General features: G+C 39.8%; 2 protein-coding genes, 2 long non-coding RNA genes and 1 other non-coding gene across 7 annotated transcripts; 2 read left to right on the top strand and 3 right to left on the bottom strand.

Annotated features, from left to right (window-relative positions):
* Nucleotides 1–1,830: 1,830 nt before the first annotated feature.
* On the top strand, nucleotides 1,831–7,230 carry LOC104102222 (uncharacterized calcium-binding protein At1g02270). Of its 3 annotated transcripts, none has more exons than XM_009609879.4 (10): nucleotides 1,831–2,132; nucleotides 2,231–2,335; nucleotides 2,466–2,571; nucleotides 3,523–3,743; nucleotides 3,863–3,939; nucleotides 4,036–4,144; nucleotides 4,249–4,374; nucleotides 5,704–5,814; nucleotides 5,966–6,073; nucleotides 6,447–7,230. In XM_009609879.4, exons 1-10 carry the CDS (start codon nucleotides 1,998–2,000, stop codon nucleotides 6,684–6,686), a joined length of 1,338 nt encoding a protein of 445 aa, XP_009608174.1. In that variant the 5' UTR covers nucleotides 1,831–1,997; the 3' UTR covers nucleotides 6,687–7,230. The 3 variants fall into 3 exon arrangements, with proteins under 3 accessions (XP_009608174.1, XP_009608173.1, XP_009608175.1); XM_009609878.4 differs by having other exon boundaries at nucleotides 1,842–2,132; nucleotides 6,444–7,230; XM_009609880.4 differs by having other exon boundaries at nucleotides 1,859–2,132; nucleotides 2,237–2,335; nucleotides 6,444–7,230.
* Nucleotides 7,231–24,489: 17,259 nt separating this feature from the next.
* On the top strand, nucleotides 24,490–29,493 carry LOC104102223 (NAC domain-containing protein 62-like). The gene is made up of 6 exons (XM_009609881.4): nucleotides 24,490–24,933; nucleotides 25,834–26,114; nucleotides 27,566–27,871; nucleotides 28,007–28,363; nucleotides 28,470–28,937; nucleotides 29,036–29,493. Exons 1-6 carry the CDS (start codon nucleotides 24,711–24,713, stop codon nucleotides 29,309–29,311), a joined length of 1,911 nt encoding a protein of 636 aa, XP_009608176.1. The 5' UTR covers nucleotides 24,490–24,710; the 3' UTR covers nucleotides 29,312–29,493.
* A 12,513-nt stretch (nucleotides 29,494–42,006) lies between these two features.
* Nucleotides 42,007–43,289, bottom strand: LOC117278231 (uncharacterized). The gene is made up of 2 exons (XR_004508564.2): nucleotides 43,123–43,289; nucleotides 42,007–42,474 (listed from the first exon to the last, which is right to left on the bottom strand). It is a non-coding gene; the product is annotated as an uncharacterized lncRNA (long non-coding RNA).
* Nucleotides 43,290–43,674: 385 nt separating this feature from the next.
* LOC117278225 (uncharacterized) lies at nucleotides 43,675–45,150 on the bottom strand. Its single transcript, XR_004508558.2, has 2 exons — nucleotides 44,578–45,150; nucleotides 43,675–43,755 (listed from the first exon to the last, which is right to left on the bottom strand). It is a non-coding gene; the product is annotated as an uncharacterized lncRNA (long non-coding RNA).
* A 12,760-nt stretch (nucleotides 45,151–57,910) lies between these two features.
* TRNAM-CAU (transfer RNA methionine (anticodon CAU)) lies at nucleotides 57,911–57,995 on the bottom strand. The gene is given in 2 exon segments: nucleotides 57,911–57,946; nucleotides 57,958–57,995. It is a non-coding gene; the product is annotated as a tRNA-Met (tRNA).
* Nucleotides 57,996–71,805: the final 13,810 nt, after the last annotated feature.

Below are 71,805 nucleotides of genomic sequence, written 5' to 3'. Positions count from 1 at the left end.
ATACCACCAAGTCCCTATTTCACATATGAATCCATATTGATTTTCTTATACTAACCTGCCACTAATTTAATCTAATTTGATTTCTTTCTGTGAATTGAGTAGACTACTTTCAGACCATAGGTGGTGGTGTTGTTTAATAGTAAATTTTAATATAGTGAAATTAAGTGTTAATTCAAATATCACCAAGTCTCTATTTTATTGTTTCGAGTGATAAGAGGGATTGTCGGAGAATTTCTCGTATCAACTTTTATCCATCTACACTAAGGTCCATCCTTTATTCAGCCAAAGGCATGGCATTCACGTCAGAATTAGGGGATTCAATGCCAAACATGCACATGCCTTGTTATTTTTTGCTTCAAATTGATTTTTTAAGCGTTATTTCACTTAAAATGTCAAACAAATTACCCTTAGTGCACAGTTAGAGAAGTGTCCTGAAATACTCACGGAATTGTGTGTGACATGATTTTTTTACCTTTGATGTTTACATTCAAAGCTCGCGCACATATTATAACAATTCATTATCTTTGAGAAAAAAAAAATATTTTTGAGGTTAAGGTGTTAATTAACTTACAAGTAGGAATCTACTTATTCCATTTTGAACTTTTACTCACACACTTATGAAATAAAAGTAAAATTGTTGCACATGTTATATAATGCAGGCGTGGAAAATAAACAAAAATATGACAAATACCTAATATTTCAGTTAGGGAGTTGAATAGTAAGAGGGTGGATTGGAATGAGGAGAGCAACTTAGCTTTGCGATTGTGATGGTTTGTGATTATACTACACAAGTTTAGTTATGGATTTTAACTTCTTAGGCTGACTAAAGTAATCATTATTAGGGGGTTGAACTTTTGTAATACAGAGATAAGGATCATCAGAACATTTATGTGTATGGATTATAAAGAAAGTAATTGATTAATAAACTTAAATAATAAAGCCATAAAGGATCTCATGTATAAAATGGGTAAAGAAACAAAAAGTATGCAAATTCTGTTGTTTGATATAATGACGTTAAACGTCGAAGCATTTGTTGTATCATTTGCATAATTAAGAAATTCGGAAAATCATATTCTAGTTTTATCATATGTTCATGAGGAATGCATTATTGGTAATGCATTTTTATTTAATAAAAACCAATTCAGTTTTTTGTGCAATTTGTTATCAAGAATTCGAAAACCAATCTAGTTTTATGTCCAATTCAGTTTTATCATATTGAATTTATTCTAGTTTTATCATATGTTCATGAGGAATGCAATATTGTAAGAGAATGATGATCGGTTCCTTCTATCAACCCCGAAAAAGAGTAAATTCAAATCAATAAAGGGAAAAAACAAAATTAAAAAGATAACAAATTCGAAAAGAATAAAAGCATAATGAGATATTCTCAGAACATGTTATTTTTATCATTAATTCGTTTTCACAATTAGTGAAGATATTCCAGACTTTTCCAAGTGCATGGACCAAAGGGAGACTAGCAAACAATTTGCACAATATTAATAGCGATGGAAAATATATATATTCCATATTCCATAATGGTAGAGCACTTTGCCTCCATTCATTTATCTTTTATTTAATTATAATTATTCTCATTTTTCAATTGGGCCGGTTTTAGTATTTGCAAAGTGGGACCCAAGTTAGTATATTCTAGGCAAATCAGACAACTCCTTCATTTATAACCCTGCAAGTTTAAAAGGTCGGAGTATATTGTATTTTATTTCATAAAATGCAAAATAGAGAAAAATAAAAAATATAAAGAAAATCAAAATAGCAGAGGAGGAGAAACATTCACTGGCACCCATAAAATCCAAATTATCTTTCAGCTTCCCCACTCCTCACCTTTGATAATACCCATTCATCTCTCTAAAAATCTCCAATAATTTCTTTCTTTTTTCATTCATTTAAACCCATTGTGCCTGCATTGGTTAAAAGTTTTCCATAAAAATCTTCTCTTTATTTGTCGTAAAATTGTATGTTCCAATACCTATTCTTGAATTATGGGAAGGAAGAATAGAGGAACAACGAAAGGGAGAGTTTCACGAATTGGAAGCTATGCTATTGCCGAACCCAATTCAATTTCTTGTACCACTTTTAATATTCTCGCGCCCATTTATAAAAGACTCAATCTTGAGGTAGTTTTTTTTCTGTTTCTATTGCCATTCTTGCCTGTTTTTGTTTGGTTTAAGGATCTGTTAATGGCTAATTTTCTTCTTTTTGGTGTTTGTTTTAGGACCAGAGTTGCAGAGAAAGCGATTATAGGGCAAATTGGCTGAGCAGGAATCATAGGATATTGGATTGGTTGTTGTACGAGAGGTCTTCCATTATTTGTCTTCAGGTTAAAAATTTAAATCTTTTTTTTTTTGTATGAAATTGGATCTCTATATGTCTTTATGCAAATTTTTTTGTGCTTAAAAATAAAGGTGAAGCGTTTGATGATATTAAAGATTCTTTTAAATTGGTTATAGGAATTCTGGGTTGGGAATGAAGAGCTTGTTGGTATATATGACAAGAGGCTAGGAGATGCAGGATATATTAATTTCAAGCTTGCTCGAACCAATAATCGTGGTGATGGTAATCCTCCTCCCTTTTTCCTTCCCTAATTATACTCGGTAAAAACTTACCCGCACTCGCATTTTAAACCAAAACAATAGGTGCATGCCATGTGTTTTACCTATATAATGTTGGAGCAACAATAAAGTTGTCTCCGTGTTACTTATAGTTCATGAGGTCGAGCCATGTAAGTCGCCACTAATCCTTGCATTAGGGTAGGTTGTCAACATCACACCCATGTAGCCCTTTCCCGTACCGTGTGTGAACGCGGGATGCTTTGTGCACTGGACTGCCGTTTTTCCTTTGAGATTGAGGAACCCTCTCCCCCAAGGTTATGCTGAACTATTGGAACAACATATAAGAAATGAAGTTCTAAAAGATCAGGTGCAAATACAAAGAATATAAGAATTGTTCCCACTTCAATGTGTAATTTAAAGAAATTGTAAGTTTGGTGGCATTGATGGTCTTCCCTGCTTCTTGACAATTGTCAATGGGATTGGTTAATCTGTCCATTCTCCTACTTTTTAATTGCTTTTCCAGATAGAGTAAACAAATTAATTTTTTTTCCTTTAGAAATAAATTATAGTTTAAATTCTTGTCAATTATGTATTGAACAAGTCAGAATTTGTTGAACTGCCTGAATATATGTAGTGATACATTACTAATCAAACAATAAAAAACAATGATGAGTTTGCAGAAATTGAAAAACAGCTTAAGGTATGCTGTGTTCTGAAGGGAAACTTGGTATCACATCAAGTCATTTACCTCAGAGAAAGCAGTAACAGCTATCTCTGATTCCTCACAAAATTGATACTTTTCAGTAGGAGAGGCAGTTTTCTAATTTGTTGACATAAATTTCTGTTGACCTCTACGGAAAGTACATAGTATTGCCGTAGGTGTTAGCTATGTTATGTGGTATCTTAATTCATAATGATTCATTTTTGAATTGCTTCATTTCGTTGCCTGATTCAGGTCTGCTGACTGCCATTCATAAGGACTACTTCAGGGTTATAGCCCACAGAGAGTTGCTTTTCAATGATTTTGGAGATCGTGTTGCTCAACTATTGCATGTTGAACTAATTGCACCTTATGCACAATGTCGAAACAATAATGTTCGGCAAGAAATGCTGATAGTGAACACACACCTTTTGTTTCCTCATGATTCAAGCTTGTCTTTGGAACGACTGCGGCAGGTACATCAATCTTTATATGGCACTCTTGCTTCGCAGCAGAGTGAAAAATCTAATTCAAATTATTTTCATACGTTTTGCTTATTTTAACCTGTCACCTTTATCATGGTGCACTTGCGCAGGTCTACAAGATATTGCAATATGTGGAATCATATCAGAAAGAAAATAAGCTTAATCCCTTGCCAATTATTCTGTGCGGGTAATTGTTCAACAACTTTTTTTTGTTTGCTCTTTTGGATATCTCCGTTATTGGTAGATTTTGCTAATTTTAGTTGTATACTTTTTCATATTGAAGTGACTGGAACGGAAGCAAGCGCGGCCATGTTTACAAATTTCTCAGATCTCAAGGATTTGTATCATCATATGATACTGCTCACCAATACACTGATGCTGATGCACACAAGGTCAGTTACCTGTCATTGTTTATGCTCCTCTTGCCCTCACCCCCACCCCCTTTTCCCCGGACTGCAAGTTTCTTTTGATGTTGATGCCTTTTTCTATTATGCAGTGGGTGAGCCACCGTAACCACCGTGGGAACATCTGTGGTGTGGATTTTATATGGCTTTTAAATCCAAATAGCTACAGGAAATTGCTGAAAACAAGTTGGGGAAATGCAATTTTTGGAATGTTCAAGGTAACTATAATATTCTTATTTTATTTAGCAGCTGCCTTTGTGCATTCTTTCGCCATAATATGAAATCATGTTCGAAAAGCAATCTAGTTCTGTCAGAATAGGAAGCTAAAAGTTGATGCAGATTCCTTTTGTTCAAACTTGTTGCTCCATGATGTTGCTGAACAATTACCAATTTTGAAATCTTTTTGTTTGCTTACCATCACTATGATAGCATATCCACGAGTCCATTCTAATTTAATATGAAATTTTGTTGTGAAGGGCTTTTAATGTGTGGTTTTCTCTGAGTTCTGTAATTAGCTAAGAGTGCAGGAAGTAAAATAGATTAGTTCCTGGTCTCTGGTCCACCTTATTTTGCACCTGAACTTGTGTGTGGCATGCTCTTGTTGATTTTCCCCATATCGTACAACAATAGCTACTACTATGCGTCAATCCTAAGCAAGTTGAGATCGGCTATATGAATCCTCACTAACCGTGTCGCTCCATTTATGCAAATCTCGGACCAATATTGTACCAAAAGCTAAACATAAAAAGTAGTTAAAGAATATGATAAGTACTAGAGATTTTCTAGTGGCATATAAAATTCTTACAAGACTAAAAGACTCCTAGAAAACATTAGACTTAAATAAATGTACAAACATGACTGAAACACACTTCCAACTAATTTATATCACCTACTATAGATCTTTATCTTCCATTGTGCCCTATTTTTCGTTATGTTTGCATGGATCCCAAGAGATTATACGTCTTTTGAGATAACTTCTTCCATGTGACTCGTCCCCGCACCTTGATTCACTATGGTTTCACACTTATGGACTGATGCATCTGGAGGTTGATGCAGAACATGATTGAACCATCTCAAGCGACCTTTTCTTATTTTTTCATCGATGTGTGCTACTTGCACGTTTTGCCGAATTTGATCATTTTTAATCTTGTCTAATCTTGTACGACCTTATATCTATCTTAACATTTACATCTCTGCGACACTTATTTGTGGATATTTGGGACTTTAATGGTCCAACGTTCACTCCCATATAATACTGCTCGTCTTATAATTGTTCTATGCAACTTATTTTTGACTTTGATAGGCATCCTTTTCCACATAACAACCCAACAATACTGAATACTCTTCGTTTCAGCCATCCTATTTTGATTCTATGTGTAACTTTTCTATCTCTCAAACCTTTCTCTTGGAACATCAAGCCTAGATATCTAAATTGTTTGTATTTTGACACCGCAATCCTGTCTAATCTCATGTTAATTTCACTCTTTCTATAGTAAATGAATGAAATATCTCTGTTTTATATGCTCTGATTATTCCTTCAATTTCAGTATCAACTTCGCCGAGCCTCGTTGACTGAGAATGACGCGTTTGCTTTTCTCAAAGCTGACAGCGATGGTGATTACATTACGTATGCTGGGTTTTGTGAAGCGCTCCGTCAGGTACTTTTAAGTCGTGAAATCAAACATCTCTCTACTTGTAGGTGTTGCGCACATGAGAAAAATGGATTGAACCTCCAAAGGGTTCTCTGTTATCTCTATCTCTATTCAATCTTGTGAAATGATGCTAAACGTTTGTACCCTGACCCCACAGCTTAATCTGATTGGACATTGCTATGGGCTGAGTGCTGAGGAAATAAAGGATTTGTGGTTGCAAGCAGACATTGATGGAAATGGAGTTCTTGATTACAGTGAATTTCAGGTATTTATGCTTAATGCTTTAGAGATTCTACTTATTGTTTCTGTGCTTGAGTTATTTCTTATCTATATATCTATCTACATAATTCACAAGTTGGTTTATTGTAAAACTGCAATGAGACGGGTTACTGTCAGCTTGAAGGTGCTTTAGCTGATCTCGTGGTTGATTTAAGAGCATGATCATCCTACTAGTTACTGTATTTGTTTTATCGGTGTACCTAGTATTAGTTTTAGCATTAAGCTAGTCTACATTAGCTTAGCTTTCTTTTGCACTAGATTTTGGCAGTCATTTATCTTCATGTAGGAACATAATTTATGTATAACCAACAACTTGCAAAAACTGACAATTAATTGATATATCTATAATCAAATAGCAGCAGCGGGTATGGAATCGTACATGGTCAGAGCAAAGAGATGGAGAAAACGATGAGGCATGGGACGACGATGTTGTTAGTGATACCGAAGAAACAATTGGTTTTAGTGTCAAGAATGCAGTTCTGTTCCCCACAGAAGTTGAGAAAGGAACATGGCCTGAAGATTATTCACTTTCTGATCACGCCAAACTCACTGTGGTATTTTCACCTGTAAGAATGTTATGCTGTCAATTGTCCCGATAGTTTTTTGAATGTTGATTGCCTTGAACTGAAATTTTAAGTAGAAAAGGCCTGAGGAATGTAGCCAGTCTACAGGATTCTCAAACTGCTGCCTGAGTTCTCGACTGGAGAGACTTACGCTTGGTGCCAACTGAACTCTGATAAAGATTATAATACCATCTAGAGGCACACATAGGGATGCTAAGTATTATAGTACAAGAGGTGCCCGCTCCTTCCGAGTATTTGGTAAAGTGGTGTCTGATGCCTGTATCTTCCAGTTCATTCAAAGTGACTATCTACATCGATGAAGACCTACTCTGGCTTAATGGGGTTCATATCTTAATTTCCTCTTGTTACCCTCTAGCTGTTCCATGCTGGGATATAAAGGTAGAGGTAGAAGTATATAGAGGAAGCAGGACGTGTATATATTTAGTAACAATCCTTTTTGTATTCGACTGAGCATTTTGACTGCTGCAATGTTCAGCCTGATTGTGGCATTGTGTATTACTTACAGTTGCAACAACTACTGAAGTTGCTGAAACAGTAACAAAGAAAAACCTTGTGTGTGCGCGATTGTTTTATTGATGCATTTCTCTCTCTTAAAAATTACTTTCTGCAGATAATTATGTACAGTAGCATTTATAAATTGTAATTCTGGTCATGACAAATATTTCGGTTTATCCGTCTGAAACATTAATTCTATCTTTTGGAGCAGAGTAGCCATTCCGCTGCATAAGGGAATAACACTATCAGGGGGCGTTTGGTTTGGTTTAAAAACAAGTTATGCTGAGATTAATTATGATGAAAGTAGTTATCCTGGGATTATTTTCGTCTTCACTGTTTGGTATGCTGTATTAATCTTGAGATTGTCAATTTTACTGCTTTATTCAGGGATTACTGTTACACCATCTAGCAAGTATAAGTTATTCTAATACTATTTTTAATTCTCGGATGACTTATTCCAGAATTAGTAACCAAACAAGGGATAAGACGATACTAAAATTTTATCACAAGATTATTTTTGTTTATCCATGGGGTCGATTGGGATTAGCTAACACCCCAAACCAAACATGGGATAAAATTAATCTCAAACTTTATTTCGGGATTATTATTCTTATCCCATATATCAAACAATCCCCTAAGATATGAAAAGAAAAGAATGATTATTACACTCCACATACAATCATTGAGCCCCAACATATGGTGATTTATCTTTGTAAAGAGGAGCAAACTTTGGGGCTTGTCACACTTTTAATACTCTTAATTTTGGAGTATGTATCTTTGCCGCAACCATTGGTCTACAATCAAATTTTACTTTTCCAAACAATAAAAGAGAACGCATACAGAACAAGATTAAGAGCAAAAAGTTCAATAATAAAACAATTTCTAGGCTTAAAGTTAAAAAAATCATTGCATTTGCTCCCACCTACTTTTAACCATATTAGTAAGAAACTGAGAAAGCGCTGGAAGACATAAAGAATATCTAGGATGGCGGGTGCTGACCGGAAAATCATTGAATTTTTTTTAATGTAATTATTAGTACAATGTTTCATTAGATCATAAATGCATAAAAAATAATCCATCCATAAATAATGTGGTATTTAATTGGCGATATTAAATAATAAATAATATCCATATCAAGTTATGTAGGAATTTATGTATTGTCTAAACCAAATGACTACTTTCATTATTTGACATTAGTTACCGGATAATAATCAATACATTAAATCCCCAGTATATCTAATATGTGAACCAAACGAACTCGTACGAGTAACCTAAAGATAAGGGTGTATTCCTTAACAAGAAAAATAAAGAAACGAAGCAGTCCAGCCTCAACCAAAAAAAGGAGTGCCTTTCTGTTTGCTTAAATTTTATATAGCAGTCATAAGATTAATTAAAAGTGGTGGGGAGGGAAGAAAAAGATTGAAAATGACAACACCTAGTGTTTCCACCGTCCGCTTGTCAATTCTCAATAGCTATCTGTATTTCTAAAGTAAAAGGCTAAAAGCCAAAAGGAAATCCCATATCGTGGATTACCTTGGGCAATCACTGATGACTTGTTTCCTCTTCATTCTTCATATATCAGCCAAGAAGATATTGTACCACTTCTTGATTTCTTACATTACACAATCAAGTAATTTTTGTAACAATACAACAACAACAATTCCAGTATAATCTCACAAATGAGATCTAGGGAGGGTAGTGTGTATGCAGATCTTACCTCTACTTTGTGAAGGTAAAGAAGTTATTTCCGATAGATCGTTGGCTTAAAAAAAACAAAAGAAAAAAGAAAAAAAGGGGCAATATTGAAAAGGAAATACAATAGTAAAAGAGCCATAAAAAGAGAAGGCCAAATACCTATACGACCCCTTAAACTTATTCCGGTTTTCATTTAAACACTTCAACGAAGGCCATTACCTATTGTACACTTTAACTTAATAGTATATTTACCTATTAACGCCTCTCACTCACCCGGTTTAAAAAGTTAAGTGCGTGTTGTTCACTTTCGGATGACGTGGTGAAACATCGAATTAAAGAGTGACATGTGCATGTTCCCACTTTCTTTTTTCTTTATTTAAGGCTAAATAATCCAAATTGAAAAAGATTTAAAAAAATAAAATAAAAACTCTACCTCCCCCTTCCCACACTAAACTCACCTTTTCCGGACGGCCATCTCTTTTCCCCTCTCCTTTTTCAAGCTATCAGCTTCTTCCATGCCCATTTATGTTTTCATCTCTCTAGTCATGTCCAAACAAAAAACATATTATGTTCTTGGTTAGAAAATTTTCGTTTTTGTAGATGTGCAACTTGGCCGTAAAATTTCATATCTGGACAAAAAATGTTGATGCGGACGAAATCATTTGGCTAATCTCCATGTTCTTAGCTTGATTTTGATGTCTAAAATTGTTGGGTTTTTCTTGTTGGATTTTCTATGTAAAATGGGATCGATATTACAGGGTTGATGTTTGAAATTGTGCTTTTTCTTGTTGGGTTTCTCTTTGCAAAATCGAGTATTGCAAAATCGTTTGCTTGATTATTTTCTGAAATTGCCGAGTTGTTGTTGTAGTTGTTGTTTTCTCTCTGCAAAATGAGTTTGAGCTATGCTTTGACTTGTAAATAATTTAAATTTAAAGTGAATTCTAAGGTGTCCCTCTGAAATGAAAAGGTAATTCAGAAGTAAAGTTTAACGTTATTGCACATTGAGTTTGAATTTCAAGATCTATCTCGGTCTCTTTTAAAATATCATTTCTGGGTTTTACTCTTTCTTTGACGTGTACATAATTCTTTAAAGTGAATTGATGAGTTAATCAATAATGAAAGTGAGATGAATCTGTAACTCTGGAAAAGAATCTTGTGGTAGATGGGGGTAGCGATGGAGAAGATGAAGGAGAAAGAAGAAGAATTAAAAAAATTATTTGAAGAAGAAAACAGAAAAAAATACAGGCCAAACATTTCTTCTTCACGCACCGAATTTTGGGTACAAATCACACATAGTCACCTGTGAGGTGTTTACTAGGTAAATATTCTATTAAGTTAAAGTATACAATAGGTACTGACCTTAGTTGAAGTGTAATGTAAATTAAAGCCAAATTTAAGGACAGTACAGGTATTTGGCCAAAAAGAGAAGCAATAGCAATAACAAAAATACAAGATAATAGTATACAATGGTTTTCGAAAATATAGTTTAGAGAAACTAATGTTAGGTACTACCTAAACCCTGAAATGAATGGGAACCAAATACATAAAATTTATCTGTCTTACTAATGTGCTGTGCTGCTCGAAATCATGCTATTATAACTACAGCATATTTTTCCCAATGTGGTGTGGTGCTCGAAAGATTCCTTTCTCCACACAAAATTACGTACCACTTTTTCCTTTTCCACTTTAGCTCCACTTTTCCACGTCTCATGTGTGAAGCCGTGATAGAGATAATAAGAGCCCCTTTGAAATACACATTTGTATCCTAATGGATAAAAGAGGGATTTAATTTCTATACATTCACGCAGTATAAAATTATATAAATGAATATAATAATTTTGAAACTAAAGTAAATAATTTTCTACATCTTAAACTGCAGTTATTGTGCAATTCTTTTACAATGTCATTGTACTGTACATAAGATACAATAAAATAAGGGAATAGCAGACTTTTCTCTTGGGAACTCCCTTTAAAATCTTAATTGTTGTGCTAATATAGTAATGATCTGCAATACAAGTTGGACGGGCTCGGGTATGAGCCCTTCGAGTGAAAAAGTTCCTGGTAAGGGGCATTTTTTCTTTTATTGAATCTTTCGTAGCAAGAATTCAAATTAATCAAGACTATAATATTAATAGTTAAGGGTTCAATGCTTGTATCGAACAACATATGAGAAACATATAAAAAAGTTGGGTGTTCATGGAGTTTAACGTCCAAAACACAAAGTCAATCAAAATGTCTCTTTCGGTGCCGCGTTATATAATTCAGGTTTTTTCTATTCTATGCTCTTTGCCCTTTGGGGCACATGATATATAGGTGGATAAATTAGGAAATGAAAGCATTTGATCTTAACAAATACTCCTTAAACATTAAATATTACCTAATCTTAATTGAAGTTATACAAATATAAGTGTTTACCCTAAAAATCGGATAACAATTGAATTTATACGCGGTTTAAGGATACGTGATCTAACTTGATACAAAAATGAGAAATCAGATTCAAATTGAAATAAATGATTAAAAAGAAAATGCAAATCGCGCAGGTTGACCAATCTTGGCCTTGAAGGTTGGTCACCCTCGAGTCAAAGATGCTGCAATAGGTGCCGGTACAGAGTGATAAGATAATAATGACTAGAAATAACAGTTTATTGCTTTGGGATGCGTGTCACCATGTCCTTTACAAATAATCATACCCTCTTTATATAGTAGAGGAGTCCTACTTTAAGTACAAATCTATATAAAGTAAAAAATCTCATGATTTGCTAATTAATCGATTTCATTGATACGTGTCGAGATTCCCGCTGTGATATCCGACTGGTTACATATATTTTGGCCTTCCGTTATTTTGGTTCGATAATATGTTCTCGAGCTAATTCGAAGTCGTGGTTAGTTCCAGGGTTTCGGACTCGATAATCTTGAGGACGCGCGTTCTAACCTCGTGCCTAAGTTTGATGGAACCCCAAGGTCGATATTCAATCCATTATGTTTCATCCCCGATTTGTCATGCAATAGATGAGCTCGGTTTCTACCGTATACAGATAGTTTCCTCATTTTTCGGAGAGTAAACGACGAGAAACGATATGAGCCCTCGATCCTTGTCTCGACACTTTGCGCCAGAAACGACAAAATAAGCGAAATGTCTCGTCAGTCACATCTAAATGGCATTAAATATTCGTCAGTTGCTGGTCGGCCACTACAGGTTTTGAACCGTCGTTTGCAAATTATAAATACTACCTTCTTCATTCATTCAAACTTCACATTCAACCTTTTCCTACTCTTGTTCTTAAAGAACCTTTGCATTTTCAAGTGTTTTCCCCTATTTCTTGAGAGCTTTGTAAGGGTTTCTCCTTTGTCTGGACTATTCAAGCGTACCTCTTTAACTCCTTCTTCTTCATCTTCATCAAAAAATGGAGAAGACTTCTAAGTCTATTTCCCAAAAGGAAACTCCCTCTTCCTAGAAATCGATTGAGAATGTTTTGCATGTTGTTACTGAGAAACCGACACCGGAACCCCTTCTAAAGATGTTCGTCCCTACGAGGTGTCCAACCAGAGCCAATTTCAAGGTTGAGAAAACCTCCTAGGTACCGGGCCGGTGCGAACCGGTCTCGAGATACATATTTTCGATTACCGACAGTGTTCTCGACAAGGTCAAGGAGGACTGCAACTGGGTCGGTAAGCACGTAGTGGTTCCTATGCCTAAGGAGGCAACCACTACCTATGTGGAGGGTTTCCTAAGTGTTTACACTTATCCCTTTACGTTGGGCCCCTTGGACCCGGTCATCATCGTCTTTTGTAAGAGGTACGAGGTGACCCTAGGCCAAATTCATCCCTCCTTCTATAGGATAATCATTCTCCTCCGCTTCTTTGTAAACAAGATCGAGGGGTGTCCCTTCACCATCGATTACCCCATGCGTCTGTACAATCCCTGACTCTATCGAGGGGTCTAATAAAACTTGCATGTTGGGCCAGTAAGGCCCCGCTCTTGAGCATCGACGAGGATCGGGATCGAGACTGGTTGGGCCGATTCGTTCGAGTGAGGACCTCAGACTTAATCCTGACCGAGGATATGTCATTTCCTCATAAATGAAACATGAAGCGTAAATATAACCTTACCTTTAAGATTTTATTTATCATTTTTCTTTTGCCCTTCTTCTTATCGATTCTTTGTGATGCAGTTGTTGCTCGGATGCCGGATACTGTTACTCGACTCAAGGAGTGGGTCGAGGGTACCGTGTTGAAAAAAACCTATTTCGAGTGCGCGTGGCGCGAACTTTCGAAGGGCCGATGGGAGGCTCGTGCTCAGGGTGAGATTTCTCTACTAAGTGAATTAACACTTAGTTTTCTTACGTGCATTCATTCTCAATTTTTCTTCCTTTGTAGGTCTTCCTAAAGATGGCGAAATGAGGCCCCCGTCCAGTGATGAAGACATCCTTACCAAACCATCTGTTCTGAGGCAAGATAAAGAGAAGAAAAGAAAAAGGGCTCAGAGTTCTCCGAACTCGGAGAAGAAAAAACCAAAAAAGAGACTGGCATGCAAATCCAAGGGAAGTGCCAGTGCCCGGGAGGTCCCATCGGATTCGCTCAGTCGACTGAGGGATGAGTCCGAAGAAGAAGAAGAAGAAGAAGCCTCCGAGCTGATGACCCGCGTGAGAAGCGGTATCGAGTTGCCTCAAACCGGGGTAGCCGATGAGGAGGCAGCGGCCGAGGCCTCCGAAACAGGGAAAGACTAGGCCATTTTGCCCCGAGCTGGGGAGGTCGACAAGGAGACCACGACCGGTACTCCTCGGGCTGAGGGAAATGCCTAGAAAGATGCGCTCGAGGTGATAGATCTTTCCGGGTCACCATCATTTACCGACTTCATAATAAACGAGGTCCAGATATTGAAAGGACGCCCAAATGAGGGGCCTCAAGGGGAGGTAGATTTCTTCAACAACTTCTTCGATGGCTTAGATTCTACCGCCTTGGAGGATGTCACTGGTTAGGAGACTTACCGGTACCAAAGAAGGTGCCGTCTTCGGGAACAAGAGGATCTTCTTCGAGTCCGAGATTAGTAGGCCGGTTCCCAGCCCCGAGTGCAGATCCTTACCGGAAGCGGTCAATCATCATATCTATACCGGAGGATGCCCAGGTTCTCTCCGCCCCCCATGGGGATGCCCGGGTTCGATGCCTGTTGACCGAAAAGGATCAGGCCGAAATGGACAAGCTGGAGGCCCCCTGTCTTTTCAACGAAGCTCAACATGCGTTGAATCGGGTAACTTCGAATGCCTTTTTATTATGTACGTAGATTAAATTGCAAACAATCGTAACATCCTTTTTTGTGTTCGCAAGCCTCGGTGCTTCATCACAAAACTTTTCTCCAATATCGGGAAGAGTTAAACCAACACGAGGCCGAAACCCGGGCGCTTATTGAAAATAGGGATGCTTACAAGCTCCTTAGTGAGAAGCTTCAGTCCGAGCTAAAAGAGGCTCGGAAGGAGCATGTCGACCTGGTCGAGCAAGTAAGACGAGTATTTGAAATTAGTGACGATCATTTAGACACAGTGATTAACAAACCGAACCTGTAGGTTCAAAAGAAACTTGACCAGATAGAGCAGCTCCAGGCGGAGGTGGATACGGTGAAGGCTGAGGCCGAAGAATGGAAGAAAAATATGGACTGCCTGGCATCGAAAAAGTTGACTGCCCATGCATAGTTGGCTTCGGCCGAGGTACATCTTCGGGCTGCAAAGTAAAAAACCTCGGTATAAGCCAAAAAGATCAAGGAGCTTCAGTCTCAGCTGAACTCGGCTATCTCCGATCAAGAAAATCTGGCCAAGGATCTTGAGGCGGCCAAGTTAGAAGTTGTCGTGATTATGGCCGAGGCCGATGATAGGGTGGCTCATCACAAGGCCGATGCCGAGGCGGATCAGGACCAAGCGAGGAGTATGGTGAAGCACGCGAAGTGGCAATCCCGAAGGAAGGCCCTCGGGGTTGTCCATGCTCGGGATTTTGATTTATTGGCTGAAATTGAAAATGTCAAGATATACGAAGCCAAGGCCAAAAAGCTGGCTTATCTCGAGGAGGAAGATTCAGAGGGGTCCAAAGATTCGAGTGAGTCCGATGGTGGCGAAAACCCCATAGGCAATAATGTGGCCCCCGATGAAGACTAGGCCATTTAGGATCTTTTTAGGCGTTTTTGCCTTTTGTTTTTTGTATCATCTTTTTGTTGAGACCGTTTTCGGCCTTTGTAAAGAATTTGTATCGGGGATTTTCAACTCTTGTAAAAATTAATATTTGATATATATATATATATATATATATATATATATATATATATATATATATATATATATATATATATATATAGGCTTTTTTCCCTTTCACAACTTTTGAATTTTTCCTTTATTTTTTTATTTGTATTGGTAAAGATCGAAATGCCTTAGCACGAAATAGTTAGGTTATGTTTGAAGGTTCGAACAAACTTTGTCTTTAACATTATTTTGTTTTAAGGCATCGTGGGGATTCAGTGTTACCGAAAACTTTTTCCCAAAGTAGTTTAGGTTTATAATTTGCCGAGGTAGCCTTTAGAACCAGTTAAGAAATTTCAAGGCCTTATTGTTTTTGTTACGGGCTTCGAACGTCTCCTAGCCGTGTTTATGTGGTCGTAGCCTTTATAGTTTGGGTGATGTCCCGTGTTAATATCATTATCCAGAGTTATCCGGGTTTGCCTAAGATGGCAGTCCCCGAGTGGGGGTGGCCTTAGCTTATAAAATTCGGGGGTTGCCTAATAAGTCTTTATACCCCCGAGGTCTAATAGATTGGACCGTCCGAGTTTGTTTTTCAGATGGCAGTCCCCAAGTGAGAGAGTGATTATTCAAACTCGGGTTAAGGCGGCCCTTGGGCTCGTTTCCTTTAAGGGATCGGAAGCAGGGAATTCCTTGAGAAATGTAAAGGAAAAAGTTTTAAAAGACAAGATGTTTGCAAGGAATAAACTTCTCTTTATTCTTGTGCATAATAGTAATGTATGTGTACATGCTTTGTGTCAGGGTTCGAGCAGTCTATGTGGGCGCGGTTCATTTAACCGTTTGGCCCTTACATTGAATCCTATCGATCGAAACCCTTCAATCCCGAAGTCTCTTTCCATGCTAAAGTCGATATCAGAGGGTAATGCCCTCAGTGTTCGGGGCTGACTGAAGAGGGGCCTCGAACATTGTTATGATCATCGCCATCGGTTCGTTGTTAGCCTACAATTCTATGTTAGCACGATTTACTTGTTGCCTTGTTAAAAACCTTGCCGGAAAACCCGTTTGGGACAAAACCGACTCAAGGAAAAAAGAGTGCAACGCGTGTTTTCAGACCTAAAACCTCGTACCGTCCCTTGTTGGTTTCCTGCAGGGGTTATTTTAAGATGTAAATAAAGGAAAGAACGGGGCCATACCTTAGCAGTAATATTGATTTAAGTGAGTTATATTTCAGTTGTTCGGTAGTTGCTCGACGTTCATTGTTCCGAGCTTGTAGGATCCTTTTTCGGTGATCTCGATAATTTGGTACGGTCCTTCCCAGTTCGGCCCCAATTTTCCTTCATTCGGGTTTCGGGTGCTTAGAGTGACCTTTCTTAGTACCAAATCCCTGGTATTGAAGTGTCGAAGGTCGGCCCTTCGATTATAATATCTTTTGATCCGCTATTTTTGGGCGGCTAATCGGACAAGGGCTGCTTCGCGCCTTTCATCTAATAGATCCAGGTTCGTACTTATAGCTTCATCATTCGATTCCTTTGCTGCATTTCGGAATCTGATACTTGGTTCCCCGATCTCGACCGGTATCAAATCTTCGGTGCCATAAACCAAAGAAAATGGGGTAGCTCCGGTACTGGACTTCGAAGTTGTACGGTATACCCACAGGATTTCGGGTAATATTTTCTTACATCTTCCTTTGGCATCGGTTAACCTTTTTTTAAGGTTTTGGAGTATGGTTTTGTTGGTAGATTCATCTTGTCCATTCCCACTAGGGTGATAGGGTGTCGATAGGATCCTTTTGATCATGTGGTCTTCAAGGAGTTTGGTTACTTTGCTTTCGATGAACTGTTTCCCATTATCGCATACAATCTCGTCCGGCATTCTGAATCGGCATATGATGTGGTCCCAAATGAAATCGATGGCCTCCTTCTCCCTGACCTTCTCGTACGCCTGGGCTTCCACCCACTTAGAAAAATAGTCAGTCATAAACACTATAAATTGAGCCTTACCGGGTGCCCACGGAAGGGGACCAACGATGTCCATTCCCCACTTCATGAACGGCCATGGTGACAAAATCGAATGCAGCAGCTCCCCGGGTCGATGGATCATCGGAGCGTGTCTTTGGCATTCATCACATTTTCGAACGAACTCCTTTGAGTCTTTTTCCATGTCGATCCAGTAATAACCGACTCTGATTATTTTTCGAACTAGCGATTTGGGACCGAATGATTTCCATAGGTACCTTCGTGGATTTCCCTCAAAACATACTCAGTATCGCCCGGCCCTAGACATATTGCAAGTGGGCCATCAAATGTTCTTTTGAACAAGGTTCCGTCTTCGGACAGGCTAAATCAGGCCGACTTTGTACGCATGGCCCTTGACTCTTTTGGATCCGAGGGCATTTTACTGGATCTATGATATTCCACGTACTTATTCCTCCAGTCCCAAGTTAGGCTCGCCGAGTTGATCTCGGCGTGGACTTCTTCCACCATCGATCTCATAAGTTATACGACTTCTCTCGAGTTGAACTCGTCATCTTTGACCGACGACCCCAAGTTAGCGAGGGCATCGACCTCGCTGTTTTGATCCTGAGGTACGTGTTACAAAGTCCATTCTTTGAACTGATGTAATGTCACCTATAATTTGTCAAATTATCTTTGCATTTGTTCCTCTCTGACCTCGAATGTTCCATTGACTTGGTTTACCACAGGGAGGGAGTCGCACTTGGCTTCGATCACCTCTGCCCCCAAGCTCTTGGCTAGTTCAAGGCCTACAATCGTGGCCTCATATTTGGCCTCGTTGTTAGTCAATTTCACAGTCTTAATAGATTGCCTAATTATATTACCTGTTGGTGGTTTTAGTACGATGCCAAGTTCGGAACCTTTTGCGTTTGAGGCGTCGTCCGTGAAGAGGGTCCAGATTCCCGAGGAAGTTTCTAAGTTAACCTATAACTCTCTTTCGACCTCAGGTATTAGGGTCAGTGTAAAGTCGGTCACAAAGTCTGCCAAATTTGAGACTTAATGGTGGTCCGAGGTCGATACTCAAAATCGTACGCACTTATTTCTATGGCCCATTTGGCCAATTGGCCCGATAGTTCGGGCTTATGCATAACGTTCCTCAATGGGTAAGTAGTTACGACACATATGGGGTGACATTAAAAGTACGATTTTAGCTTCCTAGAGGTGCTTAGCAAAGCGAGCGCCATTTTTTCCAGGTGAGGGTACCTAGTTTTGGCCTCACCTAAGGTCCTACTAACATAGTAAATTGGAAATTGCGTACCTTGCTCTTCCCGAACTAGGACTCCACTTATCGCTATCTCAGAGACCGCCAAGTACAAGTACAGTGGTTCATCTGTCTTCAGTATGTGAAGCAGGGGCGGGCTCGATAAATAACTCTTGAGTTCCTCCAAAGCTTGTTGGCATTCCCGGGTCCACGAGAAGTTGTTGTTCTTCTTCAACAGTGCGAAGAACCGGTGGCTCTTGTCAGACGACCTGGAAATAAATCTCCCCAGTGCAGCTATTCGCCCGATTAACCTTTGCATGACTTTTACGTTCCGCGACCGTGATATCTTCGATGGCTTTGATTTTATCGGGATTGATCTCGATTCCCCGATTGGATACCATGAAATGAAGGAACTTACCCGACCTAACTCCAAACGCACATTTTTCTGGGTTCAGCTTCATATTGTACTGCTTCAGTATGGTGAAGGTTTCCTACAAATGTTTTAAATGGTCATCTGCTCGCAGGGACTTAACTAACATGTAATCAATGTAAACCTCCATTGATTTTCCTATTTGTTCCTCGAACATCCGATTTACTAGGCGTTTGTAAGTAGCACTGGCATTTTTTAATCCAAATGGCATTAGGTTATAACAGTATGTGCCGTATTTAGTGATGAAGGAAGTTTTTTCCTGATCACCCGGGTCCATCCGTATTTGGTTGTACCCAGAATAGGCATCGAGAAAATTGAGGATCTCGTGGCCGGTCGTGGTATCGATCATACGGTTGATGTTGGGAAAAGAAAAAGAGTCTTTGGGGCATGCCTTATTCAAATCTTTGTAGTCTACATACATTCTTAGTTTATTCCTTTTTTAGGGACTACTACTACGTTTGCTAATCAATCCAGGTATTTAACCTCCTGAAATAGATCCTATTTTAAGAAGTTTAGATACCTCATCCTTGATGAAAGCATGCTTGATTTCGGACTGGGGTCTTCCTTTTTATTTAACCAGATAAAACTTCGGGTCCGGGCTTAGCTTGTGAGTGGTTATCTACAGCGGGATTCCTTTCATATCGAGGTGGGACCAAGCGAAACAATTTTCATTAGTTATAAGAAATTGAATGCATTTTTCCCTAAGCTCGGAGCTTAGCCCCGTGCCCAGGTATACCTTTCGATCGGGCAAGCTTTCTCGCAATATGACTTGTTCTAGCTCCTCGACCGTCGATTTAGTGGCGTAGAAATCATCGGGGGCTATAAAAGATATGGGAACCCCATAATCATCATCCTCGACTTCGTTTTGTTTGTCCAAAACTGTCGAAGATGGTATGAGTGATTGCTATTTGGCCCAAATTTTTACCATCTGGTTTGGGCCATTTGATGTTGAAACTGTAGATGTCGGTATCACCTCCCCGACCGCGAATATTTCCTTCGCAGCCGGTTGTTCTCCGTATACCGTTTTGACTCCGTCAAGTGTTGGGAATTTCAGTGCTTGGTGTAGTGTCGAGGGCACCGCCCTCATGTTGTGGATCCATGGCCTCCCGAATAAAGTGTTATACCTCATGTCCCTTTCGATCACATAAGATTTAGTCTCCTGGATGGTCCCGACGGTGTTTACGAGTAACGTTATTTCGCCCTTAGTGGTCTCACATGCCATGTTGAATCCATTCAGAACTCGAACTGCAAGCACGATTTGGTCTTGTAGACCGAGCTGCCCCACGACCCTTGATCGAATGATGTTGGCTGAGCTACCTATATAAATTAACACACGTTTAACCTGAATTTTATTTACGAGTACAGATATTACCAGTGCATCATTGTGGGGCTGCACGATCCCTTTTGCATCTTCGTCGTTGAAAGATAAAGTTCCCTCTGGTATGTAGTCTCGAGTTCGCTTCTCCCTAGTGATGGATATCAACCCCTCCGATGATCATGTTAATGACGTGTTGATGTTCTTCTTGTTCTGCCTATTTGTTAGAATCCCTATTCCTGAAATGATTCTTGGCTCGGTCGCTCAAGAACTCCCAAAGGTGCCCATTGTTGAATAGATGGCCATTTCCTCTCTCAACTGTCGACAATATTCTGTTTTGTGACCGTGAGTGCCATGATATTTGCACATCTGGCTACGGTCCCTTTGGGTTGGATCAGACTGTAGAGGTAGAGGCCATTTAGTATATTTGATGCACCCGATGGCTGATACAATGGCGGTAACATCGACATTGAAGTTATATTCAGATAGCCTCGGTGCGTCTTTGGACCCGTCGAAGCCATTTTTGGTCACAAGTCCCTGACTTCTTTTGACATCGGTCATTTCTCCTTTCTTTTCTCATGGAGTTTTGACCGGACCCACTGCTTCTATGATCTCCATTATACGGCTGATACCGATCCCTGTTTGGGCTCGGTTCGCGATCGATATCTCTCTTGACTCTGTCGAGGGTTCTGACAGGATAGAGAGACCCCGAAGGGGCCCCGAGTTGATCATCTTCAACTCTGATTTTCGATTGATACCGGTTATGCACGTCGGCCCATGTAACAGCCGGGTATTCTATTAAGTTCTGCTTCAGCTGCTGTGAAGCCATCAAGCTTCGAATGTTAAGTCCTTGAGTGAAAGCTTGAACAACCCAATCATCGGCGATCGGCGGCAGATCCATTCGTTCCATTTGAAACCGGGATACGAACTCTCTGAGCATCTGGTTTTCCTTCTGTTTGAGTTTGAAAAGGTTCAATTTTCTAGTCTCGACCTTGATGGCATCTGCGTGTGCTTTTAAGAAAAAATCTGCAAGCATAGCAAATGAATCAATAGAATTAGCACGTAAATTGTGATACCATATCATAGCTCCATTCGACAGGGTTTCCCCAAAAATTTTCAACAGAACAGACTCGATCTCATCGTCCTCCAGGTCGTTCCCTTTGATAGCACATGTATAAAAGGTTACATGCTCGTTTGGGTCGGTTGTTCCGTTATACTTGGGTATTTCAGGCATACAGAACTTCTTGGGGATTGGCTTCGGAGCCGCGCTCGGTGGAAAAGGTTTTTGACGAACTTCCTGGAATCGAGGTCCTTCAATATCGGAGGTGTTCCTGGGATTGGGTCTACCCTGGAATTGTAAGTTTCTACCTTTTTGCCGTTAGCCTCGATCTTCTTCTCCCCAGATTTTATCCTTTTTGTCAGCTCCTCGAGCATTTTTATGATCTCGGGGTTAGCCCCCGATTCGTGTTCGTTCGACCTTTCTATGACCGGTTCATCCTTGCGGGTGACTTCCCGGGGAAGATAGGGCTCAACCCTGCTCGGTACACGACTTTGGTTCTGTAACTGAACTATCGCTGCCTGTTGAGCCTTCAACATTTCGAAGATCACTCGTAGACTGATCCTGTCTCCTTCAATGTTTTGCGTTTTTCGAGTTGTCGATCGGGCTCCACCACGAACGCTATTTGCGGGGTCGGTAGGCAAGTTTGCATCGATAGCCATATGTGAATTAGTGTCAATCGGATCTGCGATTGGAATTCCAGCGGGATTAGCAGGTGGTATCTCATGACTGGGCGCTATGTTGTTATTTTCACCTTGGTGACCGGACTCGCTGTCATATCAAATGCAAACAGCGCATGTTGAACAATCTTGGCCTTGAAGGTTGGTCACCCTCGAGTCAAAGATGCTGCAATCGGTGTTGGAACAGAGTGATAAGATAATAATGACTAAAAATAAAAGTTTATTGCTTTGAGATGCGTGTCACCATGTCTTTTTTCAAATAATCAGACTCTCTTTATACAGTAGAGAAGTCTTACTTTATGTACAAATCTATATAAGGTAAAAAATCTCATGATTTGCTAATTAATCGGTTTCATTGATATGTGCTGAGATTCCCGCCGTGATATCCGACCGGTTACGGATATTTCGGCCTTCCGTTATTTTGGTTCGATAATGTGTTCTCGAGCTAATTCGGAGTCGTGGTGAGTTCCGGGATTTCAGACTCGATAATTTTGAAGACGCATGTTCTAACCTCGTGCCTAGGTTCGATGGAACCCTTGGGTCGATCTTCAATCCATTATGTTTCATCCCCGATCTATCATGCAATAGATGAACTCGGTTTCTACTGTATACAATAAGTTAGTCTATTACTAAAAGAACAAAGTTCATCGTTATACAAAATATTAAAAAGAAAATTAATCTAAAAAAGCAAATACAACATACGTGAATAATGAATCCAGAAAAAACATGTTGCACAAAAAAAAAAAAACTAGAAAAGCAAATTAAGTTACAAAAAATAAAAAGATGGATACCCAAATCATGAACTAAAAACAGAGATATTAAAAAGCCAAAGTACTACGGAAAAAGAACAAAAAAACACCCAAAAATAAAAAGAAGAAGAAGAGGAAAGCTAGAAAAAACAGAGAGAACAAGAGCTAAAAGATAATAAATCAACAAACAATTATTCTTGTCTATTAGTTGATTCAGACTGAACCAAGGAATTCCATACGCAACCAAAAGGAAAAAAGTAAAAAAAGAAGAAGAAAATTTTATGTTGGCTATGATGAGTGGCGACGACTACTTTGCTTAGTAAACGTGTGAAAATTATATTTTTCAAAAAGGGTAACTTAGGTGGATTCGAAATTAACTTAGGTGGATTCGAAAATGTTGGTTAACATATGCAACTTAAGTCTTGGATTATAGTGAGGATAAATAGTTTTAAGTTCCTATAATGTTCCTAAGAGTATAGGTCAATATATATTATCAGTTCTCTTTAAGAGTGGAAAGTCGAAGATGAACGTTTTGGTTAAAGGAGTCAAAAGAGGAGAAGATATTAACTTATTAAAAAAGTGAAGATTAAAAAAAGAAGAAAACAGAGCGTATTTACGCCTTCTAAGATAACTGCTTCCCCGTCTTTTTATCTTTTTAATTAAAGTTTTGAATTCTTAGAGTTAATTGGAACTCTTATTTTAAAACGTCTAATTATAGAATAACTCTCCGAACAATCGTTTTAAAACAGAACATGCAAATCGAAAAACATAGGGTGCAATCCTTACTTTTTTTTCTTTGTGAAACCCCTAGTTGTCATTGCCATAAAAATGTTTTGACATGATTTTTTGCTATAGAAAACAGTTTTAGGCCAGAAAAACCTTGGGCTAAACCAATTGTTTTTTAAAACCAACTACTCATTGAATTCTCATAAGAAGAGAACAATAAATTTACCTCGTACTATGTCTTTATGCCACATCGATTAAGACGAGATAATAATTGCTTATTTTCTCAAATTTATCACAAAAAGACAACAGTCAGCAAACCTTGAGAGGTGTGTTTGTCATAGAAAACAAACACTAGAAATTTCCTATTTTGAAGAAAATATAAATAAAAATCCAAGTTGAGATTATAAATTGTTTCCTGGTGTGAACGCGCTATATCTTATACGTAATTAAGTGGATCACAACTTTTCTAAACAAGCCAAGTGGAGATTGGACCATTGTTTCTGTCTTTCTTTTCCTCTTACAATGCTTTTTCTGTATTTTTCCCTTTTGCAATTTCTTTTTCTGTCTTTTAAAAAAAAAAAACATTTTACTTAAAGACACATTTTATATTATAGAAACTTTTTAGATTTAAATTTTCCATTTTACTTTATAACAATCAAATATTACGGTATGTGAAGATCACAAAAGCTTTATAATGTAATACTTTTAGCAGGTGTTAAGTTCTTAAGTTTCTTAAATTTCATACAATAAAAAATTACTTTTAAAATAAAAAAGAAGACGAAGATGTGAAAATTAGTAATAGCAGCAAAAACTGTTGGTCCTCGAAGCTTCTTTTCTTTTACTCTCGTCAAAACACTCAACTGATTTGGTCAGGGAATTATCTGTTTTTTATGTTTAAGTTCGATGAATATGTGGTACGTCATTGTGGTTGGTTTGTACCAAGATGATTTCATCTTTCCACGTGTCAGTTCTTTATTCGCTCTATGACTTTCTGTAGCTTAACCTTCCTAGCTAGGTTTCGCCAATTTTCTTATATACCCTCCATCCTTTTCCTCTTACTAGCCTATCTCAACCATGGAGAAAACCGATAATTCACTTAAAACAATGGCAGTTTTGAAATTAGAAACAAAACCATGTCTTAACAATTCTACGCGGTATATACACAGAATGTAAAACGCGGCACTCTCTTTCCAAATCAGCAATTTTAGCTAATATAGACAAATTGAAGTTAATTCAGCTCACTTTCTGAGATGTTTCCAATGGAGATTTTTTCCTCTCTTGTGAAAAAAACTTAACCATAGCCACTTCACTTCAGAATCTTTCTCTCTAAAATTTTCCAGATCTCGCTTGATTACTTTTACTTTTTTACTCTTTATAATTTTATATTTCGTCAGTTCATCAACTTTTTGGCTTTTTTCACTTTTTTGCCCATCTCAACTTTGCAAAAACTTGGTGCTGTAAATGATGGCCGTACTTCCTGGAGATAACGTGATCGCCGTACTTCCGGTGGATAAACAGATGGGTATACCGCCGTTAAATACTCTGCCGGTAGGATACCGTTTTCGGCCGACGGATGAGGAACTAGTGAATCATTATTTGCGGTTGAAGATCAACGGTGCTGATAGTGAAGTCAGCGTTATTCGAGAAGTTGATATCTGTAAACTCGAGCCTTGGGACTTGCCTGGTTAGTATCCCTGCTTATCTTAGTTAATTAATTAATTAATTAATTTAATTTTTGTGCGTGTTATGCCCCAATTTAGAGCTGTGTTGAACCCTGAACCCTAATATTTTTGGTTATATCTTGCCGGGAAATCCGTTGCTGTGAGTAGTCTCGGCTTTCATTTATTAGAAAGGCTGATGCTTGGCTTCAAAAATTACTTAGCCTTGAAGCTCGATATCTAATTGATTCTTATTTTTTGGCTTCGTTAAGCTTTTCGAGTTTATTTTCACAGAACCCGCTAGCACATAAGGTAGTGAAACACATTAATATTTAAGTTAGATATATACTGATACAGTTGGGTTGGGTGGGGTGGGGTTAAATCTTGAGACCTATTTGTCTCATTTTTCAAGGATAAGATTGGAGTACTTGGGCGAATAACCCATTCCCCAACTAGAGTATGTCATATGGTTAGGCAAATGTACTTTCCAGTAAGAAAAAGAAAAATGAGAAAAAGATTGCGGAACTATTCCACTGAGAATTGATTTCCACAGTAGGAAGGACTGTACTGGTTAGCCTTGGCACTGTGTTGTTCTACAACTCAAAATTTGTTGCTAGCTGTTATTGTAGAATGGACGAAGATAGATGAGAGAGTAAAATATTCTATGTTTTTATTCTGCTGATTATTGACATTTCAGTGTGCCTCCATATTATATGCTGTAGACAGTTTCTTGGCTAAATTTGATTTGGTGTTTAGATCATCCCTGAAACACTTACCTCCCTTGACATCCCTAACACATGTACACACTTTTGACTGTGTCTTTTTTGGTCGTATCTGTCACAGGCCAGATCCCAAAAAAACACATTCTTTTTGGAAAGATGAAGTAAACATTTTGAAAGAAAATAATGGTGTGGATTGTTTTGCAGATATGTCTGTGGTAGAGTCAAATGACAATGAGTGGTTCTTCTTCTGCCCAAAGGATCGGAAGTACCAAAATGGGCAGCGATTGAACCGAGCAACAGAACGAGGCTACTGGAAAGCTACGGGTAAAGATAGGAACATTGTTACTAAGAAGGGTGCAAAAATTGGGATGAAGAAGACCTTGGTATACTACATTGGCCGAGCTCCTGAAGGCAAGAGGACTCATTGGGTGATTCATGAATATCGTGCAACTGACAAGTCATTGGATGGATCACATCCTGGCCAGGTCTACACATCCTTGATTATCTTGTGTCTTGAATTTGTATTGCTGTTATTGCTCACTTTGATCAGATTCTACAATGTAATTATATACATAAAATTTTAAACGTAAAGCATGCCTTAAGCTGCATATCATATAATTTAACCATATAGGATTGGTTGGTTTTATCCTATTTGGTTAGTGTCATCTGTATTTCAGGACTCAAAATATTGGATATACTTGCAATTGTTTATGATGGTGGTGTTCGGGCCAGCATGTGCAAACTATTCCACCGGTACCTGCTACTTCCCCCCAACGTAGGTACCGTGTAACTCTTCCCACCAAGGCTTAGGCAGATGGAAAGAAATCACCTAGTGTTTTCTGCCTCCGCTGGGTTTTGAACTTGAGAGCTCATCCTGCCATTTCATGACCGCTAGGCCACACCCTTGAGTGTTGTGCTTGCAAATTTTCTAGCTATGGTAATCCATTTTCATGAGATTATATAATTACCTCACAAGGTAAGATTGTTTTATCCTCCTGAGTTTGATCCTCTCTTGACCTATCTTATTGTTTCATTTGGCAGTTGGATCGGGCCATAGGGATTCTTTCTTTGGGGGGGGGGGGGGGGAGGGAGGTGGTGCTAGTTGTTTGGAAGGTGAACATTTTGTAGATATAGTTTTCGAGAGAAAGAAATTGTACAATCCTAGACACTTTAATATGCACGTCAAGCTAACCAATTCAAACATCCTGATGTTGGTGGGATACCTGTGGCATCATCTGCAAGTACAGTGGTGAACCAATTGATTTAAATTTGGAACTTTGACTAGAAGGGTTATGAGATTTATGATGTTATACTTTACTGTTAAAAAGCTAAATATTTATAATATAAACTTTTCTTTTAAATGGCGTAATATAAACTTTTTGTTTGTGCATTGGTTGCTTTGGTGTATAACATCTTCATGCCACATGAACTATAACTTTTGAATTGCTATTTGTTGTGGTAGCATAATGAATTACTTGTAGCGAACTTGAAGATCCTCTGTTACATCCACGTAAGGATTTTCTTGAGGCTCTGGATACCAATAACAGCCTAACCAGATGTTGCTTTTTGTTAGCTTTGTTCATTAGAAGACATTATGTAGATGTTCAGATGACTTCTTTTGTAAGAAAAGATTTAAAACTTTTTACTTCTTTCCTAATTAGAGTAGACTCGTTAAGTGAACGTACGTGTAGTGGCAGCGTTTTCTGAAATACAGTCAACTGCTCTCACAATGAACATACCGCTGATTGTTTAGTGTTTTTAGATATCCAAGTCGATGAGTGTGGATCCGAAGCATCTACGTATCAAAGAAAATAGAAAAAACCTCTGGATATGACGCATACTTCTCAATTGAATCAGGAATACACATTTCTTTTGTTATTTGTGATAATGCAATGAAAATTAGCTCATACCGGGATATGTAATTTGCCTGGTGCAGGGTGCTTTTGTGCTTTGTCGCCTGTTCAGGAAGAATGATTTGAAGCAGGATGAGCATGTTGAGAGTTCCAATTTAGATGATGCTGAACTGAATGCTACAGTTGCCAAATCACCTACTGAAGGTGATTTATCAGAGGCAGCCACTCCATTAGCAGTCATACAACCTTTAAGTGATAGTGATAAAAGCTATGCTGCAAAGCTTCCCAAGGGCGAGATGTATGGCAAACAATTACCCATTGAGAGCCACAGCAACAGCTGTATTGCTGATGATACAGAAGATCAAATGTTGGACATAACATCCATACCGGTAAGTAAAACTACATTGGGATTCTACTTTTGCTTGAATAACAAGGTTTCTATAGTGGATTAAATTGGTTAAAGTGTTAACGACTCAAAAAGGAATTGCTTTAAGTGATAATTTTCTTTTCTGCTTCATGTTTAGCCCGATATGGAGCTAGAGAAAGCATTGGGAAATTTTTGTGACCCGTCAATGCAGCCTTTTGATTGGAAGATCTTCTCCCCGTTGCACTCACAGTTACAGGTGGAACTTGGATCTTCTTATTTGCAAAACCCCATGAATAATGGCATTGGTGCTTATCAAAAAGATGTCCAGTTTCAGTATGGAACAAATGCTTTTGATATCAATGAATTTTTGGACTCAGTAATTATCAACTCAGATGAGTTTTCATGCGAAGATTCTGGACAAGAATTGGTAGCGCAATTTTGCAGTGTACCTGGTGCGCCAATTAAGGACTCTGGATCATGTAGTGAGTCAGAAGCAGAAGTTACCCAAAGGCTGGTAAGTGCAACTCTGTGGACATCAGTTACACCATGCCATTTTTTTTCCCCAAAAAAGTTCTTAGGTAGCTGATCTTATGCTGTTTTTCCTTTTTTTTTTGTCCAAGGTTGAGCCAGACTTCTTTGAGCCTGAGGTGTTGCTGGGCAATTTTGATCGAGAGATTGCAGTTAAAAGAGAGGTTAACTCTATTGGGGCCACAGTGCAAGAGGCTTGTGGAAGTGCACCTTATGTTAGCAATGATCATGCTATGGGGAACCTAGATTTCTTTCAACATTCCTACCCTGGACAGAATGTTTACCCTGCTGGTTATGGTGCAATTCAGGTCCCAAACTTCCCAAGTGTAGAACAATCTGGTGGTTACAGCAATGTAGTAAGCAGTGATTCTGGCTCCGGAACTGGAATAAAACTCAGGCCTAGGCAAATGCAGAATCAGTCTGATGACAGGCAGTTTAGAACGCAAGGAACTGCAAACAGAAGAATACGTTTGCAAATGAAACTTCAAGTTGGACGGGTTGAGTCTCGCAGCCATACTGATTCTAGTCAGGGGCCAGAAAGTCGTCTAGCAGTAACCGAGGTAAGCCTCTCCAGTCCCTTTTTCCTCTTCTTTCTTAAATTTAGATAAGTTTTTACCCTCTTAGACACTAAAACACATACTTATGCCGGATTGTGCAGGCTGAAAAAGACTCCGATGAACATAGTTCTTCCACCAGTGATGAGACACGAGATACAACTTGTGGAGAATATGGAGTTAGTGGAGAGGCTGATGACCTGAGCACACCCGTGAAAGATGCATGTGATTCTCCAGTTCAAGACATTGTTGATGTGTCCTTGAGGACCAATACAAAGCTCTCAAGTTCATCACGTCTGTACATGTCCATGGTTCTTGTGGTTGTAAGTCTGCTTGTGGTCTTCATTGGTGTCTGGGAATGCTTTAGAGTGCGAGTATAGTACGCGTCAGCTACCTAATTTGTATTTATAGATTCCCAGTATACGATGGGTATGTGTTCGGGGTAGCATGAACAGGCCTTTCCTGTTTGTTGAATTTATCTCATATGTTTATTGCAGCAGGAACTTGAGTTGAGACATTAGAGATTGCTAGTATATATTTTTAAGAGCTTGCTCGTTTTGTACATGTTTCTTTTAGGGTTTTACTGTTGATTTCCCTTTAGCAGAATTTAGCTGAAACATCTAATTTGCGATTTTATTGAATCCCCGCCTTATCTTATCACCCGAGAACTGAAACCCAGCGGATGAAAAGTAGCATAACAAGCCAAGACTTTGCTGTACTGACTTTGCTTGACAGAGCTATGGAAAGCCTTAACAAGTCTATTTCTCCTTATGGGTTTTCAATTTGGTTAGGTTATGTATTGTATATTCGGTTGAAATTTGATCGCAGTCAATCAATTATTCACTTACCTCTCTCTCCAAGGATAACTTTTATAGTCCCTCGAATGAGATGCGCTCCCTGCACCCTGTTATACGGGCAACTATGGCAAGTTATCCTTACTGGCTATATTGTGGTAACTATGTATTACCATGATCTATATATAATTTACTGTTAATTTCTTCAAGATTTTAAAAACCTCTTTTATTTAGCAACAGTTGGCTTAAAGGAAAGATGTAGATGAATGAAAAATACACGCAGAGGCGGATAATAGTGTCAATACAAGATGATAGAATTATAGAAACTCTGTTGAGCAAATAATACAATGCACGTTATGTACAAATTTTAACATGGAATGGATACACTACACTTTGTAAGAATGTTTTATGGCTTCTAAATCAAGAAAAACACCTCACAAATCACATGTTTCCGAACTGTGAATGTGAAAGAAAACCGAGATTCCGAACAAGCATTGGTGCTTCAGAGCCTTTACTTGAGACAAATTGATATTCATTGTATTTACTACTAGATGATGTGCTTAGAACGGGCCCAACATTGCACTTTACGAAGCAATTTATTATTATTTTTCTTAAAGAAAACAAAATTCTTGTTTTATCAAATAGATCCAGAGATGTTCACTTAATGATAGCAACTTTTGCTGTTATTTTCGTGCAATATCACGAAATTTACTTTTCTAACGTAATCAAATAAATTGCCATAATATTACTGCTAGATGAGATTATCTTAAGGGCAAATATTTCTAAAATAGCAGAATTCATTATAAATATAAAGCAAGGTGTTTCCCATAACAAAATCAAATTCAAATTTCAAATTAAGGAAAGTGCCGTCGCTTAAAAAGTACATTAGTACATCTGCTATAGAAACATGTAGAACGCATGCACATTTTGGACATTCCCAACAGTATTCATCTACAGAATTGGACAATGGCAAATGTATTGTTGCAGCGCTAGAAGTTCATCATTCCTTTTAGACTCTCCGTCTCATCAGAAGATAGTCCCGCGAAGAAGAAGAAGAAGAGATGTTCGAATTGGATGACAGGAAAATCCCATCATGATTCATGAAAAGTCTTGAGTATTCACTATAAGACGCCTCCGTTTTGAGCGCCCTAGAGTTAAATTTATACGTGGTTCTAAGGATATGTGGTATAACTTGGTACAAATCGAAAAAATAAGAAGAAATATATCGAATATTGACTGTACAAAGGAATGAATACAAACCCAAATTGAGTAGAGAATGATTTATAAATGAACAAGATGAATCAATGTCCAAAGCCCGAAAAAAGATAATCTTTAGTATATGTGTGTAAATCTCAATAATCTTTGAAATGTGAGAGTGTATCAATGTATGGATGTCTCTTTCCAGAAATGATAGCCACTCTTAATATAGTGAAAAAATCTTACTTTGGATATAATTAAAAATACATAGTGGAGATCCCCATGATAGATTAATTAATTAGCTTTTCCTTAATTCCCGCTGAGATTCTCTCCCCCTAGTGCGGCTACAACGGCTCTTTGCCTCTTGGCTCGATCTTGGTCGGTCTTGGTATTGGTCGGTCTCTGGGTCTCGAGCTCGATATTGACTCGAGCTCGGTATTGATCGGTCTGGATCTTGAGCTCGATAACCCGACTTCACATCTCATCTCGATATTATAATGACGACCTTCGGTCCATCATGTTCCAATCTTGACTAATTACATGAAGGGAAAACACGGTTTTGACTGTATACAGATAGTCCCCTCGTTTCTCGGAAAGAAATATAGCGAGAAACAATATGATTTTTCAACTTTTGACTAGATACATACTGACGTCTGCATCGAGCCCGATTATGACGTATGTGACAAATGTCCCGTCGGTCTAGTTATCAAGGCATTAAATGCGCGTAAGACGATGGTCGGCCACCACCAATTTTGAACCGTCACTATGAAATCTATAAATAACCCCCCTTCATCATCATTTCAAACCTTTACCTTCAAATCTTTTCATTCCAACCTTCATAGTTCTTCGCCTTCTCCACAGTTCTCTATTTCCAGTTTTAGAAATTTCTTTGCTTGTTCTTCACCAAACACCATAATATTCCAATTTCCCATCTTCTTTGTTCTTGAAAATTTAGATGGCCAAGATATCTAAAACCGTTCTTCAGAAAGAGGCTGCTTCCTCCTCTCGGCCGGTCGGTGAGAAACTGATGGTGGAGCCACGCCTCGAAGAACTCATTCCCGTGGGATATGTTATCGATTCCGACTTTAAGGTCGAGAAATCCTCATCGGTTGCTGGTCGATGTGATCCGGTATCGAGATGTATATGCTCCATACCCCAAAGCCTTATTGATTTGGTGAAGAAATATTGTGGTTGGGAAAACAAAGAAGCTGTGATACCGACACCGGAGAAAGCGATCACTACCCACGTGGAAGGGTACTTGAGTGTTTACACTTATCCTTTTACGCTGGGTCCCCTCGATCCGGTCATCATCGACTTCTGCAAGAAGTATCAGGTGACCCTCGGCCAAATACACCCTTTTTTCTGGAGGATTGTAATATTGCTCCGTTTCTTTGTGAGCAAAATCGACAGGCTTCCTTTCACTCTCGACCACTTCGTAAGATTATATAGCCCTCGTCTTTACCGAGGTGGGCTGATAAAGCTTCAACGTCGGGCCACCAAGGCCTTCACCTCGAGCATAGATAAAGACAAGGGTCGGGGTTGGATGGGCCGGTTTGTTCGAGTGAAGTCCTCGGACCTAATCCCGGCTGAGAGTATGCCATTTCCCGAGAAATGGAATATGAACCGTTAGTGTGATTCCGTTTTCAGTTTTTGTTGTTTTTACTTCTTCATCTTTTCTTATTAGTGTTTTTCTTGACACAGCCGTTGCTTGGATGCCGGGTGCGGTTCCCCATCTCGAGAACTGGGTCAGGAGCCTGGTTTCGACGTCGATATATGGCGAGCGCGCATGGCGCAATTTGTCAAAGAGCCGGTGGGAGGCTCGTACTCATGGTAAACCTTCTTCTTGGCTCACCGATTTGCTTATTGTTCAAGTATTTTTTCAGGCGTAAATTTTATTTACATTTCTTTCTTTGTAGTTCTTGGAAAAGATGCGATTATGAGACCGCCATCAGGTGATGAAGAAGTTGTACCGCCTATCTCAAAACCAGAGAAGGTAATTAAGAGAAAAAGGGCCTCGGACTCCGAGGGTCAAAAACCCAAAAAGAGAGCGGCTCGTAAACCCAAGGTGAACAAAATCCCTTTGACTATGGAGTCGGTCCTGAGTTTAAGGGATGAAGAAGAAGAAGAAGAAGAAGAAGAAAGTGCTTTCGGTCTGTTGGCCCGTGCACGGGCTAGCACCGATACTCAGAATACTTCGGTATCGGTGGGAGTTGATACTGCTCCGACCAGACTTGACGAGGTCGAGGAGGAGACTTCGACCTAAGTTCCCGAGCCGAGGGGGACCGGGGATGTTTTACCTTGGGGTAAAGAGACCGTCGAAGAAGCTGCATATGCCGGTGTGCAAACCGAGCTTGAGGCTCCCCAGGACGGAGGCAGCGCTCAAAAAGACCTACTCGAGGCGATAGAGATCGGGGATCCCCCCTCTTTACCTTCGTTTTCCCAATCGATGATACATGACGCTCAAGTTGTGGAGACTTGTCACGGGGAAGGAGTCTATGGAGTTTATTTTATCAAGGTAGAAGATGTCACCGGTCCGAGTGACTTGGAGGCTCCGAAGAAGAGCTCGAGCGAGGTGGGAGCGCCTTGCCTATTTTACGAAGCCCAACGGGCCCTGAATCGGGCAAGTTCATACTTTCTTTGCCAATTTTCATACTTGTGTTTTTCTTTCCTTGTATAATCCCTTCTTATTTTTGTTGGCTTATGTGCTTCATCACGAGGCATTTTTCCAATCCCGAGGGGAGATGAGTCAGTACGAGACCGAAGTTCGAAGGCTTACTGAGGAGAGAGATGCCTTAAAGCTTCTCAGTGAGCAGAGAGAAAAGGACTTCGGGCCGAGTTGGAAGCATCTCGGAAAGAACAAGCTGAACTGGCCGAGCAGGTACAAAGAATCTTTGAATTTAATGATATTGACTCGGGAGTGATGGCTAATAATTCGGTCCCGCAGGTCGAGAAAAAGTTCGATATGATTAGGCAGATTCGTGCTGAAGTGGACGTAGTGAAATCGGAGGCCGAGGAATGGAAGAAGAACATGGACCGCCTCACCTCAGAAAAGGAGACTGCCCGGACTCAACGGCTTCGGCTGAGGCCCAACTCCAAAGCTTGAAAGAGAAAATCTTGGTGCAAGCCAAGAATATCGAGGAGTTCCAGTCTCAATTGAGCTCAGCAAATTCTGATCGAGAGAGATTGGCCATAGAACTTGCAGCGGCCAAATCGAAGGTCAAGAAAACCATGGCCGATGCTGATGCAATGGTGGCCGTTTATCGATTTGATGTCGAAGCTGCTCAAGTTCAAGCAAAGGATGTTGCTGAGGCTGCTCAGGCTCGGGCAAACTGGGTTGCCGAGCATGCTAAATGCTAGTCTCGAAGGGAGACTCTCGAAGAGATTCATGCTCGTGGCTTCGATCTAACAGTCGATATCGAGAAAGCTAAGGATCTTGAAGCCGAAGCCAGAGTGTTGGCTTTTCCTGATGATGATGATACCGGGAGTGCGAGCGGATCTGAAAGTGAAATGGGCCTCGAGGGCGAAGATGCTGCTCCCGGAGAGGACTAAGTCTTTTAGTATTTTTGTGTTTCTTATAAGTTCGTTTTGGTCTTTTGTAAAGAAATTTGATCGGGATATGTTGCCCTTGTAAATGATTTTGACATGTATATAAAAACTTTCTTCCTTTCTGCCTTACAGAATTGTGAAGTTTGTATCCTAAGGCCCCGGTTCAGATAATTTGATCAAAACCGAACTAGTGTAGCCTTTAGGCCTTATGGTCGAGTGAGTGCTTGCTCGGACTTGAAGTAAAAGACAGCCCTTAGGCTTTATGGTCGAGTGAGCGTTTGCTCGAACTTGAAGTAAAAAACAGCCTTTAGGCTTTATGGTTGAGTGGGCGTTTGCTTGAACTCGAAGTAAAAAACAACCCTTAGACTTTATGGTCGAGTGAGCGTTTGCTCGAATGCGAAGTAAAAAATATCCCTTAGGCTTTATGGTCGAGTGAGTGTTTACTCGAACTCGAAGTAAAAAATAGCCCTTAGGCTTTATGGTCGAGTGAGGGTTTGCTCGAATTTGAATTAAGGTAGCCCTTAGGCTTTGTAGTTGAGTGAGGATGATTTCTCGAACTCGAATCAAGGTAGCCCTTAGGATTTGTAGTTGAGTGAGGGTTTTCTCGAACTCGAGTTAAGGTAGCCCTTAGGCTTTTTAGTCAAGTGAAGATGATTTCTCGAACTCGAAGCAACGTAGCCCTTAGGCTTTATGGTCGAGTGAGGGTTTGCTCGAACTCAAGGCAACGTAGCCCTTAGGCTTTATGGTCGAGTGAGGGTTTTCTCGAACTCGAGACAACGTAGCCCTTAACCTTTATGGTCGAGTGAGTGTTTGCTCGAACTCGAAGTAAAAAATAGCCCTTAGGCTTTATGGTCGAGTGAGAATTTAATGATTTCTCGAACTCAAATCAAAGTAGCACTTAGGCTTTATGGTCGAGTGAGTGTTTTAATGATTTCTCGAACTCGAAGCAAAGTAGCCCTTAGGCTTTATGGTCGAGTGAGTGTTTGCTCGAACTCGAAGTAAAAAATAGACCTTAGGCTTTATGGCCGAGTGATAATGATTTCTCAAACTCGAAGCAAAGTAGCCCTTAGGCTTTGTGGTCGAGTGAGTGTTTGCTCGAACTCGAATTAAGGTAGCCCTTAGGCTTTGTAGTCAAGTAAGGGTTTGCTCGAACTCGAGTTAAGGTAGCCCTTAGGCTTTGTAGTCGAGTGAGGATGAATTCTCGAACTCAAAGCAACATAGCCCTTAGACTTTATGGTCGAGTGAGGGTTTGCTCGAACTCGAGGAAATACATCCCTTAGGCTTTATGGTCGAGTGAGTGTTTGCTCGAACTCAAAGTAAAAAACAGCCCTTAGGCTTTATGGTCGAGTGAGAATGATTTCTCGAACTCGAAGCAAAGTAGCCCTTAGGCTTTATGGTCGAGTGAGTGTTTGCTCGAACTCGAAGTAAAAAACAGCACTTGGGCTTTATGGTCGATTTAGAATGATTTCTCGAGCTCGAAGCAAAGTAGCCCTTAGGCTTTGTGGTCGAGTGAGTGTTTGCTCGAACACGAATTAAGGTAGCCCTTAGGCTTTGTAGTCGAGTGAGGGTTTGCTCGAACCCGAGTTAAGGTAGCCCTTAGGCTTTATAGAGCTTGATCTCGATGATATTTTGGATAGCAGTCCCCGATTTATGGGGTAATCATTCGAACTCCGGTCATGGTCGGCCCTTAAGCCTGTTTACATAATAGATCGAGAACATGAAGTAGAAGAATCTTTCTGAGATATGAGATATCGGTAAAGAAGAAATTTCTCTTTATAAGTCATTATACATGTGTTCATATTTTGTGCCAGGGCTCGAGCAAACTACACGGGCATGGTTCGTTTGATCATTTGGCCCTTACAATTTTTTCCTATCGAGACCCTGTTTCCATGAAGTAAATTCCTTGCATCGAACTTGAAATATTTGAGGGAAATGCCCCCCAGTATTCGAGATTGATTGTAAAGAGGCATCGGAAACTGTTGAATTGTTATAAGTTAGCACGATCAATGGTTGCCTCATTAAAAACCTCGCCGAAAAACCCATTTGGGACAAAACCGGTCTAAGGGAAAAAGAGTACAACGCGTGCTTTAAGACCTAAAGGCTTCGAGTTGAAGAATCCATCCCTATTTCTGGTCGAACACCTGCAAGGGTTAATTTCGAAATACAAATGAACATGGGAGGGTCGTACCTTAGCAGTAATATCGTTTTAGGTGCAATAAGTTCCAATTGCTCGGCAGTTGTTTGCCGTTTATCACACCGAGCTTGTAGGATCCTTTTCCGACGATTTCGAGAACCTGATACGGTCCTTCCTAGTTCGGACCCAGTTTCCCTTCATTCAGATTTCGGGTGTTGAGAGTGACTTTCCTTAGCACCAAGTCCCCAATTTTTAAATGTCGAAGATTGATTCTTCGATTATAGTACCTTTCGATCCGCTATTTTTGGGAGGCAAATCGTACGAGAGCGACTTCTCGTCTTTCATCCAACAATTCCAGGATCGTATTCATGGTCTCGTTATTCGACTCATTTGTTGCAAATCGAAACCTGATGCTAGGTTCTCCGACCTCAACCGAGATCAGAGCTTCAGTGCCATAAACCAACGAGAATGGCGTTGCTCCGGTACTGGATTTCGATGTTGTGCGGTATGCCCATAGGACCTCGAGTAGTATTTCTCTCCATTTTCCTTTGCCATCGGTAAATCTCTTCTTAAGATTTTGGATGATAGTTTTGTTGGTCGATTCGGCTTGTCCATTCCCGCTGGGATGATACAGTGTTGATAGGATCCTTTTGATCTTGTGATCCTCGAGAAATTTAGTTACTTTGCTGCCGATGAATTGTTTTCCATTATCATATACAATCTCGGATGGCATCCCGAATCGACATATGATGTGGTCCCAAATGAAGTCTATCTCTTTTTTTTCTCTGACTTTCTCGAAAGCCTCTGCTTCAACCCATTTAGAAAAATAATCAGTCATAAACAAAATAAACTGATCTTTACTTGGGACCGATAGGAGGGGGCCGACGATGTCCAGTCCCCATTTCATGAAAGGCCATGGAGATAGGATCGAGTGGAGTAGCTCCCCGGGTTGATGAATCATGGGTGTATGTCTTTAGTATTTGTCGCATTTTCGAACAAACTCCCTTGCATCCTTGCCCATATCGGTCCAATAATACCCTTCTCTGATTATTTTGTGGACCAGAGAACCGGCACCAGAATGGTTTCCACAAGTGCCTTCGTGAATTTTCCGTAAGATGTAATCGGTATCTCTCGGTCCCAAACATATTGCCAATGGTCCATCGAACGTCCTTCTAAACAGCGTTCCGTCTTCGGACAGGGTGAACCGTGCTGCCTTTATGCGCAGAGCTCTCGATTCCTTTGGACCTGATGGAAGATTCCCGTTCTTGAAGTACTCTATATATTTGTTTCTCTAATCCCAGGTTAGACTCGTGGAGTTTATCTCGGCGTGACCTTCTTCGATCACCGATCTTATGAGCTGTACGACAGTCCTCGAGTTGAGTTCGTCATCTTCGACCGATGAACCTAAGTTTGCAAGGGCATCGGCCTCGCTGTTCTGTTCTCGGGGTACATGTTGCAAAGTCCATTCCTTAAATCGATATAGAGTCACCTGTAATTTATCCAAGTACCTCTGCATTCGATATTCTCGGACTTCGAAAATCCCGTTAACTTGGTTTACCTCGAGGAGGGAATCACACTTAGCCTCTACGATCTCCGCTCCCAAGCTTCTAGCTAGTTCGAGACCTGCAATCATGGCCTCATACTCGGCCTCATTGTTAGTCAATTTTGTAGTACTGATAGACTGTCTAACTACATTACATGTGGGAGATTTTAGTACGATGCCTAGTCTGGACCCTTTGCATTCGAGGCTCCGTCCGTAAAGAGGGTCCAGACTCCCGGATCGGTACCCGATTTATCAGTAGTTCTTTTTCAATCTCGGGTACGAAGGCCGACATAAAGTCAGCCACGAAGTCTGCCAAGATTTGAGATTTGATAGCGGTTCGGGGTCGATACTCAATATCGTACCCCCCGATTCCCATTTGGCCAATCAACCCGAAAGCTCGGGTTTGTGCAAAATACTTCGAAGAGGATAAGTTGTTACAACATGTATCAGATGACATTGGAAATATGGTTTTAGTTTTCTAGAGGCGCTTATTAAAGCAAGAGCTAATTTTTCTAAGTGGGGATACCTAGTTTCTTTCTCGCCTAAGGTCTGACTGACATAATAAATAGGGAATTGCGTACCTTGTTCTTCTCGAACCAGGACTCCACTTACCCCTATCTCCGAGACAGCTAAGTACAAGTAAAGCTGTTCGTCCACTTTTGGGTATGAAGCAGAGGCGGGCTCGATAAAAACTGAGAGTCTCGTGGTCGGCTGTGGCATCGATCATACGATCGATATTAGACAAAGGACTTACTTAGGGCATACTTTATTTAGGTCTTTATAATCTATACGCATTCTAAGTTTGTTTCCCTTCTTGGGGACTACCACCACATTTGCTATCCATTCGGGGTATTTTACTTCTCGAATGGATCCTATTTTAAGAAGTTTGGTTACCTCGTCCTTGATGAAGGCATGTTTGACCTCGGACTGGGGCCTTCGTTTTTGCTTTACCGGATATAATTTTGAATCCAAGCTTAGTCTATGAGTGGTTATTTTCGGTGGGATCCCTGTTATGTCAAGATGGGACCAAGCGAAACAGTTCATGTTAGCTATAAGAAATTGAATAAGCTTTTTCCTGAGCTCGGGATCTAACCTCGTGCCCAGGTATACCTTTCGCTCGGGCATATGTTCGATGGCGTGATTTTCTCCAGTTCTTCGACCGTTTATTGGGTAGCATCAGAATCATCGGGGACCACGAAGGACCGATGGACCCCATAGTCATCATCTTCGCCAGTCTTTCGATTCTCTAGTTGGGTCGAGGCTGACGTTTGTGATTGCTATTTGGTATCCCGTTCCCCCTTCGAATTCGATCCCTTTACCGATGATAGTGAAGATATCGGAATCACTTCATTGACGACAAACATTTCTTTTGCGGACGGTTGCTCCCCGTAGACTGTTTTGATTCCCTCTGATGTTGGGAATTTCAGAACCTGGTGAAGGGTCGAGGGCACTGCTCTCATTTTGTGGATCCATGGCCTCCCGAACAGGGCGTTATATCTCATATCACCCTCGATCACGTGGAACTTCGTTTCTTGGATGATCCCGGCCATGTTTACTGGCAAGATTATCTCACCCTTAGTAGTTTCACACGCCATCTTAAATCCGTTCAGTACTAGGGTTGCGGGCACGACCTGTTCCTGTAGACCGAGTTGCTCTACGACCCTTGATCGAATGATGTTGGCCGAACTACCTGGATCAATTAACACACGCTTAACTTGAGTTTTATTCATAAGTACAGATATTACCAGAGCATCGTTATGAGGTTGCATGATTCCTTCTGCATCTTAGCCACTAAAGGATAGGGTTCCTTTAGATGTGTAATCCTGAGTCCGAGATCGCTTCTCACTTACAATCGACATCTTAGTGCGTTTAAGCACCGGCCCCTGGGGGACATCGATCCCTCCGGTGATCATGTGGATGATGTGTTGTGGCTCTTCTTGTTCGTTTTGTCTATTGAAATCTCTGTTTTTGAAATGGTTTTTGGCCCGGTCACTTAAAAATTCTCGAAGGTGCCCTTCATTGAATAATCAGACTATCTCCTCTCTCAACTGCCTGCAGTCTTCAGTTCTGTGGCCATGGGTGCCATGATACTTACACATTTGATTGGGATTTCTCTAGGTTGGATCGGACTGCAGAGGTTGAGGCCACTTAGTATCTTTGATGCGTCCGATAGCCGACACGAAGGTGGATGCATCGATGTTGAAGTTACATTCTGATAACTGTGGTGATTCCTTAGGTCCGGTATGCCTGTCGAACCCATTCTAGTTCATCAGCCCCCGAGACCCCTGGCCTCGATCACTTCTCCTTTCGCCCCGTATGGAGTTGCATGCAGGTTCGCTACCCCTACGATCTCCGTTATACGGCCGATATCGGTCCTTGTTCAACCTTGGTTCTCGGTCGATGTCCCTTTTAATAACGGACCCAGAACCCAACTGGTCGTCTTCGACTCTAATCTTCGATTGATATCGTCTGTGTACATCGGCCCAGGTAACAGCCGGGTACTCGATTAAGTTCTGCTTCAACTGCCGTGAAGCCATCGAGCTTCGTTCGTTCAGTCCTTGAGTGAAAGCTTGAATAACCCAATCGTCTGTGACCGGTGGTATATCCATTCGCTCCATTTGGAAACGAGATACGAACTTTCTTAACATCTCGTTATCTTTTTTGCTTTACCTTGAAAATGTCCGACTTCCTGGTCTCAACCTTTATGGCTCTGGCATGTGCTTTTACGAAAGAATCTGCAAGCATAGAAAAAGAATCGATAAAGTTAGGCGGTAAATTATGATACCATACCATTGCCCCCTTTGATAGAGTTTCCCCGAACTTTTTTAATAATACGGATTCAATCTCGTCGTCTTCTAGATCGTTCCCTTTAATGGCATATGTGTAAGAGGTGACATGTTCGTTGGGGTCGGTCGTCCCATTATATTTAGGAATTTCGGGCATGCGGAACTTCTTGGGGATCGGTTTGGGAGCCGCGCTCGGGGGAAAAGGCTTTTGTACGATTTTTTTGGAATCCAAGCCCTTCAATACCGGTGGTGACTCCGGGATCTGATCAACCCTGGAGTTATAATTTTCTACTTTTTTGTCGTTTGCTTCAATCCTCTTTTCTCCTGACTCAATTCGTTTTGTTAGTTCCTCGAGCATCCTAATGATTTCGGGATTAGTCCGCGATTCTTGTTCATTTGATCTTACTACAGCTGGCCCCGTTTTGTGGGTGACTTCTCGGGGTGGACCGGGCTCGGCCCTGCACGGTGCCTGGGTTTGGTTCTGCAACTGAGCTATTGCTACCTGTTGAGCTTGCAACATTTCGAAAATCATACGCAGGCTGATCCCGTCTTCTCCAACATTTTGGGTATTTCGCACCGCAGGTCGAGTTTCACCATGAATGCTATTTTCGGGGTCGGAAAGTTGGTTCGCCTCGATGGCCACATGTGAATTAACGTTGATTGGATCTGCGGCCCTAGTTCCAACGGGATCGACGAGTGGCCTTTCATCCCTAATCGTCAGGTTGTTGTTCTCATCTTGAAGGCCAGCTTCGTTGTCGATAGGTAGGACTATTAATTGAGAGTTCGTCGTTTTTAACTTGAAATAAAAGATAATTCCAAGAGCAAGTGTAAAATGGTGTGTTTTTCAGATATTCGTACCAAATAACCACTATCATCCTCAGCCCCACGGTGGGCGCCAAACTGTTTACCCGAAAAATAGATAGAGTTGAATTTATACGTGGTTCTAAGGATACGTGGTATAACTTGGTACAAATCGGAAAAATAAGTAGAAATATATCGAATATTGACTATAAAAAGGAATTAATACAAACCCAAATTGAGTAGAGAATGATTTATAAAGAGCAAGATGAATCAATGTCCAAAGCCCGAAATAGGATAATCTTTAGTATATGTCTGTAAATCTCAATAATCTTTGAAATATGAGAGTGTATCAATGTATGAATGTCTCTTTCCATAAATGATAGCCACTCTTAATATAGTGGAAGAATCCTACTTTGAATATAATTAAAAATACATAGTGGGGATCTCATGATAGATTAGTTATTTAGTTTTTCCTTAATTTCCGTCGAGATTCTCTCCCCTAGTGCGACTACAACGACTCTTTGTCTCTTGGCTCGATTTTGGTATTGGTCGGTCTCTGGGCCTCGAGCTCGGTATTGATCGGTATCTGGATCTTGAGCTCGATAACACCACTTCACATCATAGCTCGATATTGACTCGAGCTCGGTATTGATCGGTCTGGATCTTGAGATCGATAACCCGGCTTCACATCTCATCTCGATATTATAATGACGACCTTGAGTCCATCATGTTCCAATCTTGACTAATTACACGAAGGGCAAACTCGGTTTAGACCGTATACACTAGATTACTTTTTATATAATTTAAAAGAATAAAAATTAATTTTTTTTTTATAGAAGATCTTCTAGGAGAAGGGAAATCATATAGCAATTGGATGGCGAAATCTTAAACTGAATTAATTTAAGTTGAAGTCTTGACACATAACATGCATAGATCTTGTGTCTGAAATGTACTACAATCAAGACATCTTTTTAGGTGATGACAGGTTTAAGAAATTACCAACTTGAAAATTCACATCAACCTCCAAGAGTATAAATGAGTAAGACCGAAGAGAACCGAAAGATAAAAAGACATCTACCACTAACTCCAACTATAAACTGGGAAGATAAAATAGAAATGGAAGAAATTTTGGCAAAAAATAAAAAAGCATGTCTAAAATTAATTGTAACCCCAAGCCGAGAAGACAAAACGAACTGAAAGGGTAGTCTTTGGAAGACTGAAGAAAAATAAAAATCATGCAAAAGTAAAAGATTTAAGGCGAAAAGAGAAACAAAAAGAAGAAAATGAAGGTCGAAGAACATTGAAAAGTGAGGCAGAAAATAACAACATCAGCCATGAAATTGAGAAAATTAGAAGATTTGAGTAAACAATTACTAAGAGAAAAGCATACCTGGAATGACAATACCAGTTGAGAAAGACGAAGAGAAGTGAAAGAATACTATGAAATTGACGTTGGAATAAGAGTAGTCTTACGTCTGATTTTGGGGCTGAGAAAGTTTGAAGAAGGATGCTTCTAGAGCCAAACCTCGATCCAACAAGAAATAAACACCCCACGATAAAAATTATTATTTTAATAAAAGTATTTAAATTACTCTTTTACCCTTGATCGACCTCTGTGGCTCTTATATATAATAGACTAGATAAGTTTGGCCCGCGCTTAGCACGGCCCAATGTTATAAAAGCTTAAACATTAATTTAATATTACTATCTTTGTTTTGACATGCAATTATAGAAAGAAGAGATTGAAACATGTAAAAAAGTAGTACTAAACCAGATATATATAACATTGCCTATTAATTATTTCATATTATTTACAGGCGTTTAGGGATAATGTTTCTGTTGTACAAAGGTTAATAGAACATCTACCACAATGACTGCAAAACGACGTGCAAAATGGCACATTCTTTACATCCCTCACACTAACCTGTCTAGGTATGTACTATTTGCGTATTGACAGATTGTAATACAACTATAATGCTGTAATTAGTCTCCGTTTTTGCAGGCTATGGCAATAATATTGAACCTGTAAAAATTATTTCTTCGCATTAGCCCAACTCAATTCTTGTCACATAATGTAGCCAGAGTGGAGAACTTGCAGCAAACCACCAATATAAAATTTAATAAAGTAGAGAAGAAAAATATAACGTGTTATGCAGTAAATTGCCATCTAAGTCGGAATTTATAAAAGGTAGGAAATGGAAATGACATGTCAAGTTAAAAGCATGTCAAAAGCTGGACAAATAACTTACCAGTGACGTGCGTCTTTTGCCATTTAAATAAAGATTAAAAAATATTGTGGAAGATAAAAGATTGATAACAAGCTACTATAAATTACATTTATACAAAATAGATTCAAGTATTCACCTTGCAGCCTTAGTTTGGATAGCAACAACTTAGAATACGACATCTTAATAAGTTACTATATGTTTTCTTTGATCAGTTAAGAAGTTGCATGTTTTGGTCCTATTGGAGCATACTTAAAAGAAGCCAAGAGCAGAGATCTCTGGTAAATAGGATACCTAAATGATCTGGATTAGTGTGTAGAATCCTAACAATAACAATATCAGTTCGGTATAGTTTCTTCCAGGCCAGAAAAGACAGAAAGATGGGAGGGACTCTAGACAAGAAAATCCTCATCAAGAAATTTCATAGCAGATAGTGAGAAACTGAAAGTTAAATCCCATTATATTCTGAAATTATTCATTCAAAGATAATACATCGATATATTTTTGAAGATCTAAATTGAAGATCTAGTCGAGATATTCAAGCTAAGTATTATGGTGGCATGAATCATTAAAATGTGAAATTCCTATACTTGTTTCAAATGCACATATCATCATAATACCTGACTTCTTGATCTGTCATCCATTAGCTGCTGAATCCTAGTACGTGGCTACACAGTCACCTTTCTTGTTCTTGTCCACCTTTACTTTTAAGACATAATCATAGATGCTAACTTAAGACCCTTTTTATCCTTGTACACATTTAACATGGAAAAAACTTTTATTCAGCTAATATAGCTGCCAAAAAGACTTAACAACACACAAGGATATCACGATACAACTAGAATTGTCAAAAAAAAAAAATATTACATGATCACTGAAATAAAATTTATGTACACAAAGCAAAAGAGAATTTTAAAACTCTAACTATTCCCTCTCGTCCAAAACAATTGCAGTCCTCATTAAGGAGTATGCCATACTTTAGTAAACAGGAAATAAATCAGCTTGATGTGACCTTATTTTCTCGATTTTAGAAAGAAAGCTCTAAACCAACAAGATTGTTTATCAAAGCATATAGAGGGAATTTCTATGCAAGTATCCATCTATTTTAGCATATGATGGGTCTATCTTAGAACTTCACAAAGCCATCAATTATTAAAGTACCTCATGCCTTTATTTATTGGTTCTACATTGGCTTTAAGACCATGCTTTTAGGTTTTGGTGGGTTTTGAGAGTGCTATCACTTTGTGCTAACTTTCATTAGGCTAACATGCTGCAACTTCTGATTTGGGGTGTGTTGTTTATGGGCCTAACATTTACAATAAATACGCAGAAAGAAGTACTGTAGCATCATTTAATACATATAACTAAACTTGTACATTAAAAAAATAAATTTCAATTGAGTGACCATTTTTCTAAAGATCGAGGCTTGAAAATGATGCTAAACTCGAATTTTAACTACATGTTTAAAATTAATTAATTTGGATATACAATACGTAAAATGTAAATTGAATTTCATTGGCATATATCACAAACAAAACAACTTAGGTGAACATACTATATACTGTATAATTACATAATCAAACTTTGAGAGAAGACCTGACATGAATTGGTAGTGCGTCCAATTATGATTAAGAAGACCTGAAATGAATAAAACGAACAAATCCTTTATAGTAGCAATAAACAAAGCAAAAGCAAGAGAAAAGAACGACATGCACACAGAGCAATAACACAATCTGTTGTACTTCTACAAAAAAGGCCTAGTTTGTCCTAACGTACAACCAAATTTAAGACTTCCACAAAGTTTAGTGCAAGATGAATAAATTTATGCACAATAATAGAGAACGAGCATAAATTTCCCAATAAGAAACAAAAACTGAAAAAAAGGAGGATGATATCAAGTAGCAAAAGAAGAATTATACTCGAAATACTGAAAAGAAAATCCATTAAAGTTTCTCTCTTGACACATTAACATGCATAGAAACGAAAATATCTAGTGTTTGAGTTGTACAAAAATCAAGACCTTTTTTAGCTGATAACAGATTAAACAAATTATAAACTTCGGAAGAAAATGAAGGCCGAAGAAGATTGAAGAGGGTTAGGCAGAATTTCAGCCATAAAATTAAAAAATCTAAAGAAAACGGAAGACGATTTAACCCAGTTGAGAAGTGAAAGGGTAGTATAAACTAATGAAGATTGTTGGAATAGAAAGATCACCTATTTTTCGGATTGAGAAAGATTGAAGGATGCTTCCAGAGTGTGTTGAGTCAAGAGTGTTGTTTACCCGAAAAATGGATATAGTTGAATTTATACGCAGTTCCGAAGATATGTGGTACAACTTAATACAGAATGTTAGGATAAATAAAAGGACGAATATAGGTTGGAGAAAATGTAATCCAGGCGAATCAATTATGAACAGTGGATTTAGGATTTAACAAAATAGAATCAATCTCAGAAACTAGAAAGATCTCTCTTCCTTATAGAGGAAATAATACAGTTTTTGATAGTCTAAGTCCTCCAAAAAGGTGCCCTACAAGAGTGATAAACAAGCCCTTTTATAGTGAAAGGGTTTGGCTCCAAGTATAATAAAATAAACATTTAGTGGGAGACCCATGATAAATCAGTTTTTCCATAATTTCTGCCAAGATTCCCTCTAGTGGGATTACAACGGCTTTTGTCTGCAAGCTCGATCTTGCTTAGAATCCTCGATTTTGGTTCGAACTTGATTTCGGCTCGAACTCGTGATCTCGGTTCGAGCCCGATCCTGGTTCGAGCCCTTGGATGGATTCCAGGTCGATGTAGGTTGGTTTTTGGATTATCAGCACGGTAGATCTACCCGCACCATGGTTCGATTCTTGTTTGAGTTTGATTATGATATCGATCTCAACACGGACCGGCCTCCCCGGGCTCTAGGATAGTTCGTTTCCCCCTTCGGGATCTTACTTCGATACACCACCCTTCGAACCGTACCGGATATGCCAAGGCTGAAATTCATTTCGACCGTATACAGATAGTCTCCTCGTTTCTCAGAAAGAAATATGACGAGAAACGATATGATTTTCAACGGCTCGATCGGATTATATCTTGTCGATTCCATCATGTTCGACCATAACGCACATGATAGTTGTCCTGTCGGTTTAGTCTTTCAAGGCATTTAATGCATGTCAGGCGGTGGTCGGCCACTGCTGATAATGAACCGCCGTCGCTTTGAACCTATAAATAACTCTCACCTTTATCTTTTACCGTTTTTGCATCTTCTATCTTCTAAAATTTCTCAATTTCTTCTTTATACTCTCCAGCCTACCAAAAAAGCTGTAATTTCTTTCGAAAAAGACCCCTCAATTCTACCAAATCTCTATCACTTTCTTCTATTCCTTATTTTTGAATTCAAAAATGGCGAAAACATCGCAAACCGTTCCTCAGAAAGAGAAAGCTTCATCTTCACATTGTGTCGCCGATGAGACACCAGCGGAGCCACGGCCAGAGGAGTGTGTCCCCGAGGCGTGCGTCCTTACTTCAGATTTAAAAATTGATAAAGGTTCATCGGTCCCTGGCCGGTGTGAGCCGGTATCGAGGTACATGTGTTCGATTACTGAGAAGCACCTCGATCTGTTAAAGAAGGACTGCAATTGGGGGAAAAAAGAAGTGATAATACCTACCCCTGACGAAGACATCACTTCTCACATGAAAGGGTTTTGAACGTATATACTTACCCTTTCACTTTGGGTCCCCTCGATTCCGTCGTTATCGACTTCTGTCGACAGTATCAGGTAACCTTAGGCCAGGTCCATCCTTCTTTGTGGCGGATCGTTATTCTGATCCGATATTTCGTGAGCAAAATCGAGGGGATGTCGTTCACCCTCGATCATCTTATCCGGCTGTACCGTCCCCGACTTTTTCGGGGAGGGTTAATAAAACTCCAGCGTCGGGCTACTAAGGCTTTGTTCTCGAGTATTGACGAGGACAGGGATCGGGGTTGGATGAGCAGGTTCGTTCGAGTAAGGACTTCGGACCTGATCCCAACTGAAAAGATGCCCTTTCCCGAGGAGTGAAATTTGAAACGTAAGTGTTGATTTTGCTATTGCTTCTATTTTGTTCTTTCATTTGTTCTCTTATCGACACTCCTTTTTTCGTGATGTAGCGGTTCCCTGGATGCCCGGAGCGGTTCCCGACCTCAAGATTTGGGTACGGGATCTTGTTTCGACTTTCACATACGCCGAATGCTCATGGCGTGATTTGTCTAAGGGTCGGTGGGAGGCCAAAAATCACGGTAAGCTCATTTCTCGGACTCTAACAAGGCATTTCTCGATATTTTTTATAAGGTTTTCCATATGCAGGTTTGGGTAAAGACGCGGTCTTGATACCTCTGTCTAATGAGGAGGATGTCTCGACCTTCGTTCCAAAGCCGGTGAAGGAAAATAAAAGGAAGAGAGCTTCGTTTCCCGAATCTCCAAAATCGAAGAAGAGGACGGCTCGTAAGCCGAACAAGAATGTTATTCCTCTGACCGTAGAATCCGTTTTGTGCCTAAGGGATGAAGAAGAAGAGGAAGAGGATAATGAGTCCACGCTGGCGGTCCGGACGAAGAGAGGCACCGATGTTTCAACGCCGGCTGGATCGATGCTGCCCTATGGGGCTCCATCTCGAGTTGAAAATATACCGGAGAGAGGTTCTGGTAGAGTCCCCGAACTATCGGATGTCGAAGATGCCTCTCATCGGAATCAACCGGCAGGGGTTACAATCGAAGAGCCCTTCGAATCCCTCCAAGCCGAGGAGAATGCTCCGAGCGAGTCACTTGGGGCGACAGCGATCGAGGACTCGCCTGTCTTTCCCGCTTTTTCCATAGGGGTGATTCGGGAAGCTCAAGCTCTGGCGGCCCTTGATCTAGATAGGCCTCACGATGAAGAGGATCCATTTCGTGACCTGTTTACTGGCATCAAGGATGTTGCCGGTGCTGGTGCCGGTGATGAATTAGATCTTTTTCACTGTTTGCGGCAGGCTTTGAACCAGGTGAGTCTTTTAAAAAATCTTTTTGTTGGTATTGCCTTTATGTTTGTCTTTCGTTAACTTCGCTTCTTGTTCCTTCGTAGGCTGCGGCGGTCCATCGAGAACAATGTTCTCGTTCCTAGAATGAGCTGCATTGATACGCGGCCGACCTGAAACGCGCTACCGATGAGAGGAACTCTCTCAAACTTTCCTTAGGGCAGAGAGATGAGGAAATAAAAGATCTCCGAGCCGAGCTGGCCAAGGCTTATCGAGACCAGAATGACTTGTCTGAGTAGGTAATGATGCTTTTGAAAACCTATGGGTTCGATACCAGAACGGTAGCTAAAATTTCGGTCTCACATGCAGCAAAAAATCGAGATGATAGGGAAGCTGCGTGAGGAGGTCGATGTGATAAGGATGGAATCTTTACGGTGGAAAGAAGGTATGGACTGCTTTGCTGTAGAAAAAGAGACTGCTCGAGCCCAGTTATCATCGTCTGAAACCCAACTTCAGAAAATGAAGGAAAAAGGCCTGGTTCAAGTAAGAAAAATTGAAGAGCTTGACGCTCGGTTGGCCTCAGTACTCGCCAAGGCCGAATCCGATGCTGAAACGGCAAAGACTTATGCGGATGCGCTCGTGGCCGTCTATCGGGCTGATGTTGAAGCTGCTCAAGTTCAGGCAAGAGAGGCAGCCGAATCCGCCAATGGTCGGGCGCATTGGGTCGCCGAACTTGCTAAGTACCGATCCAGGAGAGAAACTCTCGAAGAGATTCATGCTCGCGGCTTCGATCTCACAGAAGAGATAAAAAGGGCAAAAGAACTCGAAGCTGATGCTGAAGCTCTGGTTTTCGATGATGATGGCGATGACGATGGGAGCAAAAGCGGATTCGAGAACGGGGGGGGGGGGAACCTGATAAAGAAGAGACCGCTCCCGTTTAATTTTTTTTTGCCACCTATGTAGATAAATTTCGTGTATAGGCATATCTCTATGTTAATAACCACTTAATCAAACTTGAACCTCATGGTCTCTGCAACCGAGCGAGCGTTTATTCAAACTTGGGGCAATGTAGCCCTTTAGACTTATTAGTGGTCAACGATTCGCTTTTGATGGTCGAGCGAGTGTTTGCTTGTGCTCGAATTGATGTAGCCCGTAGGCTATTTGGTCGAATGAGTGTTTGCTCAAACTCGAAATAAAAAATAAAAAATAGATCGTAGGCTTGATCGAGTGAATGATTCGAACTCGAATTAATACAATCCGTAGGCTATTTGGTCGAGTGAGTGTTTGCTCGAACTCGAAATGAAAAATAGCTTGTAGGCTCAATCGAGTGAATGATTCGAACTCGAATTGATGCAGCCCGTAGGCTATTTGGTCGAGTGAGTGTTTGCTCGAACTCAAAATGAAAAATAGCCCGTAGGCCTGTTGAGTGAATGATTCGAACTCGAATTGATGCAGCCCGTAGGCTATTTGGTCGAGTGAGTGTTTGCTCGAACTCGAAAATAAAAAATAGACCGTAGGCTTGGTCGAGTGAATGATTCGAACTCGAATTGATGCAGCTCATAGGCTATTTGGTCGAATGAGTGTTTGCTCGAACTCGAAATAAAAAAATAGCCCGTAGGCCTGGTCGAGTGAATGATTCGAACTCGAATTGATGCAGCCCGTAGGCTATTTGGTCGAGTGAGTGTTTTCTCGAACTCGAAATAAAAAAATAGCCCGTAGGCTTAATGGTCGCATTATACCTTAATTCTTCGCATGTTATTACATGCCCAGGTTCGGGCCAATTTATACGAGCATGGCTCGCTTCGACCATTTGGCTCTTTAAAGTTTTCCTATCGGGACCCTGCTGCTGTGAAGTAACTTCTCTTACGGGGCCTCGGATATCATTATAAATGTTGCACGACTAGTGGTTGCCTCATTAAAAACCTTGCCGAAAAACCCATTTGGGATAAAACCGGTATAAGAAAAAAAGAGTGCAACACGTGCTTTCTGATGAGAGGTCCGTCCCTTGTTCGGACTTCTGCAGGGGTCAGTTTTGAGATATAAACGAATATGGGAAGGTTGTACCTTAACAGTAGTACCGTTTTAGATGTGATACATTCCAGATGCTTGATAACTGTTTGCCGTTTATAACGCCGATCCTGTACGACCCCTTTCCGATGTCCTCGAGTACCTGATATGGTCCTTCCCAATTCGGTCCTAGCTTCCCTTTATTCGGATTCCGGGTATTGATGGTAATTTTTCTCAACACTAAGTCCCCAGGCTTGAAATGGCGGAGCTTGGTTCTTCGATTATAATACCTTTCGATTCGCTGCTTTTGGGCGGCCATTCGGACGAGGGCAGTTTCTCGCCTTTCGTCCGATAGTTTGAGGCTTGTGTTCATAGCCTTATTATTTGATTCTTCCGTCGAGAATCGAAATCTGGCACTGGGTTCACCAACCTCGACTGGTATCAATGCTTCGGATCCACATACTAAGGAGAACGAGGTCGCCCCCGTATTGGATTTTGATGTTGTCCGATATGCCCAAAGGACTTCGGGTAGGATTTCTCTCCATCTCCCTTTCGCATCGTTCAATCTCTTCTTTAAGTTTTGAATGACAGTCTTATTCGTTGATTCGGCCTGCCCGTTCCCACTGGGGTGGTACGGCGTCGACAGTATCCTTCTTATCTTGTGGTCTTCGAGGAATCCTGTTCTGCCAATGAAGTGCTTTCCATTGTCACATACTATTTCGGCGGGTATCCCGAACCGGCATATGATATGATCCCAAATAAAGTCTATAACCTCTTTCTCTCTTATTTTCTCGAACGCCTGTGCTTCAACCCATTTAGAAATATAGTCAGTCATAAACAAAATGAATTTGGCTTTACTTGGGGTCGATGGTAGAGGGCCGACGATATCCATTCCCCATTTCATGAAAGGCCATGGGGATATGACCGAATGGAGTTGTTCTCCGAGCTGGTGGATCATTGGTGCGAACCTTTGATATTTATCACATTTACGAACAAATTCCTTCGTATCTTTGCCCATATCGATCCAATAATACCCTGCTCTGATTATTTTTTAGGCTAATGTGTCGGCTCCAGAGTGATTCCCGCAAGTACCCTCATACACTTCTCGTAGGACATAATCGACATCCCTCGGACCCAAGCATACCGCCAATGGTCCGTCGAACGTTCTTTGGTACATTGTTCCATTTGAAGCCAGAGTGAATCGAGCAGCCTTGGTCCGTAGGGTTCTGGAATCTTTAGGGTCCAATGGGAGTTTTTCATTTTTCAAATATTCGATATACTTGTTTCTCCAATCCCAGGTTAAGCTTGTAGAATTTATTTCGGTGTGTCCTTCTTCGATTACCGATCTCAAAAGTTGAACTACATTCCCCGAGCCCATATCATCTACCTCGACTGATGACCCCAAATTCGGCAGTGCGTCGGCCACATTATTCTGTTGCCGTGGCATATGTCGTAAAGTCCATTGTTTGAAATGGCGCAAAGTGATAAGCAATTTATCTAAATACCTCTGCATTCTACCTTCTCGAACTTCGAAAGTTTTGTTTACTTGACTTACCACCAGCAAGGAGTCGCAGTTGGCTTCAATGATTTCTGCTCCCAAATTTCTAGCTAGCTCGAGACCTGCAATCATGGCTTTTGTACTCGGCCTCGTTGTTAGTCAACCTGATAGTTTTAATAGATTGTCTAATAATGCCACCCGTGGGTGGTTTCAAAACTATGCCCAGCCCGGACCCCTTTACGTTTGAAGCCCCATCCGTAAAAAGGATCCATACCCCCGATGATGTACCTGATTTCAACAGTTCTTTTTCGGCTTCGGGTACGAGGGCTGGTGTGAAATCGGCCATGAAGTCTGCTAGGACTTGAGACTTGATGGCCGTGCGGGGTTGATATTCTATATCGTACTCACTGAGTTCGATGGCCCATTTGGCCAGTCGGCCTGATAACTCGGGTTTGTGCAAAATATTATGAAGTGGGTAAGTAGACAATACGCATATGGGGTGACATTGGAAGTATGGCCTTAACTTCCTTGAGGCGCTTATCAGTGCAAGCGCCAACCTTTCTAGGAGCGGATATCTAGTTTTCGCCTCTCCTAAGGTTCGACTTGTATAATAAATGGGGAATTACGTACCTTCCTCTTCTCGAACTAGGACACCGCTTACGGCGACTTCCGATACTGCCAAGTACAAACAAAGTTTCTCATCGGTTTTTGGAGTGTGAAGCAGTGGTGCGCTTGATAGATATCGTTTTAGTCCTTCTAATGCTTGTTGGCACTCCGGGGTCCAAGAAAAATCGTTCTTCTTTTTGAGTAGAGAAAAAAATTTATGACTTCGATCGGACGATCTCGATATGAATCGGCTTAGGGCGGCGATCCGACCCGTTAGTCTTTGCATGGCCTTCACGCTGTCTACGATGGTGATGTCTTCGACGGCCCTGATTTTATCGGGGTTAATCTCTATTCCCCGATGTGATACCATGAAGCCGAGGAACTTGCCCGAACCGACCCCGAAGGCACATTTTTCGGTGTTGAGCTTCATTTTGTATTTCCTCAGAATCTCGAACGTTTCCTGCAAATGAATTAAATGGTCCTCTGCGCGCAATGATTTGACTAACATGTCATCAATATAAACCTCCATTGATTTTCCTATTTGTTCTTCGAACATTTTATTCACTAGGCGTTGGTAAGTGGCTCCTGCATTTTTTTTAGCCCGAAGGGCATCACATTATAACACTACGTTCCATATTTGGTGACAAATGAGGTTTTTTCCTGGTCTTCCGGGTCCATCTGTATTTGATTATACCCGGAATAGGCATCGAGAAAGGTGAGGATCTCGTGGCTGGCCATGGCATCGATCATGCGATCGATGTTGGGCAACGGAAAAGAATCTTTGGGGAATGCTTTGTTCAAATCCTTATAGTCCACGCACATTCTAAGTTTGTCTCCTTTTTTAGGGACTACAACTACGTTGGCTAACCATTCGGGATATTTTACCTCCCGAATGGACCCTATTTTGAGAAGTTTGGTTACCTCGTCCTTTATGAAGGCGTTCTTTCTATCGGACTGGGGTCTCCTCTTTTGCTTCACCGGTCTAAACCTATGGTCCAAACTTAGCTGATGTGTCGTTATGTCCAGCGGGATCCCTGTTATATCTAAATGGGACCAGGCGAAACAATCGATGTTATTGATAATAAATTGAACGAGTTTCTTCCTGAGTTCGGGGCTCAACCCCGTTCCCAAGTATACCTTTTGCTCGGGCCGGCACTCGATTAATATGACTTGCTCTAGCTCCTCGATCGTCGATTTTGTGGCATCGGAGTCATCGGGAATTACGAATGATCCAGGGACCCCTTGGTCCCCATCCTCTTCGACTTTCTGGTTGTCTGGCTGGGTTGAAGTCGCTGTCTGAGATTGCTATTTGGTGTCCCGTTCTCCTTCCGGGCCCGATCCTTTTATCGGCGAAAGTGAGGACATTGGTTTGGATTTGTCGACAGCGAACATTTTTTTTGCGGCTGGTTGCTCTCCGTATACCATTTTGACATCTCCCGACGCCGGAAATTTGAGGACCTGGTGTAGGGTCGAAGGCACGGCTCTCATGTTGTGGATCCATGGCCTTCCGAAAAGGGCGTTATACCTCATATCGCCTTCGATCACGTGAAACTTTATTTTCTGGACAGTTCCGGCCACGTTTATTGGTAAGGCTATCTCCCCTTTGGTGGTTTCGCATGCCATATTGAACCCGTTTAGGACCAGAGTTGCAGGTACGATCCGATCCTGCAGGCCGAGCTGCTCTACTACCTTCAATCGGATGATGTTGGCCGAGCTACCTGGATCGATCAACACACACTTAATTTTAGTTTTATTTACGAGTACGGATATTACCAGTGCATCGTTGTGAGGTTGGATGACCCCCTCTGCATCTTCATCACTGAAGGACAAAGTCCCCATGGGTGCGTAATCTTGAGTCCGAGATCGCTTTTCCCTCACCATCGATGCTTTAGTACGCTTAAGCATCGGTCCCCAGGGCGTATTGGTGCCGCCGACGATCATGTGGATAACGTGCTGTGGTTCTTCTTGCTCGTTCTGCTTGCTGAAATCCCTACTTCTAAAATGGCTCTTTGCCCTATCACTCAGAAACTCCCGAAGATGCCCTTTGTTAAATAGGCGAGCTATTTCCTCTCTTAGTTGCTTGCAATCTTCCGTCATGTGGCCATGGGTACCATGATATTCGCACGTTTGATTGGGATTTCTCTGGACGGGTTTGGTTTGCATTGGTCGAGGCCATTTAGTGTCTTCGATGCGTCCGATGGTCGACACGAGAGCGGATGTGCCAACGCTGAAGTTATATTCTGATAATCGAGGTGCTTCTATAGGCTCAGCATATTTGTCGAAGCCTCTCTTACTCATAAGCCCCCGAGAATTTTGTCCCCGATCAATTCTTTGACTGTTCCGAACTGCGCTGCGTGTTGAACCATTGTTTACTCGATCGGTGACGTACGATCGATATCGGTCTCTGTTTGACCTTTGCTCTCTGTCGATCTGCATTTGATTAATAACTGCCCTGTTCTGATGAACAGGTCCGTACGGGGTCCCTGACTGATCATCCTCGACCCTAATTTTTGATTAATATCGGTTGTGCACATCTGCCCAAGTTACCGCCAGATACTCGATCAAATTTTGCTTCAGCCAATGTGATGCTGTCGAACTTAGCTCGTTCAACCCTTGGGTGAAAGCTTGTACGGCCCAGTCCTCGGTGACCGGGGGTAATTCCATGCGTTCCATTTGAAATCGGGATACGAATTCCCTCAGCATCTCTCCCTGCCTTTGCTTTACTTTGAAGAGGTCTGATTTTCTCGTTGCAACCTTTATGGCTCCAGCATGCGCTTTTACGAACGAATCTGCTAACATGGCAAAAGAATCGATGGAATTTGGTGGTAAATTGTGGTACCAAATCATAGCTCCTTTCGAGAGGGTTTCCCCGAACTTTTTCAATAGCACGGATTCGATCTCATCATCTTCCAAATCGTTGCCTTTTATGGCACACGTGTAAGAGGTGACATATTCGTTAGGATCGGTCTTACCGTTATATTTAGGAATTTCGGGCATGCGGAACTTTTTGGGAATTGGCTTCGGTGCTGCACTCGATGGAAAAGGCTTTTGTATGAATTTTTTTGAATCAAGCCCTTTTACCATTGGTGGAGCCCCCGGGATTTGATCGACCCTGGCATTATACGTTTTCACCATCTTGTCGTTGGCTTCGACTCGTTTTGTGAGTTTCTCGAGCAATTTAGTAATTCCGGGAGTAGTCCACGATTCCTGCCCGTTAGATTTTACTATGGCAGGCTCTGTTCTGGGGGTGACCTCTCGAAGTAACCCCTGCCGGACCTCTCGAAGTGGATTGAAAACCGGCCTGCTTTGTGGTTGAGTTTGGCTCTGTAGCCGAGCTATCGCTAATTGCTGGGCTTGCAACATCTCGAAGATCATGCGTAAGCTGGCCCCGATCTCCTCTGGGTTTTGGGTGTCTTGGGCTACGGATCGAGCACCGCCCTGAATGCTTCTTTCCGGTTCGGAACGCTGGTTTGCTTCCAAAGCAATTTGTGAATTGACATCTAGTGGTATTTCGGCTCGAATCTCGGGTAGTACCAAGTTGTTGGTTTCATCTTGAAGGCCAGCTTCGTAATCGGTCGGTGAAGCCATTCAGTCGGTGGCTATTCGTAGCCGAACCTGAATTGAAGATGTTTTCGGAAATAAGTGACCACTGTTATCCTCGGCCCCACGGTGGGCGCCAAACTGTTTACCCTAAAAATAGATATAGTTGAATTTATACGCAGTTCCGAAGATATGTGGTACAACTTAATACAGAATGCTAGGATAAATAAAAGGACGAATATAGGTTGGAGAAAATGTAATCTAGGCGAATCAATTATGAACAGTGGATTTAGGATTTAACAAAATAGAATCAATCTCAGAAACTAGAAAGATCTCTCTTCCTTATAGAGGAAATAATACAGTTTTTGATAGTCTAAGTTCTCCAAAAAGGTGCCCTACAAGAGTGATAAACAAGCCCTTTTATAGTGAAAGGGTTTGGCTCCAAGTATAATAAAATAAACATTTAGTGGGAGACCCATGATAAATTAGCTTTTCCATAATTTCTGCCAAGATTCCCTCTAGTGGGATTACAACGGCTTTTGTCTGCGAGCTCGATCTTGCTTAGAATCCTCGATTTTGGTTCGAACTTGATTTCGGCTCGAACTCGTGATCTCGGTTCGAGCCCGATCCTGGTTCGAGCCCTTGGATGGATTCCAGGTCGATGTAGGTTGGTTTTTGGATTATCAGCACGGTAGATCTACCCGCACCATGGTTCGATTCTTGTTTGAGTTTGATTATGATATCGATCTCAACACGGACCGGCCTCCCCGGGCTCTAGGATAGTTCGTGTCCCCCTTCGGGATCTTACTTCGATACATTACCCTTCGAACCGTACCGGACATGCCAATGTTAAAATCCATTTCGACCATATACAAGTGTGTTTATTTACAACTATATGAGCAATTTTAATAGAAATATGAAATTACTCTTTTACTCTTGGTAGACCAACTTGGCTCTTCTATATAACAGAGAAATTTAGTTGGGCTTGAAAACAATAAGATTATGACTTTGAAACAAGTCCCTCTACGAACATTTTCTGCTTTATAATTGTAATCTAGTTTTATTAGAACAAATGGAGATATAGAAACCCGAGTCATTAATATCACAGTATTGCTAAGATATATTAACTTGGTCCATTCAAATTTGCGATACTGAGACTAGAAAACTAATACGTAACAATTGCCATTTGAATAGATAATTACCATATTCACCTTGTCTACGTTCGTTAGGATTTATGCTGGCTGTTCCTCCTTGCCCCTTATTATCGTATTAAAATGAAGAGAAAAATTACCAAAGCAGAGAAACCCCTCAAGAAAAAGAATTGTGGGGTGAGAGAGGCTCGAACTCTCGACCTCAGGATTACTCAGAAGCTATGAGACCTACGCGCTAGCCAACTGCGCCACCACCCCTGTGTTGCTTTTTCTTGATTTACATTTTTATATTCTACGTAATATCTCAGCTTGGAGACTTATTTTTGTACTCTTAAATCCGTTATGTTCTATTTAATTTGTTAAAGCAGTTGCTGATTTGCTTCAGCTTTTAGTATTAAACAACTGATCTGCTCAGTCTTTTCTAAAAATAAAATATCTAAATCAGAGATTTCTTGTAGTATGATTATGCATTTCTAATCCTCATTTATATGGAGCCTACGTGCAAGTCATTAAGGGTAAGGCAGCTCTATATTGACATCATAGAGGAGGATGTTCCACCATATATATGGTCTGTGAATTGTGTAGTCCATATGATTTTGAAAAACTGAATTGAATGCAAGAGATGCTTGTCCTATATATACATGTGTTTCATTTCTCTTTCCACGTTTCCCCTCGTTCTCCTAAATCATTTTTGACTTCAACAATAAGGTCTCATGCAAATTCTCAGGTATTCAAATCATGCATTTATATATAGTAGGGGATTTAAGTTAGACGATAGAATGCTAAGAGTATATTGCAATAACATTGGTGCACTTTGTAAGTGAGGAACATATATAGTGTTCCAGAATACTAGAGCGAAAATCTTTTGCTTGCTGCAATTAATATTAATGTGACAAACTAAGCATCATACTACTCTTGTTTAATTGACGTCACAATGCCAGAGTAAACTTATGCAGCAGGAGGCAGCAAATTAAGCATCTTAAAAGAAGCAGGCAAAGTTTGTATTCTTCAATCTGCCATGCATCTTGGACAGAAAAGTAAAGTCGACAACATTATTAGATGGACATATCCCATAAAAATTATGTGCCTTGTCCATATATTCGATGCACTTGCACCTTACCTTTTTTTTTTTTTTTTTTGACAGTTCCTTAGACACACTAAAACGAAAACCCTCTATCGATCCAACTCTTTTCTCCTTTTTGACATGGATTTCGATTGAGGCTCCATTGTTTCTCCCTCCTCGGAACATTATATTGACGACATAGCATGTAGCATGTAGGTATAAAAGTTTTAGAAATTGTTATACAAATAGTCAGTCAGATTCAATGTTGGGATCTTTACATAAATAGCCGTCAGATGAACTATATATTTACTTTTTTTAGCTGGCATACATAAATTATACATTGATTATTCATGTTATACACATATTATACATTAAATATACATATATTATATATCTGCCAATTATTTTTAGTTTAAACAGTTGGGTGGATGGTTATTTGTTCCTGTTTTTTTTAGTTCCTTACTTAAACGGCCGCCAACTTAAGAAAAATAATGTAGTAGTAAAACTTTTGAATTTTTTGTTACAATATCACTATTCCAACTTAATCCAACTTTCCTAAGAAATCGTTTCAGCCGCGAAATTCACTTTCCGTGCAGGATAGTTGAAACTATTCCAACTTAATCCAACTATTCTTTAAGAGACTTGATGGCTATTTATTGATTTTTTTGTTGTTTTGTTTATTATTTCTTGTTCACTGCCTATCCAAGGCGGAGACAGAAGCATTCAGTTGATTGGATAAGAACAAAGGAACCAGAGGAGAGTGCATGCACTAGAAATCCAAAATTTGCGTCAAATCATACACTTGTCTTTCTACATTCTTACGTTAATTAGAGGATAGATTTGGTAGTAATTAAGTCATCACGAATAGCGAGATGAGATGATAAATGTTTGTTACGAGTTCAAGAATTTGAATTCAAGTGGAGGAACGTCGTTCCGCGTACCCCATGTGTTCATGTACAGATTTAATTTGATATTTTCCAATACCAATGTAAATTAATGAAGATACTTTGGATGTGGTATTTAAAATTCTCTAATAAGAAAATGGATTATTCTCGTTACTTTAATTTCGATTTTAATCTCTTCTATCTAATGGCCAAATCCAGAGTTAGATCCCGAGAGTTAAAGGAATGTTATTTTCTAGAACCGAACTCTATAAAATTGCACGGGCATTGTGTCTTTGAGATTGCACAGGTGACAGTAGGGATACTTGTGCCTATGTGGTCAGTTTAGTGACTTTGGTCAACCCTGATTTTAAGGATGTGCGATTAACTGAATTAGGCATTAGAGTAATTCATACTGTGAAACTGCCGTCCCAAGCAGAAGAGTATATCATGTTGACCGCACCGTAATTTTTACTATAAGCAGATTTTGGTTCTCTTTGGAATCACCGTAATGTTACTCTTCAAAAATGTCAGCCAAGTTAACTATGACAACTTGATGACCAAAAGGATTAACGCAATGTGTGCTATATTTGGGGGTGCTTACAAAGTCATGTATGAGACATTAGTTTTGACAGGATCTCCTATAATAAGAGACCCAAAGAGTTCGACAATCTTTGTGAAACTTACAGGGCTGTTAATGCGTCAGATTATCCACAGTTTTTGTAAAGAATAGCAGAAGAGAAGAAAAGTATTATTGGAAACCATTGGAAGATTCAACTAAAGAAAGGAATCTTGAAAGAGAAGAGAGATTTTAAATAGGAGAACTTTTCTTGATTTTTGGCTTGATTACGAATGAATAAGACATCCCATATTTCTAGCAAATCTTATCTTCTAACAACATTCTAGAATATCTAGATGTATCTACTAAATATCAAGGATACAACACTAGGACATTCTAAAGAAGTCTATATTTTTCCAAAAACTCAACTTTACTTTATTTTTCTCACAGTTTTTCCGCTACACTGGAGGAAGAACTGCACAGACAAAGCTAGAGAAGAGTAGATTTCCCATTATATTCTCTTTGGTGTGGCTCAAAATCTGACGCCCTATAGACAATTCAAACTTCGTTACTACTACTAATTTTTCTGAGCAGGACAATCAGCTTGTTAGGGAATTAATTGAGATTCACAACAGGAAAATGTCCAGGCCTGACCGTACTACGCCTCTCACAGCAATGTTCAACTATCTCACTGCTGACTTTGAATTTGACTGGTAATGGTGTTTGTTTGGTGGCGCTTATCATTAGGCGTGCAAAGAAGTCTTATTGCATCATACCTTTATAGGAAAGTACAAGTGTTAGGCTATGCCATCTAATATGTGATGTTATCTTATCATTGATGTCTATTATTTCAACCATGTTACTTGAATTTAAGAAATATTAAAGAGATTTACATTACTATTTCTCCTTTTTGTGATAATTTTTCTTTTTTCGTCATTTACATGATATAACTTTTCCATTATATAAAATTCATAATTTCTTATATGACACAACCAGAGGCGGATTCAGAATTCAAAGGTTATGAGTGCCACCATGTTATGCATACAATATACATGTCAGTAGTTACAAGATAGATTAAGAATAATGGGTCGATTCAGTTAGTTTTTGGTTAATTTGAATAGGCCTTTCATTCACAAAGAAAATAAGTTCAATTTTAGTTCAAAATTTTAATGCTTAATATAAAATATTCTAAATAAAAATGCAAAAAAAAAATAACATTCCATGAAAGAGCGTCTCCAATATAAGTATTTGCTTAAAGAGTACCTTAACTACACTATATATTCTTTGTTTGACTAGATTAATTTACTTGTATTGTTCTTTGTTTATTTTTTCATCTTAATTGTTGACTTATATGACAATTATTTTCAAAGAAAAACCTTCAACATTCAACCTATGATATTTGACTCAAAACGACTATCAATCAAGCCATTTAATTTTTTTTAAAACCCAATAGAAGATATTGCTCAAATTATATTCCACTATATAAATTTAAGAAATTATATGCTAATTAAAATCAATTCAAATTACCTATAGAAAATAATTATTCATAAAATAAGGTATAATGATAGAAACAAAATGAGAACTGAAAGTTTAAAAATTAAAGAAGAGAGACTTAGCAAGTAATAAAAGGAGGAAAAGAACCGAAAAAGAAGGAAAAGAGGTGAGGCCCTAGGGTTCAACTGAAAATAAAGCCTTCAAAGGGAAGGCTGAACCAATGGCACACGCTTTCACTTTGTGACTTTTGAGTGTCACTCTATCCATTTATACGTTTCTTCACAGAGATATTATGTACATAGTAAGAATTTTAGCGAAGCGAGCGGGTGCTGTGGTACCCCTAACTCATAAGGTAGATTCGCCCCTGGACACAACCGGAAAACTAAATAGATAATAATCGCACCCAAAGAGAAACTGAACGTAACCAATTTTATTTGGGAAAAGGGCCAAATATACCCCCCTACTTTTATATATTGTCTATATTTAACCTCCGTTATACTATCGAGCCAAATTTACCCCTACCGTTATACTATCGGGCCAAATTTACCCCTACAATCAGTAAACTTTTAAAAATACCCGTTGATCTGTTAAGTAATCCAAAATCTCCCAAATTCCTTTTATTTAAATCACTTGTTGCTTCTTCTTGATCCACTATTTTTGAAATAATAGGCATTTACCTGCTTTCGGAATTAGAGAAAAAAAAATAAGAGAAAAAAATATTAAATAATACAACCGGATAAATAAAGTATAGTAAATTGAAAAATCTAAATTAGATAGCTTTTCTAAATTCTAAAAATATTTATAATATTCCAATTTTAATGAATTCGTTGCACCAAATGTATGGAGACTTTGCAAGTATTAGTGATTGAAGTTGAAGTTTCTCGGAGACTTTACATTGTCTAATTCAACTTTACTTTAATTAAATGCCTACACATTGTGCACTCTTAAGTTAGTCGATCGAACTCTATACTAACCAGGCAATGACAAAATATATTTGAATATACATGTACATACATGATGATCAGATGCATATAATACACAATAAATATACCCACTAAATTTTACGGTATGTATATGATTGAAAAATAAATAAAATTCTAAACTAATTTTATTTATTACAAGAAGAGAAATGTGTGCATTGGTAATTAAAAAAAAATATGAATAATTTGTATAGTCTAGTAACTTTAGCATTCACATCAATAGTAATTTTTAATAATAATGGAGCAAGAAAAACAACAAGTGATTTAAATAAAAAGAATTTGGGAGATTTTGGATTACTTAACAGATCAAGCGATATTTTTAAAAGTTTGCTGATTGTAGGGATAAATTTGGCCCGATAGTATAATGAAAGTTAAATATAAGCAATATATGAAAATAGATGGCATATTTGGCTCTTTTCCCATTTTGTTTTGATTCGGATTAAATGGCATCTTATCAAAATCGAAACCGAATGATGAAAACCAAAACAAAAACCTGAATGCACATCCACAGTTAGGGGTATGGCTAAGTTGAACTATGCAACTTCGGTCGGCTAGCTTGTTAATTGGTACTTCTTAGATAGTAGGGATTTTAGGAGTTTTGTCTTCGGTTGGCTAGTTTTGTTTGCGAGTTCGAGTCATCCCAAGAGTAAGGTGAAGAGTTTTTGGAGGGAGGGAGCCGAGGGTCTATCGGATCTCTACCCCAGGGTAGGGGTAAGGTCTGCGTACACACTATTCTCCCCAGATCCCACTAATGAGATTATACTGAGTTGTTGTTGTTATTTGTTGCCTATGATCTTTTTGTTTTTCGGTATGTTTTAAACAACTATAAAAGAAAATGAATACGAAACTTTTCCGCCATCGTGCTTGTTACTGAGATGAACTTTTAGTATATGGCCATGTGCGCTGTGCCAAATTTCAAGAAATCGTAATTCTTACTTCTCTTCCTTAATTATCTTCGACAATAGCTTACAAATATTAACTCTTACGACTTATTCTATCTTAGGCTTCTCTGGGTACATGAACCTCCCTGAATCAATAGTGGATATTAAACGACGGCCTGGTACACTAAGCTCTCGTTATGGGCTAGATTCAGGGAAGGGCCGGACCACAAGGATTTTACTGTATGCAATCTTACCCTGCATTTTTGCAAGAGACTATGTTCACGGCTCGAAGTTGTGACCTTCTAGTCACATGCCATCAGCTTTACCAGCTACGCCAAGAGTCCTTTCACAATAATGGATATTGGATTTTAAATTAATTAAACAATGGAGATACTCACGTTCTATATATCGTCATAATGTGTGCGATTTAATTTTGATAATAAAAATTAAGATACAATGGCATTTTCCTTTAGTTTCTGCATGACCAGAAAGAAGATCCAGTCCTTAAACTTGTTCAGTGGTCTGCGTTATTAATGGGCAAATTGTCAATAAGATAACAAGCGCACGAATAGAGATGGAAAATGCACGTGGAATTTTTTTCAAACTTCGAAGATGCATTCTTTAGAATAGTCGAAACAATTCAGAGGTGGTGCAATGAATAGTGACGATGCTGTGTAACTGAAGCAACAATTAATTATATGAAATAAATTACTAGTAAAAGAGAATTATCCAAAGCACTGGCCTTAAGCAACATAGCTCTCTTTGGCAAAGTTATTCATTTCTTCAGTGGACTAATTGCTAGGTTACATAGCATCTATCTGGCATTGACTCCTCCATGTTATATTTGAAAATTCAACTGCTTTTTGCCTGCACTAAGAAACCAGTGAAACCAGCACATGCACCAACACAATCCATCTAAACTGCACATAACTAATTTTCATTTGTTTAAGGAACAAAATCAAAAGTATATACTGAAACTTTGGAACCAAAAAGGTGGTTCAAAGCTAATATAATGGGTGGTTGAGCTTTGATTTCCCTTTTGTTACTAATGATGCAATATGCATATGATGTGTCTATATGCTACGAACTTTTCCTCTCCACTTTATGAAATTGTAATCAAATACCAGATTTATTTGGCCCACAATTCCAAACCCAACAAGCTCTTCATCAACCACACAAAAAGCCACCATAACTAATGGAACAAATCAAAAATCATAAATTTCAACCATGCCAGAAATTTCTCGAATAAAATAGAATTTATTAAATGTTAATCTAGTATTTTCATATTTCTAGAATTCTATTACTATGAAGAGCGCAAAACACAACACAAAATTATTGCTCACTAGTCAAAGATAGTATAGTTTAATTATCGTCTCCACAGGAATTGGATTTAAACAGTATTCGAATAATCTCCAGTTGATTACTATTCAGGAAAATTAACACTTGATTTGATGACTGTTACTACGTTAACTACTAAAAATTAAGCAAATAACAATTGATCACAAAAGTCAGCAGATGAGCAACAAAGAAATATCAATGAGAGGGATAAGGGTATTTGACTAGATAGGTGAAAGATAACTTAAGGGTATTTGACTAGATAGGTGAAAGATAACTGACTCGGGATTCAATTCTTGAGTTAATTCACTCTACAATACGGTTGATTCTCACGAATTCAACCGATAATAAGATTGCACTTGAAGTTAATGTTCCTCTTTCGATTAAACGTTAATTCAGTAATTAATCCAATTGAAGCACGGTAAATAATTGCAACAATCAAATAATGGTTATGATCTAAAGGGTAACTTCTCACGAATATTTTCCTATTTTCTAGTTCGATTGACAATTCAAAAGACTCTTTCGATTACCTATTTGAATCACAAATTTAAACTAGATCATAAGATGTGAAGAATTCAATGTCAAATTCCTCTTTCGATTAAGCAAAACAATAAATAACTCACAATACAAATTAAAGCTCCATCAATAAATTCTAACAATTATTAAGAATCGAATCCCTAATTAAGTTATCGAAACAACATATCTGTCAATACCCTAATGGAAATTACTCCATAATAATGGAGTAATACATCTCAAATAAGGTTAAGAACAAAAAAAATATCAATTCTAATGATTTGATACAAATTCCTATATTGCACTGATTGCAGGTTATAATATTGATGAATTCTTGAGTCTTCTTGCCTTGGTTGTTTCTCCAATCTTCAAAATCGTATTTTTGGTATATTTATACCGTGTAAAAACAAGTCCGGACGAAACTACTAGTCTCGTCCAAGTTCACACCTATATTCGAGGTTATGATAACGGTCAATGTAATAATAATACCCAACAAGAGACGGGTCGAATTCTGCAGGGAGTTATATGTATGGAAGTTAGTAGTATATATTGTAGTGCGTGAGTTTGTATATTTAAATTTGCACCTCCACAAAATTGGGTTGTTTTAAAGTCTAAATTAAACTACGATTGAAATTTAAGAAATAAAACTAGGAAATTATTTTTGTTATTTTTTAAATGTTGTAAAACGCCTAGGGCTATGACCTTCACCTAGGATTTGCCTAATGAGATATAAACTTTAAAGCTTGTTTTATTGGTCGGGATGTATTATAGCTATCGACACTCAATTACCCACTCAATACCTCTCGGTCAGAGAGTGATTTTGCCCAATTTGGCTTTCTCAAGTCCCAATGGGTATTAAATAAAACGGTTGATAAAAAGCTCAAGTCGGGTTGTTACTATCTCTAGGTTCAACCCTTTAATTGGGATTGTCAATCTCTCGATTGATCCAATTTCTTGTTAGCCAAATTTTCCTAGACTAAGTCTCTCTTTCTCAAGTAGAGACCAAGTCAAATAGGCATGAACTAATATTTGCAACCATTAATTCCCCAAATAAAAGCAAGAACAAGGCTAAATAATAAATACTCAACTATAAACAAGCATTAAATTAAACACCCATTAAGTTTATATACTAGGGTTGGGTCACAACCCTAGTAAAAATCTTGCTACTCATACTTCAAATGGAAGAAAAAGAAGAAGAAATAATAATTAAACTCATATTGCTAATTAAAATGATAAAATCTATGTTCAAATAGCTCAAAATATGAAAAACTACTAAAAAGAGTAAAAGAAAACGGCTACTGCAGCAGCTGATGTCAAAAGTTGACCTAAAAATATGAAACTCATCTATTTATACATGGCTGAAAATTTCGGACAAAAATATCCTTTGGGAGGTTCTGCGGCCGCACAATTCCATGTGCGGTCCGCACTTTTCTTCAGCTTGACAGGATTGGAAGTCTGCGGCCGCATAATTGTAACTACGGCCGCATCTTGCTCTTCTGCAGTCCGTACAATTGTAACTGCGGCCGCATAACTCTTCTTCTGCGGCCGCACAATTCTTCTGCGGTCCGCACTTTTAGGGGACTTGAAATGTATCTTCTCTGAACTTTGCTCCTGGACCAGCTTCTGCGGCCACACAATTCATGTGCGGACCGTACTTTGCACCAAACTCTGATGGTTTTTCCTTCGCAACCTGCGACCGCAGATGGTATTTTGCGGTCCGTACTTCTGAGTTTCTGTGCCATTTATATCTTTGAGTTCAGATTACTCCTTCTTGAGTTGGATTTCATCTTCCAATATTCCTGCAATTAAGCACATTTCATTAGTTATCGGGAACACAATTAAACGCTTTTGGACTAAAACAAAAGCTAAAAGACGCTAAAAGTAGTCAAAATCCCCACTTATCAACTCCCCAAACTTATGTTTTTGCTTGTCCTCAAGCAAATAAAGTAGTTCCCACCTCCACAAGTTAAGAACTATTCCAGCTAATCATAGGTGATTCATTCACACATCAATTGGGACCAACAATTACCCACACCACTTACGAATTATCAACAAGGCAACAAGTTAAACTTTCATTCACAAATAGTTCTAATGTGACACTTGAGCATCAAGAGTTGACTTTATTCATCAAGGAAGCTCGCTCTTTCATGTTGGTCATTGTGGATCCCAAACTCCTCCTCCTCTACTCTCCGTTTGCCTATCTCACTTAAGAATTTAGCACTCAATCCAAAGATTTGCGAAAGGTTCACTCACCTCGCTCAAAAGAATGTCGCGAGTACGGCTTTAAGTACCATAGGCTTGCCACTCATGTAGATCACCACTAATGTAAGCTCACTCGGCTTGAAATCACGTAGGGCTTTTTCAGAATGCAGTGAAGGCTTTTGGACTAAGGTTGGATATGCTATTAGGCACATTTGTGAAGACACTCCATTTTCTTTTCTCGGCTCATGCTTTGCCAACTCTTTGAGGCATTTTCTTTTCCTTAGGGGAACTAGAGAGACTTAACATCACTCTTTAGTGATTATGATATTCAATTTCTCCCTCTTTGATTTCTCCATGCTTTGCATCATTACTTTTCTTTGAATCCCTTCAACTTTTCCACTTATTCACCTTATTTTTGCATTTTTCTTTTTGTTCTTTATTTTTCTTGACTTTCCTTCTCATCATTTCTTTTCTCTTTTTGTGCCTTGATACCTCTTTTAAATTCCTCATATCTCCCCCAAACTTATATTTTTAGCCAATTGTTTTACAAGAGTGTTAAGAAAAGCTCGGGTGCTAAGAGAGGGTCATGATAAAATGGGTAAAGGCTTATAACATGGTTATCAAATGAGAAATGTTTTAGGCTCAAATGGGTTGACTAGGGATAACAACATTGGTGGGCAATGAAAAACTTCAAGCGGGTCAAGGAGAGTCTACAATCACTTCTCAAGCCAAGCAAAACTTAATATTTCGCCTAGAAACACATTCGGGGCAAGTTCTAGACTATTAGCATGGGTACTTGGACTTGCAACAATAACATCTCACCTCTCATGCAACTGGATTGTTAAAGAGGATAGAGTCGAGGGACCACAATGACTATTTTCAAGATTGAAAATCACTATGGTTCGATTAAACCACTCGATGATTGTCTAAATTAACACAAGAGTCACTAACTATAGCTATTTCTTTCCAAAAATAAACCTTATTTTTAACCATAAGCACGTTGTTAAGTGTGCTGGTACCAAGTGAAGCATGTTTGACTCTTTGAGTATGACTCAACTAGGTCTTTTTATTCATTACTACTACTATTATTACCTAAACACCAAAAATGGACTCAATCCCTTAAAAAGGTTGTCACGCCATCCATCGCTGGGAAGAGTCACTCGGTTCACACAAAAACTATTTTTATAAAGAACCGTGGCATTAAGAAAACCAAAGGCTATTTATCCACTAAAACATAGAAAGAAGCTATTAAATCAACAAGAAGCTACTAATTCAAAAAGAAAACCAAGATAAAGATAAAGAAGCTACAAAGCAAAAGAAAAACTATTGAAGGCGTAATAAATATATACATAATGAGAGATAAGAGAGAATATATACATAATGAGAAAGAAGAAGAAAATAGTAATAAGTTAATTACAGGCCAAATTTCTCATAGTTATCAAAATACATAATCATCAAAATGAGTCAAAGAAACTCCACCCCCCGAATAAAACTAAGTATTATACCCAATGCTTAACAACATAAGAGTAAAAGAAGGGTGGGAGTGAAGAAAACTCCCAATGGCTCTGTGGCCATCTCTGTGTCCCCAGCAGTGGCACCGACCTCAGCCTCATCCAACTGGATCTCATCATCCTCAAGTACGAGAGTGGCTGAGTTGGTGAACATCTGACGGACTGCCTCAGCAACAGTGTCTGGCTCCTCAGACTGGCCAACTAATGTTGTAGGTACTGTAGGTAGGGTGTACATGGACCGGATTGGTTCATTTTTTATCAAAACCAAACCAAACTAACTATATCGATTTGGATTGGTTCGGTTTTGTCGAGTTTTTCGGGTTTTCAGGTTTTTTTATTACATGAATATTATTCCAATCTTACTTTGTTAAATTTATAGATAAAGTTTAGATAAGTGAATATATGTTTAGTAAATATTGAAAAAATTGACAAACATATGATCTATTAAAATATTCTAATGGGAGAATGTTTTTAGTAACACATGATAGTTATTTTCTTAGTCGTCTAACAATAATTTTCGTTAAGGTACTCTTTCAAGGTTAACACATGAGAGGATCCCAAATATTTTAATATTTTTTAAAGAAAAAAATATATATATATATATATATATATATATATATATATATATATATATATATATATATATATATATATATATATATATTTTACTCAATACCAAACCATGTCAAACCAAACCTAGTCGGGTTTTTTAATTAGTTTGGTTTGATTTTTCGGTTTAGTGCGGTTTTCCGGTTCGGTTTGAATACCCCTAACCGTAGGATCTGGGCATGGGTGGTGCGGGTCTATCAGCATATCAAATGGAATGTCTCTGGCTTCTGCAATCTTGGTAACTTGTCGCCGGAGCTTGTATACTGACTTCTTGGAGGCCTGGGACTTTCGCATCTTCTTCACTTCCTTGGAAAACTCTTTAATCATGAACCCATCCTGTACCAAAGTGGCCATAATAGTGTTTTGATTTTCCAGAAGCTTCTTTAAGGTTTCTTCAACTGTGGGGGGAATTTGGGGTGCCGAAATGGACGACTGTGCTTCAACATAACTGGGTATGTCAGACAACTTTGTAGTAGTTGTCTACATCCAGTTGTTGAGGCTCGCTAGTATATAGGAGACTTGTAGCGCAGTCAGTGGAGCAGTGGGCATCGGTACCGGCTTCAAAGCTGAGGTGGAAGGCACTGAGGCTGAAGGTAGAGGCATGGCAGCTGCACTGGATGAAGGCTCTGCTGAAGTGGAAGGCATATATGTTGACTCTGTAGCTACTACCGATGGCTCATCAGACTGGCCTACGGTAGTAGTTGGCTGACCCTTTCTCTTCGGGTTGTGTGCATCCATCAGAGAATACCAAGAGAAAGGCTTTTTAGCCCGAACCTTCATGTCAAAATCTCGCGGCTCCACCCGTGCATCTGTAAGGTACTCAGTGATGATGTTGGGATACGGGTAGGAGGTATCAGCTTGCCTTGTGACCGCAGACATGTTGGCCGACATCACGACACCCATATTGATCGGGTACCCGGCTATAATTGAGGCGACTAGAACTGCCCGTGGAATAGGTAGATTTGTTTCATTGTGGCACGGGTCTAGTCTGCTGCATACGAAGGTCTTCCATCCCTTCGCCTTGAAGTTTAGGGTATTCCACTGAATAGGAACCCCGGCTGTGTTCCATGGTGGAGGTGGCCCCGTGGCTGCAAGAAGCTCAGCTAGCCATGGGCGAGCTGCATCACCTATCGCCAACTTCTCCAAGTAATGTGCCGACTCAACGTCCTCAAACCCCAAATAGGAGTTTAGTGTGTGTTGATAAAATCTCACCTTCAGATTCCTCACTTTTGTCACTTTGGTTCCTTTTTTATGTGTGCCACATTGGCGTAGAACTCTCGGACCAGATACTCCTTGGCGTCAACTACACTTTGGGTGAACCACATCCACCCCTTCCGCTCTCGGAGTTGTCTCAATACTGCTGGATTATACTTGTCAAGATCTTTAAGTTGAGACTGTCTCTCAAGAGTGAGTGATCTCACCGGCTACCACCTACGGAAGCTGGTGAAGGCAGCTAGACTGATAAAGGTATCCTCCCATACCTTTTTCTTCTTCGACCTCTCAAAGCTGGCAACTGTTGTATCCCCTCCTCGGCAATCATCCGAAATATCATCGACAGTAGCTGCTGGTGCCTCAGGGATAGGTGTAGAAGAGGGCTCTGAAGCCTGACTGTGAGGAGGAAGGCTCGTCCTGAAGTTGATACCTTCTCGGTGGCTGTGATTGGACAGTCGGCTGCTCTTGAACTGAGTCGCCCTCCGATACTTCCCGAGATGGGGCATATGAACTAATTCGGAGGGCTCTGGATTTCTTCCTCGGCCGACTGTAGCCTTCTTTGCGATTATCTTTTGGAGGGCGAGGGGAAAAGTACTTTTTCCTCGGCCTCTGGAAGGTTCACCCCTCCCCTTTGACGTATCTCCACGGCCTTCTCACCATTTTCTGTATCAGTTGTAAGTCAAGTGCAATAGACAGTGAACACACATTGTAAAACATATTTGCAGGGTGGGGAAGTGCGGTTCGCACAATTTCAAATGCCGCCGCATGCTGGGTTGTGCGGACCGCACAATTTGAACTTGCAGCCGCAATAATGAATCTGCGGTCCGC

This window comes from Nicotiana tomentosiformis, chromosome 3 (genome assembly GCF_000390325.3).
Source record: "Nicotiana tomentosiformis chromosome 3, ASM39032v3, whole genome shotgun sequence".
NCBI classification, from domain to species: domain Eukaryota; kingdom Viridiplantae; phylum Streptophyta; class Magnoliopsida; order Solanales; family Solanaceae; genus Nicotiana; species Nicotiana tomentosiformis.
This window is presented reverse-complemented; position numbering and strand designations above follow the sequence as displayed.

What these genes read in the sequence shown, in the direction of transcription:
- LOC104102222 (XM_009609878.4), top strand. Translation starts at nt 1,998, where the DNA reads ATGGGAAGGAAGAATAGAGGAACAACGAAAGGGAGAGTTTCACGAATT. An exon ending in AACCAATAATCGTGGTGATG is followed by an intron (nt 2,572 to 3,522) that starts GTAATCCTCCTC and finishes TGCCTGATTCAG; the next exon opens with GTCTGCTGACTGCCATTCAT. An exon ending in TTGATTACAGTGAATTTCAG is followed by an intron (nt 6,074 to 6,443) that starts GTATTTATGCTT and finishes ATAATCAAATAG; the next exon opens with CAGCAGCGGGTATGGAATCG.
- LOC104102223 (XM_009609881.4), top strand. Translation starts at nt 24,711, where the DNA reads ATGATGGCCGTACTTCCTGGAGATAACGTGATCGCCGTACTTCCGGTG. An exon ending in CGAGCCTTGGGACTTGCCTG is followed by an intron (nt 24,934 to 25,833) that starts GTTAGTATCCCT and finishes ATTGTTTTGCAG; the next exon opens with ATATGTCTGTGGTAGAGTCA. An exon ending in TGGACATAACATCCATACCG is followed by an intron (nt 27,872 to 28,006) that starts GTAAGTAAAACT and finishes CTTCATGTTTAG; the next exon opens with CCCGATATGGAGCTAGAGAA.